This window comes from Schistocerca nitens, chromosome 2, assembly GCF_023898315.1.
Source record: "Schistocerca nitens isolate TAMUIC-IGC-003100 chromosome 2, iqSchNite1.1, whole genome shotgun sequence".
Lineage (NCBI taxonomy): Eukaryota > Metazoa > Arthropoda > Insecta > Orthoptera > Acrididae > Schistocerca > Schistocerca nitens.
The window spans coordinates 1,051,639,637-1,051,711,725 of record NC_064615.1 but is presented as its reverse complement, the minus strand read 5'-3'; the positions used below and the strand labels follow the sequence as shown (position 1 = coordinate 1,051,711,725).

General features: G+C 41.9%; 1 protein-coding gene across 1 annotated transcript; it reads left to right on the top strand.

The window, feature by feature from the left end:
- The first annotated feature begins 12,831 nt into the window (after positions 1-12,831).
- On the top strand, positions 12,832-53,915 carry LOC126234782 (trypsin-1-like). The gene is made up of 7 exons (XM_049943531.1): positions 12,832-12,950; positions 15,651-15,749; positions 21,192-21,325; positions 29,826-29,917; positions 40,157-40,269; positions 42,904-43,103; positions 53,732-53,915. Exons 1-7 carry the CDS (start codon positions 12,902-12,904, stop codon positions 53,873-53,875), a joined length of 831 nt encoding a protein of 276 aa, XP_049799488.1. The 5' UTR covers positions 12,832-12,901; the 3' UTR covers positions 53,876-53,915.
- The last annotated feature ends 18,174 nt before the right edge of the window (positions 53,916-72,089 follow it).

The following is a 72,089-nucleotide window of genomic DNA, read 5'->3' as shown; positions in this document are numbered from 1 at the left end:
TTTTTTGAGGGTTGCGTTGGGCCTGACTTCCTTTTTATGGATGACAACGGGCGACCTCACTGGACAGTCCAAGAGGAGCAGCTCGCGGAACAAGACGGTATTCGGCGGATGGGCTGGGCTGCCCGTTTCCCACAATTAAATCCTACGGAACACGTGTGGGATGCGTTATGGACACGTATTCCACCATGTCCACATTCACCAGCGACCATCCAGCGGCTGTCTATGGCACTGGTAGAAGAGTAGAACTGTTTATCAAAAAACTCCTTACCAACCAGATGACCAGGATGGGAGCACCAAACATTGCGGTCCGTGGTCATCTTACACCCTATTACAAACCATTCTCAGCCTTTTGTAATGACCAGGGAGTCATCATAAATCGCAGTGATTTCAGTGTAATTACTGTCCTTGAATAAAAGTGCTATTTCTGTTCGTCTCATTGCGTATTTTTTTGAGATAGCCTCCGTACTGTATTGCAGCAATTCTTTCTATCTACGGTCAAGGTTTGATAGAGCTACAGGCTATGTTACTTGCCAGTGATACGCCATACGAACGATACTTTCATACGAAAGATAGTTTCTCTAAGTTTTATGCTCCAACGTAGTTGTCAACCAACATGATAAGGGCAAAATCTGTGAATCAATTATCGTTTTGTTCATGGAATCTTGCTGACGTATGGATACGACCTACCATGGGCAGCTCAAGAAATAGTTTTCCTAGTGTTATATAGTGTTGAATGAATTCTGAATTTTATGCTACAATAAATTGCTTAGTTTTTGCTACAAAGGTAGAGAGCCAAGAAATTAACGTAATCAACAAAAGAGAATGTGTTCTGTAGATCCTCACTAGAATGTACCATCAGGTTTTTAGATCAACGTTGAATTGTTTATTTGCACTCATATAGACTTTGGTTTTTTGACGACAGTGTTTTGTGAATGATGTGTTGATTATGGCGAGAGAGTATGACGTGGTGGAACGGGTAAAATGCGATAACGGCAAGTAGTCAGCTCCTCTCGAATAATTACAAGCAGATGGCGAGTTTCATAATCCGAGGACGATCGTTTCGCAACAAAAAATTCAAGAGGCTATCTTTAGGCTGAGTGCCCTCTTATCATCGCTAAACAGAGATATTGATCACAAAGTCAGGCACATCGGATTGGTAGACTCAAGGCTGAAGCAAAGCAATCAAAAGTTACTAAACATCGTTATTAGTGCGGCTGTGACAAGAGATAATATCTATTAGAGGGAACTGTAACTTCAAGACCTGCCCTACCGTGTTTTCAGACTGCAAAATGGTTCAAATGGCGCTGAGCACTATGGGATTTAACTTCTGAGGTCATCAGTCCCCTAGAACATAGAACTACTTAAACCTAACTAACCTAAGGACATCACACACATCCATGGCCGAGGCAGGATTCTAACCTGCGACCGTAGTGGTCGCTCGGTTCCAGACTGTATCGCCTAGAACCGCCCGGCCACCCAGGCTGGCAGACTGCATAATGACAATGTACCAATAGCTCTTACTGTTTCGGTATTGCGATTAATGTAACATAAGGCAATAAAATAACACTTTCGTAATGTGGTTGTATGGGGAGATTCCACTAGTCTTTCAACAGCCTGCGTGTAAGGATACAGTTTACACTCAAAACAGAAAAGCTCGGCATGTTGCCATTTCCCACCATAGAAGTGTATTGATCGTTAGATGCTACTAGCATCGATAGATATCTTCAAGGTACGTTCCACCACCACCAAGAATAACAACAAAAGGATTCGACTTTATACAGGGTGGTCCATTGATCGTGACCAGGCCAAATATCTCACGAAATAAGCGTCAAACAAAAAACTACAAAGAACGAAAGTTGTCTAGCTTGTGCCCAGTGGTAGAACTGTACACGACGTTCAAAGTCGTCGCCATGCAATTCCTGGTGCATTGAAATATGGTACGGGTGCAATCGCTGTTGATGTAGCATTCTCAACACCGATGTTTTTGAGATTCCCGATTCTCGCGTAATTTATCTGCTACTGATGCGCGGATTAGCCGCGACAGCAGCTAAAACACATACTTGGGCATCATCATTGTTGCAGGTCGTGGTTGAAGTTTCACATGTTTCCTTAAATAACGTAACTGTCCGACGAACGGTCCGGACACTTGGATGATGTCGTCCAGGATACCGAGCAGCACACATAGCACACGCCCGTTGGGCATTTTGATCACAATAGCCATACGTCAACACGATATCGACATTTTCCGCAGTTGGTAAACGGTCCATTTTAACACGGGTAATGTATCACGAAGCAAATACCGTCCGCACTGGAGGAATGTTACGTGATACCGCGTACTTATACGTTTGCAACTATTACAGCGCCATCTATCACAAAGCGAAAAAAGTGGTCCAACTACAACATTCATATTTCATTACGTACTACACGAATATGTAATAAGAATGGGGATTCATATTTTTAAAAAAACGCAGTTGATATCCGTCTGACCTATGGCAGCGCCATCTAGCGGGCCAACCATAGCGCCATCTGGTTTGCCCCTTCAAGCTAGACGAGTTTCGTTCTTTGTAGTTTTTTCGTATGATGCTTATTTCGTGAGATATTTGGCCCGGTCACTATCAACCTGTATACACTGACCAAGAGGGCCCACCGAATTTATGATGCAGACAACATAATTTCCTGTCAAATAGGCGACAGTAACTGACGGGAAGTGATCTAGTGAAACAGAAGTGAAATCTGTAGTCCACCAAGGATGTGTTACGAGACCTTTTGCTGTACTTAATCTACAGACCCTTTATAAATTTGTCATGCGAAAGGAAACTTTAATTTGGAAAATCATAAACAACTTACAGAAAAGTTTAATACAACACTGAATACAGTACACGTTTAAATTTTATTTCCGCCTAACATTATTAGTTACCGTCGATAGCGCTTGGTGGCATGTGTGAATGAGTTATTCCAACAGTCATCATAGATTCGTATAACGGTGCAGGGCGTGTGCAGTGTTGTTTATGGTTTCATGAATCCAAAATCCGCTCCTGCTGTTCGAAGAAAATTCAAGACTAAATACCGCAAGCCACTACCTCAAAACCAGGCTGTTATTAATTATGTAAGTAGCCTGTTTGTATGTTGGCAGCGCTACAGACTGTGTTAATATCGCTGACAGCGCTGTGCGCCACCAGCAAGAGATTCTGTGGTTGGATGGACTAGTAGTTAGCGAGTGGATAGAGAAGTGTATGGACATGATATTCTTAAGTTGGTGGGACATACATTGTAATGTGAGATGAAATTATATGTTTATAAGGCAATACTCAAGGAAATGTACGATGACGCATGTTTGATTGGTAGTGGTTGGGCAGTGGAATTACTGGCAAATGGTTTAAACCTATGTTGCTGCCACATGTAGTAAGCGTTGCTTCACGCAGTGGAGAATGGCAAAACAGAGACACGCCGGCAACCGAGGCGTTGCGAAGTAGGCGGGCACAGACAGCCTTGCTGACAGCAGCAGTCTACCAACAGGTTGATGCAAGGGCGCACACAGACCGAGCGCCGAGCGAAGCCTGGAGAGTGCTGAGTAAGGAGAAGTGAGGCCAGCACGGTAAGCTACGCTGCAATATACTGAGGGATTAATAACAAAAAGCTACCACCGAGGATAAAAAAAGTCCTCCTGCCGGATATAAATAGTGGAGTGCAGGCAGCAAGAGACAGAAGCCATTAGGAAGCAGTTCGGATGTGAGGACGGACGTGGTCCGTATCCGAATGTTCAATCTTCGTAGGTGACGATTCTGGAAGTCTGTACCAGCTCGCAGGAGTCATCCGTTCGCCGCCAGATGTCAACTTCAGCTCTGGAGGTCGGCACCATGTCTGACTAACTACAGCGAGAACTTCTAGCAGGACCGCCCGAAAGCGCGGTCTTGGTCACAGGCGCCGCCTGGGACTGACGCCCGGACCTCAGGGCAACCCGGCCCCACGGCACGTGGTCCGTCCATGACGGGACCTCGCGGACATCGCGACTGACGGCTTCCCAGCCGCCGGTGCAGCAGGCGTCGGCAGCTGACCTCACGGCGACGAGTTCATCTCAACCACAGCGCATCCTGGCTTCAGCGGAGCACTGGTGGCCTGAGGCTCCCGAGTGCGATCAGCGGTGCGCGTTGTCGGAGAATGTACATAGCAGCAGCCAGGCGAAGGGATCCGCAGGGCTGGGCAGCGACGACGAGGTAGAAATTGTAAAGAAAGTTGAATAAATAATTGTAAAACTCCACGCCGTCTCAGTCTTTGGCGCAGCCACTGTGTCTGCTGCTAACAAGTGGTACAGAAGCCGTAACACCTAACTAACCTAAGGAAACCACACACATCCAGGATTAGAACCTGTGACTGTAGCGGTCGTGCGGTTCCTGACTGAATGTCCTAGAACCTCTCGGCCACTGCGGCCGGCTAATTATTGACAACTACATAATTTTTGGAACCTGATGTCCCATGAATAAGGTTAACTTTTCTAAATACACTGTTTGCTCTTCAACAAAATCTTTCTTTTTGCTAACCATATGCCTCCTAGTAGTTAGAGTCTGTAGTAGTTAGAATCTTTTTATTTCCAGAATGAGATTATTTAACTGGCCGTTGTTGCCATTTGCTGTAATTGCTGTAGTTCGTGTTACGAAGATTTTGTGTGAGGTAAGTGACTTATGAAAAAAGAATGGAGTTTCCACCATCGGAATCCGTGACTAAAATGAGTTTAGGCAGTTTAGGCAGTTGGAGGTAGTTTCATACTCCTTAAATCCAAATTTGTTGGATTTGTATTATTGTTAGCATTTCTTGAAATTCAGGGTCATTTTTTGTTTTAATTATCTGTCATTTTGTCAGTGAATGGCAGTCAGATTGCGCTTGGCTTGTATATTGTAGGTAATAAATGAATAGGTTAAGTTTGAGTTGTCTTTGTCAGGGAAAATTCTGTAGATCAGTATTTAATTTAAAAAATAATGAAAGAGCTAATTTTAGGTGATACAATCGTTTCACCGAAACTAGCTTCGCATCATTTAGGACGCCAGTTCAGTGTCGACCAGCATTCTCTAACATAGCAAATGAACAAGTTCGGCCGTCTGCATTTGTAGTCTGGGTAAATCAATGAGACGTGCCAGCTTGGAATTGAATACACTTCGTGTCACGGGTGGGAGGTATTACGGAAACACCTGTCACAGTAATCCTACAAACTGCAACTGCTACAAGCTTCATGAGAAAGTCACAAACAAAAACGAGCTGAATTTTATGCATAAATGTTTATCAAACTGCAGGCTTAAGATGATTTTGTTGTAAAGTTGCGTACAATGATGAAGCCACCTTTCACATCTGCGGTAATGTCAATTGTCATTTTGTTCGCATATGGGGCGAGAAAAAAACTCGTTACGCAATCTAACATCTACAGGATTCGCCTAAGGTGAATGTTTATTGCACTGTTAGCTGTAACAAGACTTACGGTCGTTTCATTTTTGCCTAGTTAACTGTAACCGGCCTATCGTAGCTGGACGTGTTCGACAATTACCTAATGCCTCAATTACAACAGGATATGGGCACAAAATTTATTTCCCAGCAAGACTGCGCGCCACCACATCGTAATTGTGAAATATTCGCATATCCCCTTCGGAATGTACCGACTTGGAATGGACGTAGAAGAATAATACCCTGGCCACCACAATCACCACACTTAACCCCAATGGACTTTTGTGTGCGGGGTTCCATTAAAGACACAGTTTTCTGGGAAACGTCGACGAGCTGCGACGAAGGATAACAGGAGCAGCTGCCACCATACATCAAGACATCCTTCATAGGATTCGGCAGGAAACTGTTTACATTCGGGACATCTGTCTTGGCACAAAAGGTAGGCTCACTGTGCATTTGGAAATGAAATTTCAATGTAAACTGCATTCAGTTCCGTATCAAACGGATCTGTAAGTTATTTACCTTCTTCCCAATTAGAAGGTACATTCGGATAACTATTTTGCAAACATCCTGTATAGAAATGATTTAGCAGACATTTGGAACATCCCTGATAGATCGTCTCTTACTGTCAAGTAAAGTTATAAGAAGATCAATACGAATTACAAAGGACTTGGACAAGGTATCTGTATGGTGCGAAAGCGCCAATTGACACTAAATAATAATAAGTATTAAAACAATCCGTGAAATTTCGGTTACACGATAAATCACACGTTTAAAAGCTGATCGATTCAATATAACACCTTGGGATTGCAATTACGATTAACTTAAATTGGTACTATGGCATAGGAAATGTAGTGGGGAAGGCGAACCAAATACTGTAATTTGTAGGCAGAGAGCGTAAAAGTCGCAAGATCGACTAATAATACCATCCCCGATTCACTGATCTACGATATTTCCGAACCGGGCCAAAAATTTTATAGTGACACCGTCCCCTCCCAGTCGAGAGTTTGAGATAGGACGTAAAAAATTAAAAAAACGATTTTTCAAAAATATGTTCGTTTTGATTGCACATCTTTCTGAAGAGTTTCATATATAAAACATGCATGTCCCATATATGTAAGACATGTTATTTGGGTTTAAGCGTGCCAAATTGTAGTGCCACGTCTCTTCTCAGAGCATTCTTCTATCGCACGTCAACGTATTTCGCTTTGTGGATTTCAAACGTGTATATTTTGTAATGGAAGCCATAAAACCTTTATTCAGAACAGTGGAAATTAAAATCTCCTGTGCTGCCTCTCCTGTTCCCAGTCGGCCAGTTTGACATCCTACCCTCTTTAAAAAAAAAACTCACAATTAAAACTGGGTGGGACTATTTGTGACCAGGAGAATAAGAACTCTTCAGAAAATTTGCACTCTTTATTGTCTATTAACTAATAACTTTCTCTCTAGCGTGACATGAAATTAAATAAAGGAAACATCAAACCAGTAAGACAAGAGTCAAGCAAGACAGTACACATTTCTTCAATCCTTAGGTCGCAGCACTTTTTTTCTCTCTAATCTTGCCACAGCTTTATACGGCTTGCTTTCATTTCTGCAAAAGAATCTATTACCTCATCAAAGTACGTCAAACGTTTTTCTACATTGCCTAATACTAAAAAAGCGGTTAATACAAATGGTACCCAAGACTGGTATGGTTTCTCAATTTGGTTGCGTCTATTTCGTCACTTTCTGCTAGATAAAGCGAAATAGGCCTTTCTAATATAGCAGCAATTGTAACACACGCCAAATAAGCGAGATTATTTTGGCAGAAATGATCATTTTGTGTACCCCATTTACATAAATAACACGACAGAATATAATCCACTAAGTACCAACATCAATTGCCTATTAGGCCTACTACAAGCAAAAAGTTGTATGTTAGGAAAATAGTTTCACATTTGATTCATATACTCCAGTTTCTCAAGCATGAGATCGAAAAGTAGTAGTATTATGAAATTTTTAAGTGAATTTGGAATCGTCATATTCTTTCATATAATTTGTGTGATGTTCCCGTTTTTTCTCCTTCCTCGTTCTCCGGTTAACATCGGTAACCCTGCCAGAATCACCAGGTCAGTTATACGGCGTTTATTCTCCGGTTAGGCATTGTTAAGTTCTCGTACGAGCTATTCCGAGAACAGAACTTAAGCGGCTGCTAACCGGCTACTATACAAACGGCCCTTAGTAGTGCCTTGATCTGACAAAAATTTTAGGTAAAAATATCATTTTCTTGGATACAACGAGGAGAAAGTATGTAATCTTTCTTTCCTGTTATTCCTATTATTTCCACTCTGCTAGTCTGAATCTATGGATTTCGCTAGTAATAACAATAACGCTTATCATTTGCGCACCCAATGAACCACATAAACAAACAGCGGTTGGCATTCACACTTTCTGGTTCATTCGACTCAGCCCGTAATAGCCCGATCCCCTTCTGTCTGCGGAAAAGTCTTTTATTTATAGATGCGAAGGGGATTCCCCCGGCAGAGACCCTACACAGGCATTCAAAAATCAACTTATGATTCACTCAGAAATCAACATTGGATGTGTTCAAAAATTTCGAAACCAACAGGGATGCGTTTCAAACTCATATGAATAATCGATCGACCAACGTGCGCTTGATGCTAGGCGCTTTGTGAAACCACGTTCTTTTCTTCAACACTATGAATATGGTGCTTCCCGAAATAGCTGCCCGGTTTGCTCCCCGTAGATCCGGGCCTAATGATACAGTAATCAACAATAATAAACAATCCAGATATTAATCAGAAGGAAAGTGATGAAGAGGAAGGTGGAAAAGGGAGGAGGAGAATAAAAGAAAGGGAAGATTAGTTTATCCAATACCACTATTGGACAAAATGTACAAATAACAACTCATGCCAGCAATGATTATGGAAAGAAGAGATCATGTTTGTTCAGTGCTAAGAAATGTGAGGTGCTGTGGATGTACCTCAGCATGAATGTGCCGTGTTTCCAAAAGAAACTGGTACACGAAGTTTCGAAATTTGCAAAAAAATCAACTTGTGTCATGTTAGTAGGCAAAAACGAAAGAAAATTTATTTTTCCCCTTCTGTCATTTAGTGTCGCCACCAGTCTGATGTATCATATATAATACACGGCTTGCAACAATGTCTAAGGAGACAAAAAAGTTGTGAGCTTATTACCTGTCACTGTAGACATATCTTTCTAATAGTATTTGTTATGTTAAAATTGTTATTTATTAGGTTACTGGGATGTAAAAATGGTACTGTAAGTGTGTGAAATCCTTGTCTGACGTAACATATGGCCTGATGGCTCTTATCATACGTGGTTAAATAAAGAAATAAATAAAAATGAAATAAATAAATTAAAAATCATAAAATTATGGCCTAATATAGAAAATAAAATTTCATAGAGTCTGAAATTAGTTCTAAATGTAAACATTACTATCCTCTGCCGACCTCAGCAAATCTCGAATCACGGTTCAGCGATCGGGGTCCCTCTAGGTTTCTCTGTGGTATATTCTATTTTATTAAAGATACCCAGTGGTTTTGTAGGGTTCAATGGAACTTCAGCCAAGTGTGCTCACTTATTTAGTTTACTGATAATTAGTGTAAGTGTACAGTATGATGTACAAGAACCTTATACCTACAAACTCAGTCAACCCACAGAAACAATAAATAGGACAGTAATTCCAGTTACAAACAACAGTACAAAAATAGGGGTTTGGTGCAATTTTTATACAAGAATATTCAATATAGTTAGGTGACAGTTGTTGTGGCGTAACAAGACAGCCACGCCACTCGGAAGTAGCCGAAAGGCACGCGTTACACTCACGCAGACTAGAGATAGGTCTGAAACAGGATACGTAATGAATGCTATAAAGAAAAGTACGTAGCTACTGAAATACATAACTTTAATCCATCATTGTTGTACATCGCTCTTGACGATACAAGTGAGACTCTTTAGATTCAGGCTATGTTACTAATGGCGCCTTGCTAGGTCGTAGCCATTGACTTAGCTGAAGGCTATTCTAACTATCTGCTCTGCAAATGAGCGAGGCTTCGTCAGTGTGCATCGCTAGCTACGTCGTCCGTACAACTGGGGCGAGTGCTAGTCAGTCTCTCGAGACCTGCCGTGTGGTGGCGCTCGGTCTACGATCACTGACAGTGGCGACACGCAAGTCCGACATGTACTAATGGACCGCGGCCGATTTAAAGCTACCACCTAGCAAGTGTGGTGTCTGGCGATGACACCACAACAGTAATTTTATATAACGCCAAGGAACCAACCTAGAACATCATGAAAGTGTAGGTGTAGTAACATGTGATGCGTTTGACGCTTTATTCATTTTCAGCCTTTGTGCTCTGAATACCTTTGTAATATTAGTTTGGCAACGTCATTTATAGTGGCTCAGGAATCAGGTTTTCCAAATGCTAAGTGAAAATCTACATCTATAACATCGTTGCCTGTAATAACACTATTCGGAGGATATTATAGTACAACCTGAACTGTCCACATCCACATTATTTTTGCATTTGGCGACTGCATACACAGAGGCTGTAACGCATGTCCCGTTACAAAATGGATCATGCCCTTTGAGGTAAGATCTTAAGGGACCAAACTGCTTAGGTCATCTGTCCCTAAGCTTACACATTACTTAATCTAACTTAAAGTAACCTACGCTATGGACAACACACACATCCATGCCTGAGGGGGATTCGAACCTCCAACCGGGGGAGCCGCGAGGACCGGGACGAGACACCTCAAACTGCGAGGCTACCTCGCGGATCATGCCTCTACTTAGGTTAAAATTTTGCAGTTCCAGTTCTCTCATGGATGACTAGCATCAGTTAGTAAACACTACCGGAAGTGTCCTTATTGTCCGAGTTCTGTTTTCAACGTACCAACTATGTGGGACTTCTAATGGACATCATTCATAATTTGTTCCGTAGCAGTCGGCTTCATTTCGAAGTCGCCTTCCCCCAACCACTGGCGTACATCACTTCAGCTGACAGTTTTTCGACAGGATGTATTCTCAGAACCAGGAACACAGTTTTTACAGATATAGTTCCAAATGCTCCTATTAATTTCAAGACGCCTCGTCTAAATCGTTTAGCTGTGCCTTAGCTCTTTCATGGTACAACTGCTGCACTCCCACATTGATAGTAAAAATCCTAAATGGTAGTAAAGATGGTAATAAGGTACAAGTTCACTGGTGCTAATGGTATCTCATGAGGGACAGTCTGAACTTGACGTAGCCTGTGCAAGGCCTAGTACACGTTTTCCGGAAGATGAGGTGAAAAATTTATATTTTCCTCCCAACACAAACCCACACAATTACACGACCGGCTTCTGCGATAGAAATTTCTCCTAATGTGAGAGTAACTTGTATCTCTAGAGACAATGTAATTTCCAGCAGTTGAAGCAAGGGGAGCTACTGCTGTTTGTGTACCATTTTGTCATTGACCTCTCCTCGAGTTGTCTAAGCCGATTACGGGAGTGTTGTCTGCTTATGCAAAGACTCCATCTATATCAGCCCCGCCTCCTTGATAGCTAGCAGTGGTGTGGCTATAATATCCGAAAAGATTAGATCACAGATGTAACCTGGCCTTTCGTAATGCATATGACTATGCGTAAGTACACAGTTCGTCCGCTACATTATTCCGACAAGCTATCGTACACGTATTTTGGTGTTTGGAGATCTTTTAATAGGGAGTACATTGTAGGCCACCAGTGACTGTACATACGTCTGTGAGACACACCGTTAAAGTCACTATGAACCTTGCAAACCCTTGTATTCTGTCCACCACACTTGATTGATATTATCGCCAATAGATTTTTAATTGTGAATCCAAACAGACTACGGTGGAGACCTTGTAGACTCTTGTGTGCATCCAGGTGACCATCCACAAGTCTATCCTAGACGTGGTCAGTGTGGTGTCACCGCTAGACACCACACTTGCTAGGTGGTAGCCTTTAAATCGGCCGCGGTCCGTTAGTACACGTCGGACCCGCGTGTCGCCACTATCAGTGATTGCAGACCGAGCGCCACCACACGGCAGGTCTAGAGAGACTTCCTAGCACTCGCCCCAGTTGTACAGCCGACTTTGCTAGCGATGGTTCACTGACAAATTACGCTCTCATTTGCCGAGACGATAGTTAGCATAGCCTTCAGCTACGTCATTTGCTACGACCTAGCAAGGCGGCATTACCAGTCACTATTGATGCTGTAAAACATGTACCGTCACGAGCGATGTTCACCAATTGTGGATTAAAGTTAAGTACTCCAGCAGCAACGTACGTTATTGGCTATATTAATTACCTTGTCCTGTTCCAGACCTCACGCCAGCCTGCGTGAGCTTAAACGCGTGCCTTTCGGCTTCCTCCTAGTGGCTTGGCTGTCTTGCCAAGTCACAACATTCACTCTGGGATGCTTTTGGCTCTATAGATATTTGAAACTGAAGCATTTTGGTCTCATCTATTTTTAGTGAATAAGGCTGTTACTGTTTTCCAGATTTCGAGAATGATCCATAGTATGAGTAATTCGCTAAGAGACATCATCTACAGACCTATGTGTCGGCAGACCTCTGAATAAACGTTGACAGAACTTGTGTCTTTCTTCAATTTAGAGATGAATTCGGCAAACTGTTCCTCCAGAAAATAAATATAATCGCACTTTTATCATATTCAATATGTGACAATTCTGGAAGACAAGTTTAACTCTCAATATTTGGAAACTGTTCGGAGAAAGGATTCCCCTGGCACCCTACAACCTCTAGTCGTTCCATAGTTGTATGTTCATAAAGCTGATATAACTGAAAGTGTTTCTCTTTCCTCACACGCCCTTTGGTATAGCTGCTTCTTGATATTGAACGATAAAGCACTACGCTGGTAGAACCCGTTCGAGGTTAATAATTCTTTCTTTGATATCCGACTTCAACCAATAGTTACTCTGTAAGCTTAGCTGACGTTATTATCGTCTCAATGATGGTTAGCTAACTCCCGCATGCTACATACGGTTCCTCTAAAATTGAACACTTTTTCATTCCATAATCGTTATGACATGTTTGATGAATACATGATAGGTATGTTTTGCAGGTATTATACAATTTCTGTTGTAGAGACTGTGATCATTACATTGCAATGGAAATGGCTACATTACTCGATCTACAAGGTACCGTCCTGTACCTTACAAGTCTACAGCGGCTGCAGCGGAAGTCTGTTCAGTCCGGTCACACTTTCTAAATATAGTTGTTTACGTTGATTAACCAATATTCTGTGAATTTGCGGTATTCTAATCAGCAAAGTTTAATCTTGAGAATCGTTAAGCGATGACATCCTGAGCACGATAAAGCAGCAACATTGCATCACTTAGACGATCTTGATACCAGCGTGGCCGTTGCGCGCAGTACATAAAAGTCCCAGACTACACCACGCACACATCCGCGGCCAGAAGATGCTACGACACACGCTGCTAGTTCTTGCCCTTGTCGGTTGCGTGCTGGGTGAGTGTGTATCGTGTACTGTTCCAAGTTTGCCGTAGTTGTTCCTAGGTAACTTAACGACTGATGGAACACACATATGTACATCCATTATACCTTACATGCTGCATCGGCACAAGAACTGCGTGTCGTGACGCGTTAGTGAACGATAATTTTTGGAATGTGCCCCTAGGATACGACAAATTTAATCAAAGTTCATCAAGATAGGTGACCAATTTCTTCAGACATTATCTCGCGCACGTCCGGGTGTCAAAAACGGCGTTTCTCCTAGAAAACTAAAAGAAAAAAGTCCGAAAAACATTATCAGGTATTAACAGAAGTACTACATAAAGGATGTCAGTTAGTCAAAAAGTCATGCTTCAAAAATAGAATGACTTCATTTCTCGTAATGCAACGTAGCCATCTTCAGCTAAGTCCAAAATGCGTCACATTACGAGAAATATAGTCATCTACTTTTGAAGCATGGCTTTTTGACTAGCGACTAGCAACAGATCTACCCATTACGCAATACTACTGTTAATTATCAACATGGTCACCTGCCTCATACCCGGCTTTATGTTGCAACTGTTTATAAACAGGAATATTGGGAGAGCGTTCGGACACGTGTCAACTCAAATGGGCTTTACCTTCAAGTTTACACACAACAATTCGTGGTATGTATACAAGGTTGCTCCGAGAGTCCTCTTTTGTCTTCGTCGCCTTACATGCACGACGTTTTCCGGTCGGTACAAAAACACGTCTGCAGTAAACAGCATGTAAAATACCGCGGAGTTGGTCGATTTTAATTGAAATTTTGTAGGTTAAGAACTTACATCAAGGCTGAAGTCCACATGGCTCAAATGGCTCTGAGCACTATGGGACTCAACATCTTAGGTCATAAGTCCCCTAGAACTTAGAACTACTTAAACCTAACTAACCTAAGGACATCACACACACCCATGCCCGAGGCAGGATTCGAACCTGCAACCGTAGCAGTCCCGCGGGAAGTCCACATGTTCAACAGTAAATAACGATAAATAGATGCACAGTAACGCAAACAAATTTGCTTTCTTCGTACCGTGGTAACGTTTCTAAACTAAATTAATTTCTCTAAAATTTCATTATTAAAGTACTTTTGGAGTAATGTTTATCAATTATTTCACTTGCTTACATTGGTACCCATTTTACACACACACACACACGTACACGCACACGCACACACACACACACACACACACACACACACACACACACACACACACACACACACACACACATATATATATATATATATATATATATATATATATATATATATATATATATATATATATATTATTTCATAGTGGTACGAGTCCATTTTTGTTCATATTGAGATAAGAGTCCTAAAGTTAAATAAGCGCTGAAAAATCTGCGGTTGAGATACCACAAATACTCAAGCATATGGCTTCTTGCTAGAGATGAATCTTTCTATTTGTTTGGCTCATTAATTCCGGAAGCATTATAGGCAGAAAAGTGGAGGTAAGTGAAAATTAGAGCCGGCCGTGGTGACCGTGCGGTTCTAGGCGCTTCAGTCCGGAACCGCGAGACATCTTCGGTCGCAGGTTCGAATCCTGCCTCGGGCATGGATGTGTGTGATGTCCTTAGGTTAGTTAGGTTTAAGTAGTTCTAAGTTCTAGGGGACTGATGACCTCAGATGTTAAGTCCCATAGTGCTCAGAGCCATTTGAACCATTTTTTTTTTGAAAATTAGAACTTTACTACTACTACTCATACACGCGCTGAAGTTTCCCCTTGGGACTACTTAAATAGACTCTACACTGAGGTGACGAAAATCATGGGATACCTCCTTATATTGTGACGGGCCTCCGTCCGCCCACTGTAGTGGAGCAATTTGCCTTGGCATGGACCATGGACTCAAACAAGTCGTCGGAAGGCCCCCGCAGAAATATTGAGCCATGCAATGCTGCTCTATAGCCATGCTCTGAATACTGTTGAATTCTTCCCAAATGCTTGCCAGCCAAGCTTGATGCGTCGATAGATTTCTGACCTTATGTCTCCCTTCATATTTATAATCTGGCCAAGGTAGACATATTCACTGACCTCTTCTAGTGGACTGTCCTTGACTTTCACATCTCCAGCTGGGACCCATTTGTTGCACATTACTTTTGTTTTGGAAAGGTTCATGTTCAAGCCAACCAGCTGACATTCCGATGCAAGATCTGTAACTAAGTTTTGGATCTCTGCGAATTCTTTGCCCAGTAAGGCAATATCATCAGCAAATCTCAAGTTAGTAAGCCTTCTTCCATTAATTCTAATTCCCTTACCCTCACAGCTCAACTTTGACATAGCCATTTCCAATACAGCGGAGAACAGTTTTGGGGAGATGGGATCGCCTTGCTTGACACCCCTCATGATGCGGAATTCTTGAGTTGATTCGCCGACGTTAACATAAGCTGCAGAATTCTGATAGATTTACCTGAACACTTCAATGTTTGCTGCTCCCACTCCTTGCTCACTCAACGCTTGGAGGACAGCTGCATGGCTAATGGAGTCAAATGCCTTTTCAAAGTCAACAAAGGCAATGCAGAGAGACAGTTGGTATTCATACTGAAATTTCCAGTAAGAAGATGTGTGTTTTTTTTGGTGTGGTTGCTATTTAGATTTATATAAACCGGTGTATAGTTACGCAGTTGTAATCAGTTGATGTTCCACCACTTGACAGGAGCGAGACTGCCCGTGCGTCGCCTGGTGAACAGCGGACGTGGGAGGAGGCTGGGCGCTGCAGCAGGCCGCATAGTGGGGGGCCAGGAAGCCACCAGCGGTGAGTACTGCAGCAGCTGGTGATGATCGTCATCGCCAGGGATTAAACCACCACAAGGTAGTGTGAGCCGCAAGTGTGGTTCATCCATTTTTTTCTGTGGCACACCAATTTTCCTTCTTTTGGCTTCTAGCTCAATACTGGCTTTGGTGTTCCAGTTTCTTTCTTTCTTTTTAATTGCCCTATCTCATGCGTCCCTGTAATTCACTACATCAAAATTCAGATGAAATATTTTTACTTCTTTGCTGACATCCGCATTTGTCATCCCACCAGGTAATGTGTCGCTAGATAACTCTCACAGGAAAGTCAATTCAAACTTATATCTATGACTTAGTGAAGTGTCGTAACATTCTCGCTCAATTGTTTTCTTTCTTGTGTCCTAATAATCACAGCTGGAGTCACAGTTATTATGAAATTTCTGTATCTGTTCTAATCAGTATGAACTGAAGGTGACGATTGTGAGCAAGACTATTAAAGGTTGCTACTTGAATGGTGAATCCTACTTTATCATCGAAAAACAGTTTTATTACATAAAAAACCTTAGTAACATTAATATTTTTGACAAAAACAACATAAATGAGAGTTCAAAATGTTCAAATGTGTGTGAAATCTTATGGGACTTAACTGCTAAGGTCATCAGTCCCTAAGCCGGCGGCGGTGGTCTCGCGGTTCTAGGCGCGCAGTCCGGAACCGTGCGACTGCTACGGTCGCAGGTTCGAATCCTGCCTAGGGCATGGATGTGTGTGATGTCCTTAGGTTAGTTAGGTTTAAGTAGTTCTAAGTTCTAGGGGACTGATAACCACAGCAGTTTAGTCCCATAGTGCTCAGAGCCATTTGAATTTCATCAGTCCCTAAACCTACACACTACTTAACCTAAATTATCCTAAGGACAAACACACACACCCACGCCCGAGGGAGGACTCTAACCTCTGCCAGGGCCCCGAGCGGTCTAAGACGCTGCAGTCATGGACTCTGTGGCTGATCCCGGCGGAGGTTCGAGTCCTCCCTCGGGTATGGGTGTGTGTGTTTGTCCTTAGGATACTTTAGGTTAAGTAGTGTGTAAGCTTAGGGACTGATGACCTTAGCAGTTAAGTCCCACAAGATTTCACACACATTTGAACATTTGAATTTTTTTCTGCCAGGACCAGCCACACAGTCCAGACTGCCGCGCCTGAGACCGCGCGGCTAAATGAGAGTAATATGTGTCATATTAAAATTGAATATTTTCTCAGACTAATATACTGCATGAAATCATATTTTAGTTTGTTTAAAGAAATGCTTCCCTAATTGTGAGAGTGATCCTAAGCTGAAGACTATCTTTCACCTCGAGCTGTGCTAGTGCCCATCCCGCGCAAGCAACGTGGTTAGTATGAAGATAGGTCGTATTGTTACCATTGGTTACTGGTTTCCTTGGATCGCTGATTTTGTGGGAATATTCTCGCTGCGCAACAGTGACAAAAGTGCATTAATAATTAAATGAAAAAAGTTAGAATTACTGTAGCTTTGTGCTCACATTAACATTTTATATATAATACCAGACCCAAGATAAAGAAACCTAGGCAACTTTTGGTTGGTAATGTCTGTTTTCGTCCTCACTATTTCACACTCTCTAAATTCGATAGTTTTGATTTAGACATGGAGATATTTAAGTTACACTAATTTGTAGCTTGTTCAGGCAAGTACAGCGCACGTGGTAGAACACCTTCTGTTACACATAAAATCACATGGACGTTATGATCAGAGCAGCGTTATTTATTTTGAAGTATTTTTCTAATTTTTGCAATTCATTTCTGACATTGTCAACGTATTAATTAACGAAGCTAGGGGACAACACGTTTGTATAAGTCTTTGTATTGTAATCTTACACAGTTCTGTTTAAAATATTATACACGCTCATGGAAAAAAATTACAACAGCAAGAAGGAGCTGCGCGACATACATGAAAGCGGTAAGAGTGTCTCCACATCTCAAACATGGTATCTATTCAGATTTTCCGCCAGTCGCATAAGGCTAAGGCTAGTTGTGCCACTATGGGGATGCACATCAAGCTTGCTTTAAATACACGCTGTAACGGTCGTGACCGTTAGTTACCTTTGAGATTGGACATGGTGAGTTGATATTCGTCAAGAACGCTTTTAAGGAAACGAAGAGGCTGTTGTCAACACCTCACTGAACTAGATCGAGTAAAAGGACTTCGAGATGGTGGCAGTTCCTTCTGCGATACTGCAAAAAGACTTGGCAGGAACATAGCCACTGTACATGACTGCTGCCAGTGGTGGTCAAGAGAATGTTCGGGCCCGAGAAGAGCGGGCTGCTGACGGCCACGTGACACTACGGCGTATGGCCCTTGCGCATCGTACTGCATCTGCAGCAGCAATTTGAACAGCAGTTTGCCCACAGTGACACAACGTATTCTTACAAATCTGTTAATTCGAGGAAATCTCCGATCCAGAGGCCCTGTAGCGTGCATTCCACTGTTCTCAAACCACCGCCATTTCCTTCTTCAGTGGTATCAAGCGAGGGCTTATTACGCTCATTAAAGGGCAAACACAAATCAACCACGGCCACGCAACACGAGGGACGTTGCAGTACTCCGCCGCCGGTGAAGACTGGTGCGGTACAGCCTGTCACGTCGTAATGTCGTCCCCGATATCTGAATCGATGTCGAATACAGAAAGGAACTTTTACTTTACTCCTTTTAGTCACAATAACGACCTAAAATAGCATATAAATAATGCATATCCAACCGTAAGAGTCTTTTCTGGCTGGTGTGACAGCGTTACCAAGGTTTTAGTCATGGAGGATCCTTGTAATATCTCTCGCGATGTCGCAGCATCAGTCTACCAGCACTTCTTTTTAGAAGGTCTTTCGTAAGCTTTCCAGTTTGACATATGTCCAGTATCCGAGCGGTTACTAGAGGCGGCAGTTGTGGATGATATCAACAAGAAATGGTAAAACTTGCATTAATTACCTGAAATATTTTTAATGTTCATCTTTGGTGAATGACCAGTAACCATTCCAACCAAGTTTCATTATAGACTCGAACTCCAATATATAAAACAGTTTCAACCACTTTTGTGGCTGAAGGCACAAAACTGTAGTATGTTGGAATTGTTAGTTTCGCATTGGTAAACGAAGAAAAGTGATCACCCCTCTGCACGTTATGTAAGCTTGTTAGGAGTTGCTAAGTGGTCTTATTTGCAAATACTGTGTCAATACAGTCTGGGTAATTTGTGTGTGGTGAGTAACTATGTCTAGAGGTACCTAAAAGTTTCTAACATTAATAGTTGACTTATTGTATTAAAGCTTTAACTTAAGATTATACACATTAATGAGTTCATTATGACATCATTTTAAATTTTTGTAGAATATTTGTTGATCCAGGTAGGCTTTAGGTAGGCCACAGACAATTATGATCAGAAGTATCTGGACACCCCTACGTAACAGGTAATTATCACCAGAGGTCAAGTGAGTCGCATCCACCTGTTTAAAAGGGGGCGGGGAATATTGCGTTGTCGATAGGCGAATAGCAACAGTAGAATGACTAGGTCAGAAGAGACCGGTAATTTAGAATGTGGACTATTCATTAGATTTCATTTTGTTAATAGATCCACAATTCAATCAGCGACATTTCAACGCTTATAAAGGTGTTGGTGACGTGAATGGGAAGTGGAAACGCGGAGGAACAACCAAAGCTAACCCAAGTCCAGGTACAGCTCATGTACTGCTGTTGACGATGATTGTAAGAAATAACACGAAACCAGCGGAAAGAATCACTCAAGTGTACCCAAGAGCTACCAGCAGTCTGCCTAGGGCAATGACTGAGTTAAAAAGAATGTGGTACAACGATCGAGCAGCTGCTTATATGTCAACGAGTCATTTGGAGTGATGAATCGTGCTATACTTAGTGGAAATACAGTCGTAGAGTTTAGGTTTGGCGAATGCCTGGAGAAAATTGCCTGCCTTCATGTGGCAACATTGAAGCCTCTAAAATTTTGAGTAGTGAATCACGCTATAACCTGTGGCAATCCGATGGAAGGGTCTGGGTTTGGGCAATTCCTGGAGAAACATACCCGCCATAAAGTGTAGCGCCAAAAGTCAAGTACAGAGGAAATATTGTTCATATGTGGGTCCAGAGCCTTTAAACATTAGAGTATGACTCACGCTACACCCTCTGGCGATCTGATGCAAGGCTTTGGGTTTGGGGGATGCCTGGAGAAGGTTACCTGCCATAATGTGTAGCGTCAACCGTGAAGTACAGAGGAAATTTTGTTCATACGTGGGTCCATGGCCTCTGAAATTTTGAACAATGACTCACGCTGCACCCTGTGGCAATGTGATGGAAGGCTTTGGGTTTGGGCAATCCCTGGAGAAAAATACCTGCCGTAATGTGTAGTGCCACCAGTGAAGTGCGGAATAAATTTTGTTCATATGTGGGTCCACGGCCTCTTAAAACATTGTGAAAATAAGTACTGTACGTAGTAGGCTGTGTAAGTATAACCTTTATTCTTTATAAAAAGTAAAGCGCAGAACTGTGTAGCCTACACAGTTTCTTTCACAAGAAAAAAGCGCAGAGTATGTGGTGTTCAGGTATGGAGGTATTTTTCGTGGTTACATTACGGTCCTCTTATTTTGGTTAGTAGAACGCTAAATACGGAAGGATTTGACCACATTTTACAGCATTGTGTAGTGCGTGCAGTAGAAGAACAGTCTGGAGACTATGACCGCTTCTGTCACCATGACATTGCACCCTGCCACAAATAAGCACCTGCCAGGCAATGGTTTATGGAGAGTAACATTCCTGAAATGAGTACAGAAAATATTACTCACTAGCTGTTGAAAATGTTCGATTTATTTACCACAACATGTTTCAGAACTCTTGTATTCCATTATCAAGCTCTTCAACTTACAAAGTGAAAGGCAGAAAGTTCCGATCGCAACACAAAGGAACGCCCATAGAACGTCGACTTCGCTCCGTACCGCAGAGTCCACCGTAACTGCCTTGTCTGGTATCGGATCTTCATGAAGAACGAGCTGCCGTGTCTCCACAGAGATTCAGACGACTCACTGAATGCGCCACCAGCAGAGGTCAAGCCGTCACAAAGGTGATGGGTGTGGACGCCACATATTAATAGCCACTAGTAAATATCTGGAATATTTTTATCAGAGAGCGCAAATTAACGAATAATGGTAGGGAATGGTGTTCCCTCCCCAGAACGGATGGAACTGCTGTCGTCGTACAGTATCTGTGGTAGTATATACATTTCAGCGACGTCGGGAAACTTTAGATTAAGGAAGTTTCAGTATTCTTTTGAACAGGATCCACAACTCAATATGCATAGGAGGATTTCATCATATGACACCTTGTCATTTGTCCAGTAGGATGCTAAGAGTCAATTACTCGTGTGTATAGGCAGTGATAAGTAACTTGATACTGGACTTGCAGGGCAGTTCCCGTACCAAGTGTCACTGCAGTATACTGAACTGTTCACCCGATCACATATGTGTGGAGGCTCCATCATATCCACCACGAGGGTGCTCACCGCTGCTCACTGTATCATGGACACCGGCACCTACTATGTAAGTACAGGTAAAATAGCCTCATATTAAGTATTTTACTCTAAAAGAACCTCCGTATTCTCGACTGCGAAAGATGAACAATTTCCTACACGACATGAGCGTTCAATTCTCTATTGCTCTCGATGAAAAAGGACAAAAACTATATTTTTTTTCCTTGTAGTTAAAAAATGAAAATTCATGACGCATGAAAAACAGCGAACTTCCAGTACGTGAATAGAATGTATGAGGAATCGACAGCTGTAAAACCAAAAACCACGTTAACTGCCACTCCAGAAAATAATAATGATTCTTCAGAATAAAATTCAGTCGCCTGTTGCAAATGTATTTTTTTATGCTTTACCGGTTTCGACAAATTAATTTCTCATCTTCAGAAGCTTAGTACTGGTTTAGCAGATGTCAACGTCTTCCTCATAGAAGAGTAATGCCTTGGAGTGTCCAGAAAGGTAGATCTTGTAAGTGATTATTGTAAGTACAGGTTGACAGTTAAAACAACTAAAATTGTCAATCTGTGTTTACATTGACCACATACAATATGTACATTTCCGGACACATCGTGGCGTTTTGCTTCTATGAAGAAGATATTGACATCTGCTAGACCAATATTAAGCTTCTGAAGATACACACTAATTTGTCGAAACCGGTAAAACACAATAAAAATATATGTGCAATTGACAACTGAATTTTATTCTGAAAAATATAGCCTACATTTGGTGAAGATTACAACTATGAATAAAATAACAAATAATTATGAGTATTCATGCAATGAAGTAGTTGATGGTATAGGTATTAAAGGAAAATACTACATCGTGGCATATGACTTACATATGTACGTACTTTCATAGATTACAGTAAGCAACGACCTTATGTCTGAGGTATTATGTGGGTTATCACTAGGTAAAATACGATAATAACAGTTGTTTTACAATTATTTCTTTTACAGACATTAATAAGCATTTACATTCAAGGCATTCAAAAATAAAATCCATTCACCGTCTTTAATAAACAATAATTAAAATTACCTTTATGCAGTTCAGTGACATTCTCTGTAGAAGTCACTCTGTTAAATCAGTCATTATAAGGGGTGTTTGGAGGAATAGAAACTATTTTATGTCTTAGTTGGGTAGATTAACTCGAATAACACGGGGAGTGTACATTAAGTAGTTCAACACTTTCTTTCTGACCATATTATTCTCCACCGTTATGGTTGCAAAATCCTATTTTTCAACATAATCTCCGTTGAATGCGACTACCTTACGCCAACTTACTGCCTCTTTGCCCCCATGGTATCACGCTACTGGTCGACGTCGAAGCCAACGTCTTGCTGCATCGTTAACTTCCACATCATCTACATACTGCTTCCACAGAGCGCGTCCTTCATTGAACCAAACGTATGGAAGGCGCAGATCCAAGTTGTGTGGTCTATAATCAAGAACAGTCAAATGAAGTTTTGTCAGATCCTGTTGTGTGAGGCTTAGCGTTCTCTTGGAGAAGGTGAAAATGGTTGATACTTTTGTGGCAATGAACACGCCAAAGTCGTTCATTCAGTTTGCTGGGGGTACCCACAATACACTTCAAAGATTATCGCCGCCCCATGATGGAGGACATCAAATCGACTAACTCCTTCAGAGCCACAGAAGATGGTTCAAATGGCTCTAAGCACTATTGGACTTAACATCTGAGGTCATTTGTCCCCAAGACTAACGTAAGGGCATCCATGCCCGAGGCAGGATTCGAACCTGCGACCATAGCAGCAGCGCGGTTCCGGACTGGAGGGCCTAGAACCACTCGGCCACAGCGGCCGGCGCCACAGAAGACCGTCGCAATGACTTTGCCGGCTGATCGTGCGGCTTTGAACCTTTTTCTTTGCGGGGGGGGGGGGGGGGGTGCGTCATGGACTGCGCCATGGATTACCGATTTATTTTCGGTTTGAAGTGATGAACCCATGTTTCATCGTATGTGACGATGTTCAGCAAAAATTGTCGCTATCAGCCTCGTAACGCGCAAACAATTCCGCGTAGAAGATCCTTCGTTACTCTTTATGGTCTCCTGTTGGGCGGCGAGGAACATAGGGGGAAAACCCGCAACTGGTGGACTACTGTGTCAGCACTACCAACAGAGAGGTCCAGTTGAACAGAAAAGTGTGTGGGTGTGATCCGTCGATCACCAAAATGAGTGTTCACATTTCCCAACATTGCAGGAGTCACAGCTGTGTGCGGACGGCCGGCACACGCGACATCGGACAGCTTTGCTTGACCTTGATACGATGCTGACACGCGCCACGTCCAACGACTCACCGTGCTTGTTTTCATTCTCAGGTCTTTATAGACTCTCTGGAAGCGCCTATGAATAGCTGCTATGCTTTTGGTTTATCGTCAAAATAAATTCAATGACAACTCTCTGCTTGGAACGCAGGTCCGTAATAGACACCACTTTGAAGGCTACGTGTATCGGAATTTGACGAAACTGTAAAGGCTGAAGCGCGAATATTTCACAATGTCCCACACCAAATTCCGAATTTTTTCAATGAAAATTGACCGAGGAAAAGACTGTGTTGCATCACATTGAAACGTCCCCTTTTGAACAATTCTATACGACTGTGCTTGTACTGACACACAATATTTTTAGCGCAACGCAATCTGACTTTCAAAAAAATCCCTACAAAAGAATGGCCCTGACTAACATTAACCTATACGTCTCACAAATCACTTACCTCACAAAAATCTTGGTTACTCCCACTACTGCAATAGAGCGAGCGCCACTACTGCCAGCTAAATAAAAGATTCAAACTATGGAAGGCACTAACTACTGATAGGGATAGTTAGCAAATGAAAGATATTAATAGAGAACAAAGAATGTATTTACCTTGATATCATCATATATATAGCAGTTCATGACAAATTACAAAACTCCGCCATCTCTCTCCCCACATCCACCACTGCTGGCGGCTCACCTCCAACTGCGCAACGCTACGCGCTGTTCACAGCCAGCTGCCTAACACTACAATGGCGAGTATTACAACAATGCAAAGCAGCCACAGACTGCACACAGCACAGCCAGTGATTTTCATACAGAGGTGGCGTTACCAATAAAAAAAAACGTAAACAGCCTACTTACATAGCCCCCATGCCACCCACAAAAAATTTTACAAATTTTTTTTGGGCACTGGCCAATACATATTTGTTAAATTTTTTTTTCACAATTACAATAACAAAGAAATCAAATGCACACACTTATTGATACAATGTTGGTCAAAAGCTAAAATTTTCTCACAGTCCATAAAGACTGTCCTGATCGTTGATCACACTAAAATTGCCGTGTTTTTCTCAAAGTCTGAGCAGTAAAAGACAATGCACACAGACGTAGTGGATTTCCATGCAGTCTTGTAGAAGAAGTGTTGTCCTTCCAACGGAAAGACAGTGCTGACTCTTGACATGCTGATAGGTAATGGGCCACAACAGAGCAAACCCACAGCGAAGTCAATCGAAGTTTTGAAGAATATCGTTTGGTAGGTCATCACAGAGCAGACCCACTGCAGTCCTGGTAGAGATTACGGTATTGGTGGGCCATCAAAGAAGCAGACCCACTGCAGTCCTTGTAGAAATAATGGTACTGGTGAGTCAGCAAAGGTGTAGACCCACTGTAGTCTTTGTAGAAATGGCCAGCAGCCATCTGTTGTGACTGTGCAGGTGCACAATCACCATTGAAGAGTCTTGCAGACAATATAGATGTAAGTAGGCTGTTTAGGTTTTTTTTTTTTATTGGTAACGCCACCTCTGTATGAAAATCACTGGCTGTGCTGTGTGCAGTCTGTGGCTGTTTTGCATTGTTGTAATACTCGCCATTGTAGTGTTAGGCAGCTGGCTGTGAACAGCGCGTAGCGTTGCGCAGTTGGAGGTGAGCCGCCAGCAGTGGTGGATGTGGGGAGAGAGATGGCGGAGTTTTGAAATTTGTCATGAACTGCTATATTTATATATGATGATATCAAGGTAAATACATTGTTTGTTCTCTATTAATATCTTTCATTTGCTAACTATCCTTATCAGTAGTAAGTGGTAAGTGATTTGTGAAAGGTATAGTTTAATGTTAGTCAGGGCCATTCTTTTGTAGGGAATTCTGAAAGTCAGATTGCGTTGCGCTAACAAAATATTGTGTGTCAGTTTAAGCACATTCGTGTATAATTGTTCTAAGGGGACGTTTCAACATATTGAACGCACCTCTCCCCCCCCCCCCCCCCCTTCCGTAATTTTTATTCGTTACACAGATACAGGTAGCTCCAGAGGTAAGGTACACATCGCGTGTTGGTACTCCAGTTGCCATGAGTTTATTTATCGACTATCATTTTTGTTTCGAAGTTGAAGTTCTGTAGTTGAGTTTGAGGTCCAAAACAGAATTTCTCGATCGCGACTGCGATTTGTTGGCAACTGTATTTTATCACTTGTGAATGTCGCATGCGTTTATGCATTTACAAATGCACTGAATGCCGGTATGGTATCTTGTGTACGGAGTTCATAATGCAAATCCTGGTGTAGAGAATGTCGTAGACGTATTTTAACCGCAGAATACCCGATTCAGGGGTGTTTCCTCGTTTTGTCACCAAATTGGATGACAGTGGTGCAGTACCCAGCAGTCAAACTTCAAATAGAGTGTGAATTCAGGAGAAGACATCACTCAGTTGCTAGAAAGAAGTCATTCAACAATCGCACACTTCGGCTAAAATATGGAAACACCACTATAAATGCATGGTTCAGATAAATGCATATGCTAGCCAAGCCTCCAGATCGTACTGTTTTATTTGAACAAGAACGGACCTGTTCAATGTTCTCAATACGTTTCAATGCTAGTGGTGGCCACAATAGCGTTCCGTGTAGTTCTGTGTACATTATGCATATGGGAATGAAGTGAACTCGAAGTTGGGTAGATTGTAGGTCCTCATATTGTGGGTGCTTCTGTAACCAATGGAACCGAGGTGTTTGGTGTTTTAAGAGCGCCATATCGAAGATTTACACCGCAGGCGGGGTAAGCGGGAAAACATCATCCGCTAAGCGTATGTTCAATGACCGTAACGGGGGGTGATTGAAGAAGATTGTGACGAGATATAAGAGGATGGCAGCTGCAAAAGTCACTGCAGAGTTGAACGTCGCACTTGCGAATCCGGTTATCACCAAAACATCGCGAAGGGAGCTCCATAAGCTGGGAATTCTGTTGTGAGCTGGAATAGCGAAACCATCAGTCAGCGATGCAAAAGTCCGTAACAAGAAAAAGTGGTGCAAAAGCCGTAAAACTGTACTACGGAGCAATTGGAAGGAGGTCATTTGGAGGAGTATACATGGCGTGGGTTCAGTGACCATCTGAGTAGCATTTATGCGGCTTTCCATGGGCCCCACGGCTGCTCTGCAAGGTCGTGTTACAGCCAAGGATTATGTGACAATTTTGGCTTATCAGGTACAATGTTCGTTCGCCAATGGCTATGGTGTGTTCCAAGGCGACAGGGGGCTGTTCACACACCCTCATCGTCCATAACGAGTTTTGTGAACACGAGGATGAGTTGTCACATCTGCCCTCGTCATCACCAGATCTCAGTATTACGGGGCTTTTGTGGCTTACTTTGCAGAGAACGTTACGTGAGCGCTATCCAACTCCACCATCGTTAACTAAACTTGTCACAATTTTCTTTAGGAAGAATGGTACAAGATTCCATTGGAAACCACATAGCCGGCCGCTGTGACCGGGCGGTTCTAGATGCCTCAATCCGGAACCGCGCTGCTGCTACGGTCGCAGGTTCGAATCCTGCCTCGGGTATGGATGTGTGATATGCCCTTAGGTTAGTTAGGTTTAAGTAGTTCTAAGTTCTAGGGGACTGATGACCTCAGATGTTAAGTCCCATAGTGCTTACAGCCATTTGAACCAAAACCACATAGCACCTGCTTTTATCCATTCCGAGACAACTGGAAGCTGTTCTGGATGTCAGCGGGTTTCCTACGCTGTATGAGGCATGGTAATGTGTGTTCAGAATATCCATATTTCCTTTTCAAACCTCTGTACAACGATGTGACGGATTTTACAAATTCAAACACCCTGTCCTTACCATTTGCTGCGGGAAGACATGAAGGTAAACTTTTGGAATTTTGTCATTGACTATTCGCAAATCACCGCGGAATTGATTAAACCACTTGCATCTGAGACGAAATCAGTATCACTCTGTCGTTGGCGGTACGACAGAAATACCACGAGCCTTAGTGGAGATACGTTTCAATAACATTTCTCTGTCAATGTGTGGTGTGCTACTACATCGTCTTGCTGAGCTCCGTTATCCAGACTTCACTGAAAACGAGCTCCAGAATTTTTTTAGAGGCTCATTTGGCTACAAGAATAGGTTATGTTCTTCGAAAGAAGCATTCTAGTCGGCATATGATATATCATCTAAATCTAAAAGTGTCCGGAAGACGGATTGGGAGAAATGATGACCTTTCTTCGCCATCAAGCTTTCCACATTTTAGCTGTGAACTTGGCTGAAGGTTGCACTCTACAAAGAGAAAGTAAAAACGAGAGACATTCGGATTATGAATAACGCTGCGATCATAGAACAACTCCAAAGATGATGTCAGAAGAGCTACACGTATTGTTGCTAAGAGAATAAGAACGTGCGTTGAATTCGTAGGTCAAATTTACGAAAGTCTACTTTTAACCTGTGTTTGCTTAGCACCTTCTGTGAGTACGTGTGTGGGTTACATTCTAGCCTCTGTATCTGTGTAGCTAAAACAAGCTGGCACAATTTATATGGGATGTTTTATTCGCATTTGTCTGTCATATACTCTCCTGAAGCATTTACTATTTTTTGTAAAACATCCGGTGTTAGATAGATTTATATTCGACAATATAATCTTTCTAATGTTGGGCTCCACTGCCCCATTGAACGTTTTGAAAGACATTACTTACTTGCAGAAGGATGTTTTTTGTGTGAGATGTTCATTTCATTAGCCATTAGCATCAGTGATGAGCTAATTCCATCTCTTGAGCACTACCAAGCCTCAACTGGAGTATCCATTTTATTTTTTTATGTTTATTTGGAATGACTGTACAATACATCGTTCTTACAACAACCAGGCTACTGCTAAACGTCAAGGAGGTAAAAGAAATCTTATTGAAAGTTAAATGAGGGATTTGTCTTAAATAAAAATGTAGCCTCTTGTAGGAAAACGACCTCTTTCAAGAAATCTGACACTTCTATACATTTGTGGCTTTTTGAGCTTGAACGTTTCAAATGTGTAAGAATAGAGAAATAATTGATTTGTGTTCAGTTTAACTAAGACGGAAAGACACGAAATTTGCGTATACCAGAGTCTTTTAAGGATTTACTTCTAAAGCCCAATTCACATTGCCATTATCATTGCAGCGTTTTGACGCTGCTGAACTGAAAGATAGCAGTAGTGTGATTGGAACCAATTGTTCTAATAATCCCAGTTCTAGTCAAATTATTTTAGGTCACAATGCGTCTCCTTCAAGAACTTCTTTTGAAAATACCTAACATGAATGCCAGAAAGCATTTCATTAGAGAAGGATGAGAAAAGTTAATCACTCATAATTTGTCATTTTTGTCACTCTTCACTTGCAATCAAATGTCTGCCAAGAAACAGCACTTAGCAGTGTTTTAAAAACTGGTATCACGGTGTAGATACTCAGTATATTACATTGTTCCTAAAATCACAGTCAATGTTACACCATTTGCGTACAAAATAATTTATTATCATACTCGCTTCGTGTAAAACCCCAAACGTAAGAATAAAACTGTACGTCTTGCCTGGCATTAGAAATAGTTACACCTTTAATAAAGGAAGTGAATGACTGACCAAATGAATATACGAATAGTAGTAAATATAAAATTTACTTCTTCGTAAATATGTTTGTAAACATAACGCTGTGGAAGGTTTCGCAGATATCCGTGAGCACTGAGGTTTGTAGAACAGGTTTCCGTTGTTTAGTGGAGCTCAGGTATTCTTGTAAGTTGGTAGCTTTATCATTTACAACAGCTATTTATTCTTTTTTTTGAAAGACAGAGAATAACAAGTGCCTCTTACATTGTTTGCTAAACGAACTGTCGTACTGACTACTTTCAGTCCACGAACCGGTGACATGATTGCACATCGGAAGAGAAAATAATACTGCACTTTAAAAAACTTACCCCTAAAATACCTACAAATGAGTAACATGATTAACCATATTTTTGTTAAGTACTGAATACATGTAGAGAACCAAACACTGTATAACAATATTACACGTGTTGTATAAAATGAAATAAGTTTCAGTTTAAAATCTGATGACTTACAAGCAACATTATCGGAAATACGTAATATTGTGCGCAGAATCTGATCGTATTACACAGAAAATTCTGTTACAATAAGGATGTCGCAGGGATACCACTCATTGGTCTGAGGCAACTATGTCAATGCTGAAATGTCGTCTACGAGTACTGGAGTTAGAAACTATACGCTTTTGTCGTCAGGCGGTGGCTGGAGAAGTGGACTTCTCCTCTGAAGACGGCACCGAGCAGGAGTCGCAGGTTCTTCAGCAGATCCCGCACCCCGACTTCCCAGGGTGAGTAGGACCAGTCAGTAAGATCTTTGTAGACCGCACCAAGGGCTACATTTTCGTCTTAAGTTGTCGATTCGTCGTTGGTCGGATAATTGAGTCTGGTATAGAGGACCTCGTTACAGCTAACGTAATATTTAAGTCTAGATCCCTATCTTCCGAGACGCGATTTATATCTCATGCAGTAGGTAGTGCAGAAACGTTTTATAGGTGTTTGCCAACGCCCTTCTAGCTGAAAATTCGTTCATTCATTCTGAGATCGTGTTCCACAAATACCTTTACGGGAATTTCTCAAAACGTGATAAAAACCAAATTATGCGTCAATTGCCACAATCTGCAAGTGAAAATTATTTCTGTAAATTATACAATTATACTAACCACCAGTTGCCACTAGTTACCCATCTACTTACATTGATAAGTATGGAGTTTACTTTTAGTTTACTTCGTTTTTTTCTAGGTGAACTCCAAATCCAGCTACAACTTCTTGATGGTTGAGACCTTTCTCAAACATCTGTGGACTAGGCTGATGCACTGCCCAGTTGGCCACCCTGGCACAGTGGGTTTGCACAACTGCACGGACTACCCTAGCACGCTTCCCTCCTCGTTCAAAATTCTTATTCATGCCTCAGCCCACTTGGTATTCCCCCTGAATTCGAACAGCTTTGCAATGGTTCTCCAACTATATTTGAATAGCACCGAATAAAACGTGGGATCCTGCCTGAAACACAGGCTGAGGTGCTTTAATCAGATGAAACTATGTGGTTCCAGGGACCCCTTTCAAGTGTCAAACATCTCTTTTGTATATGCGCATACTGAAGCGATGAATGAAAATTTGTGCCATGGCTAGGACTCGAGGGTGGGTCTCCTGCTCGCTTGGCAGATGCGCTTACCACTACATCACCTTGGCACAGGGTATACAAACCGGCTTGAGTCATGAATGGGAATTTGGACTGAGGAGTGAGGCATGCTAGGGTAGTCAGTGCGGTTATACAAACCCGGTGTGCCATGGTGGCGTAGTGGTTTGCGTATCTACCTAGTGAGCAGGAGACCAGAGTTCAAATACCAGCCATTTCATTAGGTGCTTCGGTCTGCATGTATACATCATATTTCGGAGGCTGTTCAGTAGTGTATTCTGAGTATTTAGATATGTGGCATCCATGATGTTCGATGGTTCGTCGCAAAATAATAAAGCAATTAGCATCATACTGGTCAGGTGTGGTTCGTAACCATAGATTCGCAATTATTTCACAGACGACTCATTGTAGATCCAGGTTTAATGGAATGTTTCAGCATCTGTTAATATACATTTTCGTTCACGTATGTTTTCGTTCTTAGTTATGATGGATCATGTGTTAGGACGACTGGGAGGCGTGTGTATAGCCTTTTCCCAAGTGAAAGTCGGGCTGCAACAGCGCCTGGATGACCCAGCCAAGGGAATGGTGCACTTTATTACTGGAAATGGTCCATACTCAGTCCAACTACACAAAACAGGGGGCAGGCAACAGCTCCCAGCACGTTCAAAAAAATGGCACCTGAACATGGTACTTTATTATAATTTTTTTCAGTTTGGTCAAGTTATCGAAGGATAGGAGCTACTTAACACTAATGTTAATACACTCCTGGAAATTGAAATAAGAACACCGTGAATTCATTGTCCCAGGAAGGGGAAACTTTATTGACACATTCCTGGGGTCAGATACATCACATGATTACACTGACAGAACCACAGGCACATAGACACAGGCAACAGAGCATGCACAATGTCGGCACTAGTACAGTGTATATCCACCTTTCGCAACAATGCAGGCTGCTATTCTCCCATGGAGACGATCGTAGAGATGCTGGATGTAGTCCTGTGGAACGGCTTGCCATGCCATTTCCACCTGGCGTCTCAGTTGAACCAGCGTTCGTGCTGGACGTGCAGACCGCGTGAGACGACGCTTCATCCAGTCCCAAACATGCTCAATGGGGGACAGATCCGGAGATCTTGCTGGCCAGGATAGTTGACTTACACCTTCTAGAGCACGTTGGGTGGCACGGGATATATGCGGACGTGCATTGTCCAGTTGGAACAGCAAGTTCCCTTGCCGGTCTAGGAATGGTAGAACAATGGGTTCGATGACGGTTTGGATGTACCGTGCACTATTCAGTGTCCCCTGGACGATCACCAGTGGTGTACGGCCGGTGTAGGAGATCGCTCCCCACACCATGATGCCGGGTGTTGGCCCTGTGTGCCTCGGTCGTATGCAGTCCTGATTGTGGCGCTCACCTGCACGGCGCCAAACACGCATACGACCATCATTGGCACCAAGGCAGAAGCGACTCTCATCGCTGAAGACGACACGTCTCCATTCGTCCCTCCATTCACGCCTGTCGCGACACCACTGGAGGCGGGCTGCACGATGTTGGGGCGTGAGCGGACGACGGCCTAACGGTGTGCGGGACCGTAGCCCAGCTTCATGGAGACGGTTGCGAATGGTCCTCGCCGATACCCCAGGAGCAACAGTGTCCCTAATTTGCTGGGAAGTGGCGGTGCGTAGGATCCTACGGTCTTGGCGTGCACTGCGTAGGATCCTACGGTCTTGGCGTGCATCCGTGCGTCGCTGCGGTCCGGTCCCAGGTCGACGGGTACGTGCACCTTCCGCCGACCACTGGCGACAACATCGATGTACTGTGGAGACCTCACGCCCCACGTGTTGAGCAATTCGGCGGTACGTCCACCCGGCCTCCCGCATGCCCTCGCTCAAAGTCCGTCAACTGCACATACGGTTCACGTCCACGCTGTCGCGGCATGCTACCAGTGTTAAAGACTGCGATGGAGCTCCGTATGCCACGGCAAACTGGCTGACACTGACGGCGGCGGTGCACAAATGTTGCGCAGCTAGCGCCATTCGACGGCCAACACCGCGGTTCCTGGTGCGTCCGCTGTGCCGTGCGTGTGATTATTGCTTCTACAGCCCTCTCGCAGTGTCCGGAGCAAGTATGGTGGGTCTGACACACCGGTGTCAATGTGTTCTTTTTTCCATTTCAAGGAGTGTAGAATTTCACGGGCACTGTAGTATGATTTTCACAATAAGGAACATACTACTCGAATACTGGATAATCTGGAAACCAAATGGGTCAGGATCAAAGAGTTTTGGAGCGTATGTGTACAAAGAAAAGTAGCCCAACTACCTCGAGAAGGAGCAACAATGTGGAGGGAAGCTCACCGAATAGAGATGGAGATGAGTCGAAACGGGACATTTATGAATAGGCCTATTATTCATGTAATGTGTTCATACATAAATACGTAAATAAGGTCCGTCCGAACAGGCCAGGAAGGCCCAATGGCACCGACTGGCCGCCGTATCATCCTCATAACACAGGCGTCACTGGATGCGGATACGGAGGGGCATGTGGACACTACACCGCTCTCCCGCCGGTATGTCTGTTTACGAGACCGGAGCCGCTATTTCTCAACGAAGTAGCTCTTCAGTTTGCCTCACAAGGGCTGAGCGAAGCCTGCTTGCCAACAGCGCTCGTCAGAGCGGATGGTCACGCATCCATGCGCTAGACCAGCCCGGCAGTGCTTAATTTCGGTGATCTGACGGGAACCGGTGTTACTATTGCGGCAAGGCCGATTCAGAATACATAGTTGCTTCTATTTCACATTACAGAAGATCGGACACAGAAACCCAAATGCTAATGTGAAGGCCCAGTTATTGTTGGGCCACGCAGGGTTAGCTGCCAGTAGTTTAGCGCAGGTGAAAAAATAGCTATAACGGACTACGTAGTCAGCAGTCTTCAGTAGATTCAAGACAGGTACAGAGAGTACCGTGGCGGTAGGCTTTTCTTTCACTTCTGTTTCATTCTTCTAGCTTTCTTTCATTTCTAAATTTTTCTGTTAAGGAAGCTATAACGTTAGATTCTAGAGATTTCATGGTATATGATCATCAGTTATCTGCTATTTTAGCATGTACTTTAGCATATACATTTCCTGCGATCCATCACTTCCTTCATAATGCAGCTGTATGTGCTGCCGTTTGTCTCAACATCCGGTATACGAAATCTCTTCCTCCCTCGCCTCCTCTTCCCTTCCACATACCTTCTAAGACTTTCATAAACTCCTCATTCTTTCTTAATCTATTTCCAATACATTCTCGTATTCTTCTTTTTATTCCACCCAGTAATTTTCTTTGCTCTCCCACTTATTCTCAGTACCTCTTCATTTTTAATTTTATTCAATCGCACCTCCATCACCTGCCATGTCTCTATTTCAAAAGCCTCGAGCCTTGCTCTACTTTTCTCTCTCAGTATCCACGTTTCAGCATCACATAGGTTGGTTGGATTGTTGATTCGGGGGAGGGTACCAAACAGAGAGGTCATCGATCCCATCGGATTAGGCCGGCCGAAGTGGCCGTGCGGTTCTAGGCGCTGCAGTCTGGAACCGCGAGACCGCTACGGTCGCAGGTTCGAATCCTGCCTCGGGCATGGATGTGTGTAATGTCCTTAGGTTAGTTAGGTTTAACTAGTTCTAAGTTCTAGGGGACTAATGACCTCAGAAGTTGAGTCCCATAGTGCTCAGAGCCATATGAACCATTGAACCATCGGATTAGGGAAGGAAGCCGGGCGTGCCTTCCAAAGGAACCACCGCTGCGTCTGCCAGAAGCGATTTAGGGAAATTACGGGAAACCTAAATCAGGATGGCCGGACACGAGTCCAGTGTTCGAATCACAGCACCACCCCGCTTTCTACCACAAAGGAGGGCGCTCCACACAATATATTTTATTAGTCTCTTTCTCAAACCTTTGTCTATATTGCTGCAGAAAATTCTCCTTCCCTTATAAAATACCTGTTCCGCCACTGCTATTCTGATTTAAATTCCTGTGCTGCTGTTCCAGTTATTTACTATCCTGCTTCCGAGGTATTTAAAGCCTTACTCCTCCATTCAAAATTATCTTTACCTTTTTATTTGCTTCTACTATCATTACTTTTGCTTTCTATATGTTGATTTTCTTTCCACAAATATTTCCTGTACCTTTGATTATATCCACTATGTCCTATAATTCTTTTTCACCTGTTGCTAGAAGGACCATGTCGACTGCAAGTCTCAAACACGATATTATTCTCCCTCCCATTCTTACCCACTTGTCAACCAGTGGGCAACGGTCAATCGTATTTTCTGAGTATAGATTGAAAGAGTGGAAGACAGACAGCAGCTGTGTCTTACTCCTTTTTCCAAGATCTATCCAGTCGGTACTTGTTCCATAAAATTCCAGGTAACTGCCACTATATTTCGGCGCAGAGTCTTCTGGTCATTTTCAGGTGAATACTGACAGGAAAGACAAAGCGCTCACGTATTTAAGACCCCGCCGGCACATGCGTGGGTTGCCCAGCAGGCGTTGTGACTGCGATGTTTATGAGTCTGTGCCCTCATTGGTGAAAAAAGCTGGCGCCATGGATATCAGATCCACTATCTTCGAAAGGCAAACGACACCGGCTACTCTGAGCACGAAGTTTTGGTATGCCGGGATTCCACGCACAATTTAACTGGACACTTCCGTCTCGATTAATAAGGGACTAAGGCAGTCGTATTTCCACTGATTCAGTGATTATGGAGCTCCAAAAGCTTGATGTATGAGCCGCAATTTTCGTTTAATCGGTACTTTCTCCGCCGACTTTCGCTCACGCTTTTTTTTATTTAAATTTACATCTACATCTACATTCATACTCCACAAGCCACCCAACGGTGTGTGGCGGAGGGCACTTTACGTGCCACTGTCATTACCTCCCTTTCCTGTTCCAGTCGCGTATGGTTCGCGGGAAGAACGACTGTCTGAAAGCCTCCGTGCGCGCTCTAATCTCTCTAATTTTACATTCGTGATCTCCTCGGGAGGTATAAGTAGGGGGAAGCAATATACTCGATACCTCATCCAGAAACGCATCCTCTCGATACCTGGCGAGCAAGCTACACCGCGATGCAGTGCGCCTCTCTTGCAGGTCTGCCACTTGAGTTTATTAAACATCTCCGTAACGCTATCACGGTTACCAAATAACCCTGTGACGAAACGCGCCGCTCTTCTTTGGATCTTCTCTATCTCCTCCGTCAACCCGATCTGGTACGGATCCCACGCTGATGAGCAATACTCAAGTATAGGTCGAACGAGTGTTTTGTAAGCCACCTCCTTTGTTGCTGGACTACATTTTCTAAGCACTCTCCCAATGAATCTCAACCTGGTACCCGCCTTACCAACAATTAATTTTATATGATCATTCCACTTCAAATCGTTCCGCACGCATACTCCCAGATATTTTACAGAAGTAACTGCTACCAGTGTTTGTTCCGCTATCATATAATCATACAATAAAGGATCCTTCTTTCTATGTATTCGCAATACATTACATTTGTCTATGTTAAGGGACAGTTGCCACTACCTGCACCAAGTGCCTATCCGCTGCAGATCTTCCTGCATTTCGCTACAATTTTCTAATGCTGCAACGTCTCTGTATACTACAGCATCATCCGCGAAAAGTCGCATGGAACTTCCGACACTATCTACTAGGTCATTTATATATATTGTGAAAAGCAATGGTCCCATAACACTCCCCTGTGGCACGCCAGAGGTTACCTTAACGTCTGTAGACGTCTCTCCATTGATAACAACATGCTGTGTTCTGTTTGCTAAAAAATCTTCAATCCAGCCACACAGCTGGTCTGATATTCCGTAGGCTCTTACTTTGTTTATCAGGCGACAGTGCGGAACTGTATCGAACGCCTTCCGGAAGTCAAGAAAAATAGCATCTACCTGGGAGCCTGTATCTAATATTTTCTGGGTCTCATGAACAAATAACGCGAGTTGGGTCTCACACGATCGCTGTTTCCGGAATCCATGTTGATTCCTACAGAGTAGATTCTGGGTTTCCAAAAACGACATGATACTCGAGCAAAAAACATGTTCTAAAATTCTACAACAGATCGACGTCAGAGATATAGGTCTATAGCTTTGCGCATCTGCTCGACGACCCTTCTTGAAGACTGGGACTACCTGTGCTCTTTTCCAATCATTTGGAACCCTCCGTTCCTCTAGAGACTTGCGGTACACGGCTGTTAGAAGGGGGGCAAGTTCTTTCGCGTACTCTGTGTAGAATCGAATTGGTATCCCGTCAGGTCCAGTGGACTTTCCTCTGTTGAGTGATTCCAGTTGCTTTTCTATTCCTTGGACACTTATTTCGATGTCAGCCATTTTTTCGTTTGTGCGAGGATTTAGAGAAGGAACTGCAGTGCGGTCTTCCTCTGTGAAACAGCTTTGGAAAAAGGTGTTTAGTATTTCAGCTTTAAGCGTTTCATTCTCTGTTTCAATGCCATCATCATCCCGGAGTGTCTGGATATGCTGTTTCGAGCCACTTACTGATTTAACGTAAGACCAGAACTTCCTAGGATTTTCTGTCAAGTCTGTACATAGAATTTTACTTTCGAATTCACTGAACGCTTCTCGCATACGCCTCCTTACGCTAACTTTGACATCGTTTAGCTTCTGTTTGTCTGAGAGGTTTTGGCTGCGTTTAAACTTGGAGTGAAGCTCTCTTTGCTTTCGCAGTAGTTTACTAACTTTGTTGTTGTACCACGGTGGGTTTTTCCCGTCCCTCACAGTTTTACTCGGCACGTACCTGTCTAAAACGCATTTTACGATTGCCTTGAACTTTTTCCATAAACACTCAACATTGTCAGTGTCGGAACAGAAATTTTCGTTTTGATCTGTTAGGTGGTCTGAAATCTGCCTTCTATTACTCTTGCTAAACAGATAAACCTTCCTCCCTTTTTTTATATTCCTATTAACTTCCATATTCAGGGATGCTACAACGGCCTTATGATCACTGATTCCCTGTTCTGCACTTACAGAGTCGAAAAGTTCGGGTCTGTTTGTTATCAGTAGGTCCAAGATGTTGTCTCCACGAGTCGGTTCTCTGTTTAATTGCTCGAGGTAATTTTCGGATAGTGCACTCAGTATAATGTCACTCGATGCCCTGTCCCTACCACCCGTCCTAAACATCTGAGTGTCCCAGTCTATATCTGGTAAATTGAAATCTCCACCTAAGACTATAACATGCTGAGAAAATTTATGCGAAATGTATTCCAAATTTTCTCTCAGTTGTTCTGCCACTAACGCTGCTGAGTCGGGAGGTCGGTAAAAGGAGCCAATTATTAACCCAGCTCGGTTATTGAGTGTAACCTCCACCCATAATAATTCACAGGAACTATCCACTTCTACTTCACTACAGGATAAACTACTACTAACAGCGACAAACACTCTACCACCGGTTGCATGCAATCTATCCTTCCTAAACACCGTCTGTACCTCTGTAAAAATTTCGGCAGAATTTATCTCTGGCTTAAGCCAGCTCTCTGTACCTATAACGATTTCAGCTTCGGTGCTTTCTATCAGCGCTTGAAGTTCCGGTACTTTACCAACGCAGCTTCGACAGTTTACAATTACAATACCGATTGCTGCTTGGTCCCCGCATGTCCTGACTTTGCTCCGCACCCTTTGAGGCTGTTGCCCTTCCTGTACTTGCCCGAGGCCATCTAACCTAAAAAACCGCCCAGTCCACGCCACACAACCCCTGCTACCCGTGTAGCCGCTTGCTGCGTGTAGTGGACTCCTGACCTATCTAGCGGATCCCGAAACCCCACCACCCTATGGCGCAAGTCGAGGAATCTGCAGCCCACATGGTCGCAGAACCGTCTCAGCCTCTGATTCAGACCCTCCACTCGGCTTTGTACCAAAGGTCCGCAGTCAGTCCTGTCGACGATGCTGCAGATGGTGAGCTCTGCTTTCATCCCGCTAGCGAGACTGGCAGTCTTCACCAAATCAGATAGCCGTCGGAAGCCAGAGAGGATTTCCTCCGATCCATAGCGACACACATCATTGGTGCCGACATGAGCGACCACCTGCAGATGGGTGCACCCTGTACCCTTCATGGCATCCGGAAGGACCCTTTCCACATCTGGAATGACTCCCCCCGGTATGCACACGGAGTGCACATTGGTTTTCTTCCCCTCTCTTGCTGCCATTTCTCTAAGGGGCCCCATTACGCGCCTGACGTTGGAGCTCCCAACTACCAGTAAGCCCACCCTCTGCGACCGCCCGGATCTTGCAGACTGAGGGGCAACCTCTGGAACAGGACAAGCAGCCATGTCAGGCCGAAGATCAGTATCAGCCTGAGACAGAACCTGAAACCGGTTCGTCAGACAAACTGGAGAGGCCTTCCGTTCAGCCCTCCGGAATGTCTTTCGCCCCCTGCCACACCTTGAGACTACCTCCCACTCTACCACAGGTGAGGGATCAGCCTCAATGCGGGCAGTATCCCGGGCAACCACAGTCTTAGTCCGATCGGGGGATACGTGGGACGAGCTGGCCGTCCCCGACAAACCCCCATCCAGACCCCCACAGTTATGCCCATTGGCAACAGCCTCAAGCTGTGTGACCGAAGCCAACACTGCCTGAAGCTGGGAGCGAAGGGATGCCAACTCAGCCTGCATCCGAACACAGCAGTTGCAGTCCCTATCCATGCTAAAAACTGTTTTGCAAAGAACGTCTGAACTAATCTACAGAGCGCAAACAAATCGACAAAATTTAAACGGTTATTAAAATACAAGATTGCCTAGTAAATGCAGTAATGCTGCTACTAACGCACTGCTGACACACTGCTCGGCAGCGGAACGAGACTACGCGATTTTACCCTATTCAGGTACTAAAACGCGATGCTACAACTCGCAAATACTATAATACGCCCGAAATTTATGTATCAAACAATGCAAGTACCAAAAACACTCAAAGAAATTAAGAATTAAACTATGTAAGAAATGAGTGAGCTAGGAGTATAGGACTTGCTGCTGCAGCTGCTTATCCAACGGCGGCAGGGAGTTTGTAAGTCGTCTGGCTTTTCACTCACTTTGTTTTGCCTCATTATAGCTCAACGGCGGTGTCAATGATAATAACAAATGTATAAACACACCATGTTACCCCTCGCATGTGTGTGTGTGTGTGTGTGTGTGTGTGTGTGTGTGTGTGTGTGTGTGTGTGTGTGTGTGTGTGTGCGTGTGTGCGTGCGAGAGAGAGAGAGAGAGAGAGAGAGAGAGAGAGAGAGAGAGAGAGAGAGAGAGAAAGAGAGAAAACAAGTTTGTACATGTAAAGCATGATGTGTATGTGCCTTTAGAACTGCTCGTATTCATACAAGTCAAGTATGTTTACTCTTACTCTTCAGAGGTCTTCAGATACACCCAAACGACATCGCTATCTTCACGCTGAGCTCCGCGTTCTCCCTCAACTCTTACGTGCAGACTATTCCTCTGGCCAGCGCTGGATCCATTCCGACAGGTGAGTAAGGAACATGACAACTCTCAAGCATGCTCCTGGCAGTCTAGAACTATAAGACAATTTGGTCTCCTAAGTTATGCGATTACAGAAACTTGCGAAGAGTACGTAATATACATTTGTCACGGGGCAGAGGATGTTCCTTAATTTACAAGGTACGCTATACTAACTGAACTAAATTAAGTGGAAGTAATTTTGACGTAACGTCAGCACTTATAGAATGAATCTCGACATACAGGCAAAAAAAAAAGTTAGGAAATCGAATAAGAAATCAAGACACTGTGAAATTAATGACACTGAGCTGGTAGTGGATAACAATGGGGAAAGTTAAAAATTTCTGCCGTACCAGCATTTGAAACTGGATCTACTGCGTGCTAGGCAGGTGTTCTGATCACTAATGGCTGCAGGTTGAAAATGGTGTTTGTTCTTTCCGACATATCAAAAAGAACAGACACCACATATATGAAAAAGAAATGTTAGTTGAAAAGTCTTATTCGGTAAAGTATAGGGAAGTCAAAACGAACTGCAGTGAAATTGAAAGCAATGGCTGCAACATAGTCAGTGCAATGTGAATTACACAGCTCATCGCAGAGGAGAGAGAAGATTGTAAGAAGGAGTACATTAAAGGCGTCTGCTTGAGAGAAGACTTGTCTGATGTCATGACAGAAGTAGAAATGGAGGTCGGTACAGAGGACATGAGTTTAGTTTAAGTGAGCTCTGGTAAACGATGAAATAAGACAGAATGGATAGATAACATTCCTACTGAATTTCTTCAGTTATTGGGCAGAAGCAGGAACGAAGCCACTGTCCAGCTTATTGTGTAGAATCTATGAGACTGGAGACTTACTACAGACTTTCGAAGAAAACATCATCTGCAGAATCCCCCAGAGAGCAAGAGGAGATACGTAAGAGAACAGCTGCACAATCAGCTTAATAGCTCGTGCATGCTAGTTGCCGACTAGTAGAATGTACGGAATAAAATGGTTCAAATGGCTCTGAGTACTATGGGACTTAACTTCTAAGGTCATCAGTCCCCTAGAACTTAGAAATACTTAAACCTAACTAACCTAAGGACATCACACACAAGAGGGAACAATTAGAGAGGGAGACCAAGAACGAAGTGCTCAGGTTAAAAAGGCTTTGAGGCAAGGCTGCAGTTTTTCGTTCCTAGCGTTCAATCTTTACATCGAAGAAACAATGACGGAAATGAAAGAAAGGTTCAAGAGTGGGATTAAAATTCAAGATGAAGGGATATCAATCATAAGATTCGCTGGTTGCTATCCTCAGGGACACTGAAGAACTATTACAGGACCTGTTGATTGGAATAAACAGTCTCATGAGTACAGAGTATGTATTTAGAGTAAACCGAAGATAGACGAAAGTAATGAGGAGCAGCAGAAATGAGAACAATGAGAAACTTAACATCACAACTGATGAGCACGGAGTAAACTGTCAAAGCACTCTGCTGCCTTGGAAGCAATACAACGCATGACAGAATAAACAGAGTAGCATACGCAAAGAGGGCGTTGTTGGCCAAAACAATTCTGGATAGTATCAAACATATGCTTCAATTTGGGGAAGGAATATCTGAGAATGAACGCTTGGAACACAGCATTGTATGGCTGACGGAAAACCGGGACAGAACCAAACTGGCGCTTTTGACGTTTGGTTCGTAGACTGCTACTGGATAAAGTGAGAGATGTGGAAATTCTGTGCAGAATTGGCGAAGAAAGGATGGTACGGAAAACACTGACGAGGAGGAAGCAAAAGGATGATAGTACAAGTGCTAAGGCATCAGGTTATAACTCCCTTGGTTCTAGAGGGAGCTGTAGGTGGTAGACACTGAAGGGGAAGACAGAAATTCGAATATACTCTAAAATCAGTTCTGGATCTTTATTTTAAATCCTACTCTGAGATGAAGAGGATGGCATCAAAGAGTTATTCGTGGCAGGCCGCATCGAACCAGTCAGACGACTGATGACTAAAAGAAAGAAAGGAAACGCGTGGTGTTATCTTAGTAGATACATGAATGCTGAAGACACGAATATTTTCTCACACGAAATATGCATAGCTTTCATGAAACACCTAGCACTGAAATTGTGCTGTGCTGTATGGAGTAAGAATAATGAGATCTGTTTTCTTTGAAACTACAGTGAACAGTGGTGTGTACCAAGACATCATTCCACAGTAATTAGTTTCTTGGGGCTGGTGTGCGTGACTTTTGTATCTTTCTGCAGTCAGTTGTTTATGTATTCCTTTCATATATAACCTTGATCACAATAACGCATTTATCGGGTTAAAATGACTTAGGTAAACGTTACCATAGAGGCCCTTGAAGAAGTATCGCTACACACTATTCATTCGTAGGTCGTTGTTCTTTGTTATTGTAAACAATTATGTTAACAGTCCTCCATGGAATAAGCAATAATTTAAACTGAACCTAAGTGAAAAGTAGCGAACCCTTTCTATGAACGCGTGAACGACCTGAACGTTATTGTATTGATCACATTCCATTTAATTTCTCCTTCAAAAGCTATCGAAATTTAGTCCTACTCTGTGATATGTCGTTACACGACGTGATGCTGTCGTGCACTGCATTTTCGACGGAATAATTTAGTAGTTCTCACGCTGTTCTAGCTGGTTCGACTGGGATTGCTTCCGGTTGGGGCGCCACCGATTACACTGTGGCGCCTGATATCCTGCAGTGGGTGGAGGTCACAATCGTCGACTTCGAGACTTGCCGCCAGCTGATCGACGACTTGGGCATAGAGGACAACCCCGTGGTGGACACCATGGTGTGCACCGGCCCCGTCACCGGTGGCATCAGCCTCTGCGGCGTGAGTTGCTCTCCTCCTAAAACTCAATTTCTTTATGAGTAAATCTGGTTGAGTGTAATGACTAACCGCGACGCGCCTATTTTGATCATCAATGTTCTACTTTAAGGCGACCAGCCACAATTTCCTCTCTTGTGTAACTCCAGACATAATACTACACAAACTTAACGTCCTCAATTTTTTAATATACAGTCTAATCTCTATGTTCCGCTGCAGTTTTTGCCTATCTACTTCCTTTCATAGCATACACGTCGCTTTTTGATATCCAAAATATTCCTACCGTCCTGTTCAATCTTCTGTTTGGTATTTTACGCTTATTACTTCCCATGCCAATTCTAGAGATAACCTCACTTCTTATGAGTCCAATTATGTGTTCTTCTGGAACACCACATGTCGAACGCTTTGATTCTCTTCTTTTCCAACTTTCCCACAGCCCATGTCCATGTTTCACTATCATAACATGTCGTACTCCAGAACGAGATTTTCACTTTGCAGCGGAATGTGCGCTGATATGAAACTTCCTGACAAATTAAAACTGTGTGCCGGACCGAGACTCGAGCTCGGGACCTTCGCCTTTCGCAGGCAAATGCTCTACCATCTCAGCTACCCAAGCAGACTCACGCCCCCTTTCGCAGCTTTACGTCTGCTAGTACGTCGTCTTCTACCTTCCAAACTTTACAGAAGCTCTCCTGCGAACCTTGCAGAACTAGCACTCCTGAAAGAAAGGATATTGCGGAGACATGGCTTAGCCACAACCTGGGGGATGTTTCCAGACTGAGATTTTCACTCTGCAGCGGTCCGGCACACAGTTTTAATTTGCCAGGATGTTTCATGTCGTACTCCAGACGTACATCCTCAGAAACATCTCTAGATCCGGCCTGTGTTTAATGCTTAGTTACCTCTTTTTTTTGTTTTTACCCAAGTATTTCCCTCCTTGCCTGTGTAAGTCTGCTTCTTTTATTCACCTGCATCGTCCGTCTTGCGACATTTCACTTCAAAAGTAAAAGTAGTAGCATTCCTTCACTTTGTCTAGTATATGGTACCCAATTTTTATACTGAGTTTCTTGTATATTTCATTTCTGCAACTCATCTCTCCGTTCCTCTGTCTACCTTATGCGTTTTCAGTTCAGGTTCTGTGCTCAGTGGACGCATTCTCTAGTTGCCATAAGTTTTCTTCACTAACACAGAGTAGAGTAATCTTATGGGCGATTCTAATCATTCATATTCATTATAACTGAATTTAATTCCACTTCTTAATTTATCATTTTTTTTTCCAAACTGCTTCTGCATTCCATCGTACATGTTGTACATCACAGAAAATATTCCTGCGTTATGCCCTTTTTAATCCGATTACTTTCTTCTTGAACTCTCTCCCCTCTTGGTTATTGTACTCAATATTAGTTATCTAAATTTTCTAACGGGTTATATCCACTCCACTAAGAATATCGATCATCTTGAACCATTGGTTTCCAACCTTTCAGAGTTCGTGGCTCACTTGACCAACTATGTCGTTGGTCCCCCTGTAAAATACCTTCTACAAAATGAAATACTTAATGAAAAAGTTACGAATAAAAATACTACTCACTCAGTGCGGCACCGGAGCTTGATTTTTGTTACACAAGTCGTCAAAATTTGGCGCTAAATAAGATACAGCCACATTAATCTCTATCTCCTCACAAAGTCTTGATTTGTATTCGGTTTTAATGTCATCCACTGCTGTAAACCACTCTCCCAAAGATTGGAAGTTGCTAAGGAAATCAATACCTTCAGGACTTTATTCCACAAGCTTGGGAACCTTTTCCTTATTGAATACCAAAATGACGGCAATGTCATGGAAGAAAAATAAAATCTTTAGTGTAGAATCTGATGAATGTGCTATCAACCCTTTCTCTTCCACAGTTTTGAACTCAGATGGACAATCATTACTGAAGAGATTCTGAACCCACTGAAACATGCCACATTCTCAGGAAAATATCTTTTTAAATGAACGCGAAATTCAGTTAAATGTCTTTCACTTATAGAAAAATATCTGCAGTTACACTTATTTCATTGCCACTTATAAAATGCTTCAAACATGGAAAGTAGTCCATTTTTCCTCCGTCGCTCATTTTTCTGTTCCAAAGCAGCAGCTTGTTTTGGAAGGCTGAAACTATGTCAGTATGCCAAATGAAACTATTTTCACTTCCTTGCGCAGAATTATTCATTAACTTCACAAATATGTGAAATAAATATGCGATCTTATGTAGAAAGTCATTGTCTAAAAACACTTATTCCTGATAAGATTTTCTTCTTCCGGGTGAGAATAGCTTCATAGCTTGAGTTAAAAAATGCATGATAATACATTTCCCCTGGAAAGCCAGTGAATGCTTGTATAAAATAAGAGAGATGTATGTTCTGCCCCCGTATCGTGACAAATTTGACTCAAAAAATCTAGCTTTTTGAAGACGAGTTTTAATAAAGATCACCACATTCATTACAGTGTGCATTGTTCGATTCTCATCAATACTTATATGTTGCGAAGCAAGTGGATCTCCATAGATAATGCAATTACTACGCATAAAATGAGGAGCTCTGATGCGGGTAGATGCTTGTATACCACCGTAAAGCCCGGTCATGGATTGTGTACCGTCAATATACACTCCAACACAGTGGACTGAGTTAATTTGATTTTCTGTCATGAAAAAATTAAATGAGCATCTCTGTTACTATCAATGGCCTCATCAAGCTGCAAACCAGATTCCCTTCATCTAATCATTTTTATAACTTGTTCGTGAAGATCCTCTCCTAAATCTTGAATTCGATGACTAATTGTAGTGTCAGACAAAGGAATGGGCAAAAGCTGTTCTGCCATCTACGGGGCATTATGTGAACAGCACACGGTAGAACTAATTTATCTGCAATAGTTCAGGGCTTTCTTACATTCTGCTGCTCAGTAAGCTATGTACATTGTAGGGCGCTAGAAGTGTTTTACTCGAGATTTTCGCCCGCTTAGGGAATGATGACTTTTGTTCTTTCCCTTGACTCAGTTTTCTAGAAAAATATTCTCTTGGTTTCACCACGTCTTTCTTATGAACACTTTCGAAACGACTGCTTTATTTGCTAGGCAGCAGATATTCACTATAAAGTACTTTCAAACGCAAATCACACTCTGGACGCTCTTCATTGTTCACAACAGGTCACCTGAAACCAATATCTAAGTAACTATTTTCTACACTAGCGTTTACTACTTTCCTTGTTGCCCTCAGCGGGCTATTGCGTTTAACATTCGCTTGGCAAATTAAAAAACTTTTCCTTAGTTTGTCGTCCTTATCAGGCTTGATCACAAAATTCCAATATGACAAAAACTGGTTGAAAACTCAAACGTCACAAGTGCAACATGCGATACTTCAACATCGAGATTATGACGGTTTACACAGGCTGGCCAACATCTCCAGGGGACTTCTTCCGACGCCACACAAACTGGCGCTACAAACGTAATTCCCGCAACTGCCTTCTTTACCACTACGAACCAAATGGACGACTTCCCAGGCGGACATTCATGGCACACCTGTGTGCGGCGGCGCAAAGATTGATACCAGTGTCTTCAAGCATTTCAATGCACTTAATAAAATTGTTTTCACAAATGAAAAGCCTTTCACATAAAGAAAAAACCAAAAACTGGATAACGTCGCCCACTTAAATAATCAAAATTGGCTTGGACGTTTCTGTGACGTAAATCCGTCTGGTAGTTGGGGGTAATTTCTCGGGCTCTTCTCAATGCTCGAAAAATCTCCAATTATTCTAAAATACTTAGAACTTCGCCCTTTTTCTCCCGGTGCTTCCCGCCCAGGCCTCGCTACAGAAAGCGCTCAGTTGGCGCCGGCAGCACCAAAGCTTCCTCCCCAGGCTGTCTGCAGTGGATGTACACTGTGACACTATTCACAACAGTTACTATTTTAATGTTACAAACGCTGCGTTTTTCTAGGTATTTTCATAACTTTTATTATAATTATTCTTTTTTAAGTTGTAAATGGCCTTAGCCCTCATTACATTTTATCACAGACGCTCGCACATTCGTGTGACAGAAGTTTTAAATACCTCGTAAATGTTTTGGATGGCTTTATCCGGTTTAAACAGAACCTTCAGTATTTTGACTGTAGGTAGACAGATCTTATCGCTTGTGTCTCGTATTAGGGGCGTTCAAAAAGAAACGAGCCGAAGTCTGGAATGTGCTAATCGGTTACAGGAGGGTAATGGTTCAAATGGCTCTGAGTACCATGGGACTTAACTTCTGAGGTCATCAGTCCCCTAGAACTTAGAACTACTTAAACCTAACTAACCTAAGGACATCACACACATCCATGCCCGAGGCAGGATTCGAACCTGCGACCGTAGCGGTCGCGCGGTTCCAGGCTGTAGCGCCTAGAACCGCTCGGCCAATCCGGGCGGCACAGGAAGGTAATATCGTGGTGTGTGTACCGAGTTGTGGTTCCGACCAGAGCGTGGAAGTTCACATCCCATCGCTAGAGGGAGCGTGTGCACGTCACGTGACTTTACAGAGCTAGCAGCAGCATGTATCAATCGTCCAAAGCTGCCAGTGACATTGCAAACAGTGACATGGAGGCGTCAACAGAAGAGCAAAGAGGTATTGTTTGTTCTCTAACAGCGGAAGGAGTAGGAGGGACGGACATTCATCGACGAATGTACGGCGATCACTGCATGTCCCTTGCAAGGGTCAACGAATGGCACTAGCACTTCACCGAAGAACGGGTGTCGTTAGCCGATGATGCACAGTCTGGAGCACCACACTGCATTACCCCTGACGTCGTCCAGCTGGTGGATGCACTCATTACCAACGACCGCCGAGTGACAGTGAAAGCCAGAGCCGCAATGGTCAGATTGAGCGTCGAAAGTGGCCACACCATCATGCACAAAGTGTGTGCCAATAGGTGCCCCACATCCACACCAAGAAGCATTTCGAATGGCCCACTGTCTTAAGCATCTGCAGCGCTATGCTCGGGAAGGGAATGCGTTCCTGGCACGAGTGGAGGCTGGAGGCGAGTCGTGGTGTCATCACTTCGAACCAGAATCGAAACGAAAAAGTCTCCATTGGAAGCATCCAGGGTCACGACAACCAAAAAAAGCCAAGGCCATCCACACTAGTGCAGGAAAGGTTATGCTGACGCTCTTCTTTGACCAAGATGGCCCCCTTCTGATTCACTTCCTGCAACACGGGACAACAGTGTATGCCCAGCGTTACTTGCAAACCTTGACCACCCTTCTCCAAGCGATCAAATCAAAACGACGAGGCAATCTCAACCGTGGGGTTCTTCTGTTCCACGACAATGCAAAGCCTCCTACGGTCAAAACATTCGCGGACACTCCTGCAGAAATTCCAATGAAGGGTTCTCGGCCGCCCCCCATAGAGTCCGAAACTCTCTCCCTGTGATTGCGCCATATATGGTCCCCTTAAAAAGGCTCTAATAGGCAAACGATTCACCTCGGACGACGACGTCCAGCTGTACGTGCGCAACTGGTTAACATCGCAGCCCCGGGAATTTGATGAGACAGCCATTCACCGCCTTGTGTCACAGTCAGACAAGTGTCTCAAAAGCTATCGTCAATACTTTTAACATACAGGTGAAAATGAAATGAAATGTCGTGTGACTAGGACCTCCCGTCGGGTAGACCGTTCGCCTAGTGCAGGTCTTTCGAGTTGACGCTACTTCGGCGATCTGAGCGTCGATGGGGATGAAATGATGATGATTAGGACAACACAACACCCAGTCCCTGAGCGGAGAAAATCTCCGACCCAGCCGGGAGTCGAACCCGGGCCCTTAGGGTTGACATTCCGTCACGCTGACCACTCAGCTACCGGGGGCGGACAGCATACAGGTAATCGTTTCTGTAATTCTGTCTCCGGCCCGTTTCTTTTTGAACGCCCCTTACACTTGGCCGTCCCATGGCATGGCTAAATTTCTGATAAGTTCTTTTATTCCTTTATGTTCAGTGAAGCACCTGAAGTCGGAAATTTACTTTCCACAACCGCCCGTGTTCTCCGAAAGAGAATTCCAATAGCCGCAGCGGACTTCTTCATTCAAATAATGGAATATTTCGGCTGTCGTTACCCTACATACAAAGTAGTGTCCACAGTTTTATCAAATGCTGCGCCAAACTTCAAAAAGACACAGATACATGCCATTATTTTTCAACTTAATCAACAAGTCTCTCTAAAGACAGGAAGGAACGTACTGCCAATCGTTCAATTCCTCGGCGTCGGAACGCTGCCCCTCCATCACGAAATATTCGAGAACTGCTGTGTGAACGTTCTCATCGTCTGAAAATACCAGACGTTGAAAGTACTGCTGCAGTTGTAAGATTATCTTATACCACACGGCCGGTTTCGGGCTCTTATGCGCCCATCTTCAGGTGTCGTAGCTTGGTGCTGTCACCGCCGAGCGCCGCGGTGGACGTGTACAAGTCGCGGTGCCCTACCAACGAGTGCAGAGCATGATCCTTTCCTTGACACTTGTTACGTACATGTTAAACGCTCAGAACTATCCCTTCTGTCTTGTATGAACGCAATACTTCCATAGCTCTGTCAAACGCAGACTCTAATACTGGATGTTTTCCCAATCGATACACACAGAATCTTTTATGTCAGCAGAAAGTTCTTCCTCCTCCTCATAGAGGCCACCTCTCCCCTCTCTCCTTTGCGTTTTCGAAGAACTCCTGTTTTTTATATCTCCGACAGTCTTGACTTTTTCGTAGGCTAAATCAGGTCTTGCTGCGGCTACTTCTTCGATTTCTTCATATTTACTGCCAAGTTATTTCTCTGTAACTTCACTGCACTTCCTATTTTAATTAAAACATCAAAAAAAGTATTGCACTTGCATCACCCCGGTTCCCAAAACTCCTGGAGGTAGACGTTGACTGTGGATATTGTATCACAGACAGACCCCTTTGACTATTCAGAGATGGCACTAAACCCGCCCATAGATATAAACAACCATGTATGAGCAGCGCCTATTAGACGGAGGGGGTCCAACAGCCGAACAGTTCCAGTCATTCCACCAGGAAGGAGGAACACGGCTCGTGTTGTCTGTAGTTCAACCATGCGTAGACGATCAATACCGTCGTTCGATCGCGTCCGCATTGTTACTTTGTGCCAGGAATAGCTCTCGACAAGGGAAGTATCCACGCATCTTGGAGTGAACCAAAGCGATGTTGTCCGAACATGGAGGAGATACAAAGAGACAGGAACTATCGATGACATGCCACTCTCAGGAGCCCAAGGGCAGTGGAAGACCGCTACCTACGGATTATGGCCAGGAGGAACCCTGGCAGCAACGCCACCATGTTGAAAAATGCTTTTCGTGCAGCCACAGGACGTCGTGTTACGACTCAAACTGTGCGCAACTTCACTCCCGACGTCCATGGCGAAGTCCATCTTTGCAACCACGACACTACGCAGCGCATTACAGATGGGCCCAACAACAAGCCGAGTGAACCACTCAGGATCGGCACCACGTTCTCTTCACCGATGAGTGTCGCATATGCCTTCAGCCAGATGTGTTTCGAGGCAACCCGGTCAGGCTGGGCGCCTTAGAAACACTGTCCAGCGAGTGTAGGCAGGTGGAGGTTGCCTGCTGTTTTGGGGTGGCATTATTTGGGGCCGACGCACGCCGCTGGTGGTCATGGAAGTCGCCGTAACGGCTGTACGATACGTGAATGCCGTCCTCCGACCGATAGTGCAATCAAATCGGCAGCATATTGACGAGGCATTCGTCTCCATGGACGACAATTTGCACGCCCATCGTGCAAACCTTGCGAATGGCTTCTTTCGGGATAATGACATCTCGACTAGACAGGCCAGGATGTTCTCCAGACATGAACCCTATTGAACATGTCTGGGATGAATTGAAAAGGGCTGTTTATAGGCAACGTGATCCACCAACCACTTCGAGGGATCTACGCCGAATCGCCGTTGAGGAGAGGGACAATCTGGACCAACAGCGAATTGATCAACTTGTGGATAGTATGCCGCGACGAGTACAGGCATGCATCAATGCAAGATGACGTGCTACTGGATATTAGGGGTACCGGTGTTTACAGCAGTTTGGACCACCACCTCTGAAGGTCTCACTGTATGGTGGTACACCATGCAATGTGTGGCTTTCACAATCAATAAAAAGGAGGAGAAATGATGTTTGTGTTGATCTCTATTCCAATTTTTTTGTACAGGTGCCGGAACTCTCGGAACCGAGGTGAAATAAAACTTTTTTTGATGTGTGTATACTTGTGATCTCTTGGTATCTCAGAGCGTGTCATATCAACCGAGCCTTTCGTTTAGTCAATATGCTCCACAAATTTCTTGCGTCACCAATTCTACTCAGTACCTCCTCATTTGTCACGTGACCTACCCATCTAATCTTCTGCATTCTTTCTTAGCACCATATTTCAAAAGCATCTTTTCTCTTCTTGTCTAAACTGTTGGTCATCCTTGATTCAGTTCCCTGCAAGTCTACACTCGAAAGGAATACCGTCAAAAAAAATTTCTGAATACTTTAATTTTTATTCAATATTAGCAAATTTCTTTTCTTTACAAACTCCTTTCTTGCCATTGCCAGTCCACATTTTATATCCTCTCTACCGTGGCCATGACCAGTTATTGTGATGCCCAAATAGCGGAAGTCATACACCACATCTAGAGTCTCGTTTCCCAATCTAATTTCTTCAGCATCACCTGGTTTCATTCGACTACATTCCATTGTACTTTTTTTTGCGTTTGTTGATATTTATCTTACATCCTCCTTTCAGAGCACTTTCCATTCTGTTCAGCTGCTCTTGCTAGTCCTTCCCTGTCTCTGAGAGAATTACATTGTCGTCGGCAAATCTCAAAATTTTTATTTCTTCTCCCTGAGTTTTAATCCCTACTCCAAATATTTCTTTGGTTTCGTTTAGTACTTGCTTAATGTGGAGACTGAATAACATAGGGATAAGCTGAAAACCTGTCTGAATCCCTTATCAACCGCTTGTTCCATTCCATGCCCCTTCCATCTTATAACAGGCTTGTGGTTATGTCCATGTAGTAGAAAGTGTATCCCACTCAAGATTGTCAAAAGCTTTCTCTAAGTCTACAAACGCTGTAAAAGTGGGTTTGTTTTAAGTTAACTTAATCGTAGTGTCAGCATTGCCTCGCCTGTTCCTGCATCTTCCCCGAGATCGGCTTCTTCCAGTTTTTCCATTCTTCTGTAAATAATTAATATTAGTATAGTGTAAGCATAACTTATTAAGCTATAGTTCGGTAATATTGACACCTGTCAGCATCTGCTCTCTTCGGAATTGTAATTATTACGTTCTCGTTGTCATGGATGGCTCTCCCAAGGCTATCAGTAGATCTCACGGAATGTCGTCTACTCCCAGGGCCTTGTTCAACTTTCAGTGCTGCTATATGCGAATTAATTGTGTCACCTACAGTTGAAGATCAGATTTTACGACGACTGGTAAAAAGTAATTTAGATTGTTACCAGTATTTCTGTAATCGTTTATCGTCGATTTTCGTTGCCAGTCCGTCATTAATACTGAAAACTGTTTTCAGTATCATCACCGATTATTTCGAACACGATTTGCCGAGTTACAATTCTCTTTACAGATTTTATCAGTATATCACAAATGTAGTTGCACTGCCAAATAAAAAATCATGACTATTTTACGAATTCCGACATTTGTGAAGTACGTTTTGTAATTGAAGACAGCACAGGACGAATTGTGTTCAATTTTCAACACGTGTAAAGTGGATATTTTGTAAGCCTCAAACCAGACAGTGTCGTTATTTGAGTATTTTTCTCAAATATGTCACGTTAATTTATCTCATTTTTTTGTGTTTGATCCTGTGTCATGTACACAATCTACTATGGAGTGGAATGTGATTAGCTGAGTGTCATGAATTCACAATCAGTTTACCACGAATAAGGCATATGTTAGCCTAACTTCACGATTTGCGCATACTCGTATGCACCGTTTGTCTTGAATTTGTCGTGTATACAAATTATAGAGAGTAAGTAAATTTTGTAACAAAATACTTTAGGAAAGAATTCAATCCTTTAAGAAAATGAGAACCCTCTATTTTTATCCCACAAAGAAGAAGGTTACATGTGGAAAACTCCGTAATATCGTAAAAATCAGTATATGATAATAAGTACTGACTCATGTGCACCTGCTTTCATTTGTTGTTCAGTAGATAATCGACATACATTTATACCAACTTTTGGTATAAATAAAAATCTTTGTATATGTATCATACAGCTCGTAAAAGACAGTGATATTTGGAACAGTAGTTATACGTTACATGATGTTCTCATATTTTCATTGTGTGACGAAAAGAAGAATAGTTGTAATTTGATTAAACCGATGTAACGGAATATCTCTTAAAGTATGTTTAACAAAAAAACTATTAAACAGACCTGCTATAGATGTAAGTAATTTCACGGTTTTCTACGACTCTGTGATTAGTTTCTCCTGGCAGGAAGCTAATCACTGAAGCCAGATATTTCACTAGTTGTATCGTACATGAGATTTACGGGCAGCGCAACTTTTAGCGCGTCTGTATTTTGTTGCTGAATGTGGTACCGTGTGATGTTGACTTGCAGGGTGACTCTGGTGGACCTTTGGTGCAAGACGGGGTGTTGATAGGCGTGGCCCAGTGGGCTTACTCCATATGCGGCTACGAGGGCGCTCCATCCGGTTGCACCAGGGTCTCCGCCTTCATCGATTTCATCAACGACAACCTGTAATCTCGCTTTTCATTTTGGCAATAAAGTAATGTGAAAGTGATGACGGTTTCCGAATATATGACAATCACGCAAAAGATTGCCTATACCTTTTCACAACACTCAAATATTTTCAACTGCAACTGTGCTTATCTTCACAGTCGATGCAACAGTAAACCGGATTCGAAAGGTTTTTGACATTTTACGCCAAATACGATGGCCTACTGCAATTTTTCAGCGTCAGTAAAGGACATTAGTCCAAGCACCCATTTTCCCCCTCCAATCACAAGAAAAGTTCACTTTAGTCAAAATATCACACTGATAGTGCAGTTAAAATGGTAAATTACGAAATAAAATGGGGGATTGAAAGCTACTGTGATTGATACCACGTTAAAGCACTGCTGGGTATTGTTTACCAATTCCCTTTCACCATTCGTGATTTAGATTTTGTTTACAATAAAGTCTTCAATGTGTGTGTGTGTGTGTGTGTGTGTGTGTGTGTGTGTGTGTGTGTGTGTGTGTGTGTGTGTGTGTGTGTCTGTGTGTGTGTGTGTGTGTGTACACGCGCGCGCTTTTAATTGTAATTTCAGTGCCTTCGTTCCGATGGTAGATGTACATTTGATGCTCGTCGTCGAAATGCACTTGTAAACGTACAGAAAAAATTTTAAATTATTTAAGTGAGAGATACTTCTATTTTTTAATCTTTAAAAAATTTTCACAAAGATGATATCAAAGTCTGTTTGTTGTCTTTAAAGACCTTATGAGGATTTACTCTTGTAACAAAAATGACGAACATCAATGTACTATACTAAATTGTACGACTTGGACATGGGAAAGATGTTTCGGACATTCGAACATGAGAATTATGTGGTATTTGGAGGAGTATGATGGCAGCGTTTGAGCTGTGATGGAGTAAAAAGGATGGAGGGAAGACGATGATTATGTAGAGGCAAGAAAAGGTAAACATGGAAAAGGAGGAGGGAAACTGATATAAGGAAGAATAGAGTGTGTGAGTGGGTTACATCTTGCAGGAATGTCAGATATCAGCATGCATTTCATTATTATTTTTTTTTTTGGGGGGAGGGGGGGACAGAGTGCGTGAGTGGGTTATATCAAGCAGGCATGTCAGACGTCAGCATGCATTTCATTATTTTTTTGGGGGTGGTGGGCTGGGGCTGCAGAAGTTTCGTTGGGAGAACAGATCAACTGTCTGGGAGAGCAAATTTATTGTCTGTGGAATGCGCTGATATTTGTAATATAAGGTGAAATAACAGCGTGGTTGGAGGTAATTTCTGTGGCATCTATAGAATTTAAGGACATGTCAAAATAGGACGAGGAGGTAGGGGAATTTGCTGAGTGCAGAAAGCATTCAGATGGGAGAAGTTAAGTGGTTGTATTTAAAGATATGCAGAAACTGACTGACAGCAAGCTTGATTAAGCGCATATCGAGGGAACACGGGTAGGAGTCGATGAGTTAGATCAAAGCATAGTACATATGGACTATAGTGAGCTCCATATTTTGTGAAAATCAAGGCCTACTCATACGTTGCAGTAATTGTTTGTGTATGTTTGAAATTTTGCAGTTTATCACTGTTAGTGCAAAACATTTTCTAAAGAATTTGCAATTATTTTGAACACTTTTGGACCTATTCTTTATTAAAAAAAACAATTAGAAATGATCTAAGACACTTCTTCAAATGCAGGTACCATTTAATCCAATGATACACCTGTGAAAGAGACTAAATTTTTACCAGATATTTACGCCATGTCGGGTGATATACTTCACACACTTAATTGAGTATATTAACCTGTAAAATATTATATTTTTCACTTTTAGTTTTAGAATATTTTTGCTAAATAAAAATTTTGTCTACAACTTAATCTAACCTGCAATAAAGTTTAGGTCAACTTGATAGGTGTGGACAATTGCAAGCTGGATAAAATGCCAGTGAAATCTCTGCAGTGGCCCGACTGACTGACTCACTCACTGACTCATTACTGTGCAGCTCAAATTGCGAAGGACAGAAACTTTAAATTTGGAAAGATTGTTGTACTGTAGGTGTAGGTATCATTTTCCGAAATTCAATTCCGTAGGGGGTGAAACAGGGAAGGAGAGGTTTCCTGAGTATAAGTCATAAAGGCAATTTTGAAGCTAGGCCTACGAAAATTGATATTTGGTTTCTCACTCAAAAACTAAGAAATACGTGTTTCAGCATTTCTGAAAATTTAGCCCGTATGGGATGAAATAATGTCTGAAAGTTTTGTCATTTTCAGCTACAGCTACGAAACTTGCTATTTGACTTCTCGGTTGAAAATTAAAATAATACGTTTTACAGAGTTTTTGGAAATTCATCCCCTAAGGGGACGAAATGTTTTGAAAATATCTCATTATGAAAGAATTCTTAAAGCTACATCTACGAAAATATGTCTTTCACTTCTTGAGTGGAAATAAAAAGTAGGTGTTTCAGTGTGTTTAGAAGTTCGACCTCTAACAGGGTGAAATAGGGGACGAAAGATTTCTTGTAAATATTTCATTATGCAATCATTTTTTAAGATAAATACATGAAAATTTATATTTGGGTTTCCTGTTAGAAATAAAAAATACACATTTCACTGTTTTTAGAAATTCAATTTCTTTGGGAGCGAAATAGCGGGCGAAACGTTTTACGAAAGTATTTCATTGTGAAAACATTTTCAAATATACATCTATGAAAATTTGTTAATGAAAAATATGTGTCACTATATTAAAGAACCATTTAAAGCTGTATATATGAAAATTGGTATATGTGTAAGGGGGAGGAAAGTTTGTACAGAAATATTAACAGAAGAACGTAAAAGCCATGATTAACAAGGAACTTGACTACAGGTATCAGAATCGCTTTTGATCAGAACTGCATTCGGAAAAGACCATGCATCTAAGATCCTAACTAGAGTGAAAAGTTAAAAAAGTGTTGCAATTTCTGAATCACAGAGAAATACTATTACTGGAAAACACGAACAAAAACAAGCTGTGCAGACCATACAGTCTACACGACCAAAGTAGTTGGCTCTAAGCTCGTGCTTTACAGTATTAAAGAGATAGGTGTACCTAATTTCTAAAAAGTACAATTTGCACGAAACTGAGAATTAAGATTTGAGCCACATTAAAATGTGTCTTCCAACATTACTGAACCATGGGCATCAACTTGTTGCATTTCTTTATCTTCAAGCTTCCTCTTGGGATCCTTTCTGTTGTTTATTAGTTTATTGTTGACTGTTCACGAAATTAAACAAAAATAACTACTAAATTCCTTTTGCTGCATAATGTTACTAGGGAGATAAAGACATTTGACATAAATTATTATGTAATTGCTTAAAAGAACATGTATTTGAGTAGCAATATAATTCAACACTTATTTGGGTAAGGTTCTGTGGGGTTTTGATATAATTTCTTAATTAGTTGTTGGTTATCGAATCAAGTTCTTTGATGGGGAAACTGTAAAGATGAAAATATGATGGTGTAATCGAACAATGTTCTGTTAGGAAGGATATAGGATCCTCTACAAACAGCATCACTGCTGTGTCATATCAAAGATTTGAGTCATCGCTGAAGAACTAATCCACAGGTTTTCTCAATAGTATGGAATACTTAGTTTGTGAACTAGTTACCCCTGAATTTTCTTTTATTGAATTTCTGGACATGTACAATTGTTAGTATTTATTGCACACTAATGAACATCTAGAACCACACGTGCGTACCCCATGGGAAAAATGGCGTAACTCCATTTAAGTAGAAAAATAATGTATGTCAAATTTTATTGGCCAGCCGTCAGTACTAAAAGGCAGTTAAAATGCCTTTCAAATATCATGGAAAGGTTCCTAGATACAAACGCTTTTACTTTTAATGGTAACGCAAATAATGTTCTATGCCTGTCTTCTCACGGAAAGAATGGGGCAAGTCCAAGGTGCGATTCAACTGTTTGCAATACACCTTCAAGGTCAGTCTGGTTTGCGCTGCAAACATGATCGGTTGAGTTTTTTACTCTGTGTTGTTTCCTTGTAGTAATAGTGATTTATTTGGAGTGTGATAACAGTGTGGTTCTCTTAGGATCTTTAAGTTGTGTGAATTATCACAAGATGAACGTGACAAGAAATCCGCCAATCAATCAGCATAAAAAATAAAAGTTATATGAGTAGTGTTTTTAGGGCCTTAGGGCAATGTGTCATGATTTAGACAGTTACTGCAAACGCCCATTGTTTGATTGTTTAAAAAAAAAATCAAACTCTACTAAAGAGAACAACGTATCAAGAACTTTAACTTGTTACGTGAGTGCACTGACATATCTTCCTATTTAATCAACTTAATTTCTGTGACACTAACTACTCATTGAAAGCCTAGAGATGATGATTCCAATGCCAGAGATTGCTCTTTACGATCCATTTTAAGAATCAAACGAAATGATAACGTGATTGAAAGTTGTTTTTGCCATAAGGTCTTCATTGCTTTGCATAGAATTATCGTTTTACTGTTTCAACATTCATCAAATGTCTAACAGTGACGCAATTTGTTATACTTACACTGAAGGTTTTGGGAATAAAGAAGCAATCAAGTTATTAGTTTTCTGTACAATTTTGTTAGTGAAATCCTTTAACCAAAAGTAAGGGTTCTTTTAACACTCCCTGATTCGTGCTCAGGATAGAATAAGAACTACGCAGTGTTCATATACGTTCACTATCTTGTTGATACCATTAAGAGATGAGGTAGTGTCGTAATATTATTTCCAATAAGAGGTTCAGAATGTTATCAGAGAGTTTCCAGAAGAATGGGAGTAATGATTTTGAAATTGCAAAAGCCAATCCAAAGTCATAGAAAGTCTTTGCGGTTCAAGAAGAAAGTATACGAGGTTTGAACGACCTTTGTAAAAGCATGTGACGAAACTAAATGCTCTTTCAAGGTACCATCTCTCAGAGAAGCTCTGGCTGTTGAAGAAGAAAGCTGTTTAAATACAGGATTACTCACAGTGCAACTTGAACGCCGGTATTTTTGGAACATTCCGTTGGTCTACAAGTAACGTTGAGCTTGAGTATCAACTGTAGGGACGTGACAGATTCTTATGGTCTCAACGAAGACATAATGGTGTTTTATAATTTGAAACACTTTGAAAGGTAAATCACCATCGTTTTGCAAATAACAAATTCTGTGGGTATATTTCCAGAGCTCCTGCCCGTACCATACGAAAAATACGCAAACGCTCAAGAACTTAAAACAGTTTTGTGGTCAAGGCGCAAGAAATATTTATTCCAGGCTACGAGTTAACAAACCAAAATCCAAGACTAACAAAAAGTAACTTCCAGTGCTAAACAATAAAGCGACGAAAGCTTACCATAAAGTAGTGGACTTACAAGTTCTTTTCTTGGTAAAGATGCACTTACTTTGGATTTACTGTCTTTTTATCATATAATTTTATTAGTTACGCTTGAGCAAAGTGTTTTATGTATTTTTTCCTAATCTTGAAGGTTCAAATCTCCTCTCCTGAGAAATGTACACAGTTTTCTCCATGGGCTCTTCAAATATCTGTAGCATTTAGACAACAAACTTTCATTAGGACCTAAACAAAGCATTACAACAAAGGAACTATACACAGGAGTAAAAATGACAATTTCCAGAAAGACCAGAAATGTCACCAACATACACAATACGAGTATAAATCAAACAGGAATGCCGGAAGCAAAAATTTTCCAGTTTTTCGAGAAATACTAATGATTTTCTGTAATGTAAATAATGGAGGCGTGGTGTCGAACTCGACAGTGAATTTAAAATATCGTTTATGGCGGTCATTTTTCATTCTAAATCAAGTCAAGCATGTACCAAACTACAAATAAAATAATAAAAAATGTCGGTTTTTTTCATGATTCAGGTGTACCGTGTATCCTTAAGCAACGAGGTTCTAACTCAGAAATCGCATTTAAATATTGTTTATTAGTTAGAGGATCGTGTTATGTGTCTCGTGTGAGAAGTGGAAACGACTATCAGTACATGTCGGAATAGCTAGCGACGCCATCGTGGCCTACAGAGAGTGTGATTTATTACTCCGCAACAGTTCTTCTCGTATTGGTCAAAATCCCTAGACCACCTTCCTATTTTGGAATCGATGGGCTCAAGACTGCCACACTCGGAGTGTGAAGGATGTCAATAACCACACAAGACTTGCGCCAGAGAAGGAAGACATGTTCACTCGGGGTTGCTGAATCGTGCAGCCACGACATGAGAGAGTGGGGCGCGTTTACGCATGGGGTACCTTCATGCAGATCTCTTTCCTAGGGAACCATTCTTCCTAGAGGTCTAAATACAATGGAAGGTTATTAGTGCCATCTACTGAGGGCTCTCAAAAACTTCAGGGCTCCAGCAGAATCAACGTCTTAGTGCGAAAACATATTTGTGTTTTTGTGCATGGTCAGGAAATATTGTTAAACAAATATCTGTGCTCCTTGGAAGCATATCTTTAGAACTGAAAATAGATAAACATAAATGCTGTTTACAGAAGATTATTCTACTTTATAAGACACATCTGCATAATGTGAAAGCCTGAACGTGACTACTGTAGTTTCGAAAGTAATGCAAATATGGCAAAGAGACACTGTTACGCTGTTATTTAGCGAAACGTTTATTCAATAGTTTGCATTGCGATCCTAGCTCTAACCCAGTCAAGGAAACTTTAAAATTACGCAATATATAAATGAAGGCACAATAGAATACACGATAGAAATGGGTGAAAGAGACATTTGAACGTAATGAATATCAAGCAGAAAAGGTTAACTCTATGAGAGCATGGACTGATAATGGCAAGAAATTGCTAAAGGGGAAAAGAAGGAGAAATGTGGATAGGCCTACTTCTGACATCATTAACGTTCTGCCTAAAGTCATGTTTTCTCATGGGAATTCTCCATGGTCTCCTGTCCTCTGTCATCCTCTTCACGTCCATGTGATTTACGCTTCACTTCGTGTCGTCCATCATCAAGTACTTCCTTTCTCTAAACGTGATCTCACAAACTAGTCCTTCCAAAGCGTCTGTTATCAAGTACTCTCAACGTATGTCCCATCCAGTTTATCTTCCAACCTGCAGCTATTTGATGAAGAGGATGAAAATTTTCTTTCCATTTACAATCAATAACAAACAAAACAAGAGTAGGTCCACTACCTTCTACATAAAAGGTGAGCTCAGGGCTATTGTTCCACAGGATACATGTTATTTTTTCGTGCGTAAATTGTAGTTTCGCCAATGATGATGAACAGGCCTTTAATTAACAAATTTTTATGAAAACAAATAATATGCTTACAGGTGGAATTTGTTTACTGCTAGTAAAATATTGCTATTTTACCATGTTAATCGGTGTAATTAAGCCTATAATTTTGTTTAATGTCAATAAAATATATTTTGGAAATTTCAGCAGTGGGTTTAGCTATTCATTTTTGTGTTCGATGACATCGGTGAACGTGTCAACATAGGTGCATAGACTTGCTACATATCTGGGGCACGTTCATGCTTTCGAACTGAGCCTATATAAAATTCTTTTGCACGCTTAAATGTAACGTTGAGCTAAAATTATATATACAATGATATGCTTTAACAACCATTTGAAACATGGCAAATTTAACAAAAAAGTATAACATTTCCGAAAGAAATGTGCCCTGGTCTTCCTTATCTTCAGCTAGCTGCCTTTACATTTATGACGTCTTAAAAACCGACGGCTGTACCCTTTCTTCCAGCTCTCCGTGACATTATCTTTCACCAAACAAACACTAGAGCCATGCTGTCCGCCCTGCCTTGATACATAGTCCGTTTCACGTATCTCTTATCCTTTGAAAACATATGGTACTGGTTACCAAGAGACTAGCAGGGCACCACTCACCAGCCACTGCAACTGGTAATCTCTGCAACGAAGCGTCCTAGAGACACAAAACCTGTTCACCGCGAACGTATTAGAACACTCTGTCGCTAGCTGTTTGCCAGTTGGTGGCTTGTAATACGAAACTTCAGTTCGTGTGTACATCACGTCGAAAGGGTTCGACACTTGAACGTGTTATAATCATACATATACGCCTATACTTCTAGTTCAAAGTACAGGCTGCAAATGCTGCGTTCCCTGTTGACAGGGAAACTATTGAGAAGGAATGAAAGTTCACATGTAACAATTTCTCAAACACGAGGAGATGAGAAATCGCTGAATCGGTGCAGTGCCCACAAATGATTTTGTGCCTACACTTCATCTGAGCACAACTAAATGATGATGGATTTATAACGTGTCAATCGTTGCCACTGCATCACTTACCAGTTGTTTTTACAACCAGTTACAAGAAATGCACCATATCATTTGTTTTCTTGACTCAACACCCTTGATGGCAAGATAACTAAGAAGTTGGCCACAGAATGTTTGCAGTAACACAACCTTTTCGACAAACGATGTAAGGGTGATTGTTGTGTTGCGCTGTTTCAGATCTGTCGCAGATATTTCTATTTCGATAGTACTGTTTTCACAGTAAGATACTTTGGCGAGAAAACAGGACGAATTTTAACTGCTAACCTCAAACGATCTTGGTTTTCTGTCGTACTTGTCATCGCAAGCTGCTGTTCAGGAATTGTCTGACGAAGAGCGAATGCGTCTGAAAGCAACATATCTTCAGGAAGCTAATAGTGGAAGTGGAAATAAAATTTGAATTATATTTCAGATAACAGGGTGGTATAAATTTAACTGTTCTTTGTTTTGGTTCATCATCAGCAAGGCAGACATTGTAATTTCTGTTAAGATTGGGACAACAAGACGTGGAACTCAGATGTTATTCTGCAGCTGTTAATGAACACATGGAAGTTTTAGTTCTTTACAAAGGAATTTTAGTAAATAACTTGCAGAACAGATGTAAATTTGTAGAAAAATTAAATTATTTACATGTTATTAATAGTATAGTGAAGTGTGTTAAAACGGTTCGTCTACAGATTATGAAAACAAACAGCGTTTTCTACACATAATGCAAGGTATTGCAGAAATACTTCATCTACATGATTGTTCTGCAATTCACACTTAGGTGGTGGCAGAGGGATCACGGAATTTCTTTCATGCTATTTCTCCACCATTCGACTTCTGACAGTGTACAGGAAAAACGAACACTTAAATCTTTCCATGCCAGCTCTGATTTCTCTTATTTTATTACAATGATCGTTGCTCCCGCTGTAGGTGCCTGCCAAAAAAATTTTCGCATTCTGAATACAACGTTACAGATTGAAATTTCATACTTATTGAAGACTCAGATGATAAAATACTCTTTTCAGTTTGTGGAGTCTCAAATACATCTTGTGAGTAGCTTGCATAGACTAAAATACGAACCGGAAGACTTGTTTTTACTCCAGCGAAAATTACTTTTATAGCTGTCTATAGATTCGCGAGTGACTCTGGACACTCCTTATGGCCCATCAAAGTACAATAACGAGACTTCGTTCTGCACTTAATGTTGGTCCTGAGATAGCATATCATGACCGCGACGCTTTGTTTGAAATATCGTTATCTTACGTCTTCCAATTCTTTGGCACTTTTTGAAGTTATACAACCATTCATTGCTTCCCTTGAAGTCACTGTAATCAGTGTCGCGCGCAATTTGATGTGCATAACGTAGCAGCTCACTATCAAGCGCATCCTGCAGATTGTATCGAGCATCCTGGAAACGCGCAAACACCATTTTTTAACATGTGCGCCTTGTCCTCCTTTGAATATCCGCAGTTTTCCTACAGCACTATAGTTTTCCTTATGTAGTACTCCATCATATTGTTGCGAACTTATTTCAAATCTATTCATAATTGGATTTTATTATGATATGGATAACCTTGGATGAATGTAATTATGTTTAGTCCCCAGTACTTCAATAACGATTGTCATGTACTGTGTTTTTGCCCGCATCTCGTGGTCGTGCGGTAGCGTTCTCGCTTCCCACGCCCGGGTTCCCGGGTTCGATTCCCGGCGGGGTCTGGGATTTTCTCTGCCTCGTGATGGCTGGGTGTTGTGTGCTGTCCTTAGGTTAGTTAGGTTTAAGTAGTTCTAAGTTCTAGGGGACTTATGACCACAGCAGTTGAGTCCCATAGTGCTCAGAGCCATGTGAACCATTTGTACTGCGTTTCACTGGACACCAGATTTGTAGCTTCCTGTCCGATAAAGGTGGTGAACTACATGGCTCGACACCTGTTCCAATATAAGTTTCACTTGTTAAGCACGATGGCTATCTTTGTACTCCTCATGTACATCGTCCACACAGCCGTGTGTAGACGACACCACATCTTGCAGAAACGCTAATATTTCATCTTCCATTTATTTCTCACTCTGCAAAGCTTCCCAGGTTCCTTACTGAGAAAATGCCGAGTTCGGCAACTTTTGTTGTAGATTTAATGCAATGTTTCCTTTGTTACCATTGCTATGCATTGTATCAGCACACTGTAGCACTGTCGTGAGTTACTCGTTGACTAAGTAGTCCAATTACACTCCTTAGTCTCATGCTGTGTTCACCATTGGATACCTCCAGTCCCGCCCCCCTGTTGTCATTAGTAGCCAACATTGTGTTTGGATGGTATTCAGTATTTTGGGCGTCGACTGCCGTAAACATCATTGGCCTTTTGTGACCACGTACTCAAAGGTTTTCTCGTAAGAAACTACCCGATGCCGAGGGGGAAAGACCGTCACAATCCGCTGTATTGCACCAAGAATTGCGACGACTATTGCGTCTTCCGTGTGGAAAAGGCGGGGGAAACTGATTCCTAGAATCTGCCTTTTTACGTTACTTTAATGGAGCGGCGGTGAGACCGCATTTTGACAAATAAGCGCGATCCGGGCACGCCGGCCCCTAGGAAACGGGACCCTGCTGAGTCGTCTGGCGACGTACCACGGGAACAACTACAGTCCATTTTCGCTATCTGACTTTCATCGACAGAGGCATCCCGGGCCGAAGCAGACAGCTCATTCGATCGTGCTAACTGTGCCATTTCAGCTAGGGATCAGTCAAATGACTAAAGCGCATTGGCTTGAAATTACTTATCCGGAGCTAATCGCACAATTAAATCGGGGATACTGGAATCAACGTAATATGCATCACACTAACTACAACGAAACTGACAGTCTCTAGACAAACCCCGTAACTCCGTTATCCTTTTCATATACAACTCGTTAATCTGCTTTCGTCGTTGATCAAGTTACGGCGATCTACTATATTATGAGATTTATGATGAAAATGTGCAGACAACGGCGAACACAACTCGTCAAATTTCAAGGAAGTAGGTTCTGGGCGTGTACTAAGGTACTGACCCAAAGTACTCAGAAAGAAACTATAAGGGGTGAGCGAAAATTTTGTGTTCGAAGGTGCCAATAACTCCACCACTATCTCCTTGCTACTCTGGGTTACATATACCATGCAACAACATCCTCCAACGGAAACGTTTTGGTGGCCCCTTATAGAAGAAGGTAGAGTACAGTCATATACATAGAGTCACTAGCGTTTCCAAACTTGCAGTAGAACAAGAAATCTTTAGATGGGGTCGGTGGCACTTGTTGCCGCAGTCGCTCTCGAGATGTCATCGCTTGAAGAAGCTCAGAGTATGGTTGCTGTAGTTGCTGTTGCTGTTGTATTTGCAGCTGCACCTGCCATAATTCCATAAACTTGTCATCTATGTTGATGCAACACGACTGGTGCACACGTGGTATGGATTTAGAAGCGTAAACTCCAAAATTAGGAGGAAACTGCCAGCGCCATACCAAGTTGTAACAGCAAGATTTCTAATGTCTGAAGATATAAATCAACCGAAACTGTAGACAAGCTAGAAACTTGAACAGCACATGTAAAATATCAAGGCACCAAACCGAACGAGAGATAGTCTAAACAAGCAACCGTCTCTGTGTGGCAGCATATAGCAAGTCTAGTATATAAAGTGGAAAACACAAGAGCCAATTGAGTCAGTGGCTGTCTCATCTTCTCGCTTCGGAAACCAGAGGCTCTTTCCAGTACACATGGCAAGAACGCAACTTGGTGGCGGCCATCACCACAAGGTCACTGGCTGCCAGTAATGTGGGTTACACGTCCTTCGATGCCAATTCATTACACAGGCCAACGATGGAAAAACGATTTTGCTGAAAATACCTTATTCTAATGGTTTTTAGGGAGGGAAATCCGAATATGATGTTTAAAAAACTGTATCACCCACAATTCCTTCATATTTTACAGTTACATTTATTACATTAAGCGATTTTTAAAGAATTTAACAGATTTTATATAATTAAAATAATTTAAAAAGGAGGTGTAATGAATCTAGATGATGTTGGTAGCTCTGCTGAAAAACATTTGCTGGAAGAAAGGTCGAATCTATTTTTGTGTTAATAGATGGTTCTTTGTTTATTGTCAATCTAAACTCACTTTCTTGTTTCCTGTACATGTGCTCAGTACAATGTCTAATCATGGTTGTAAAAACTCTGCTGACAATTTTTGTTATATTTGTGGTCAATTTGTGATTAAAAAACACCAAAGCAAAATTCAGGCTTTGTGAAAAAGGTTTGTCTATTTTACGTTTGATCTAAACTTGGTGATCAAGATAAAACTTGGGCGTCGCATAACGTATGTTATGATTGGTGATCAAGATAAAACTTGGGCGTCGCATAAGGTATGTTATGATTGTGTTGAAGATCTGAGAAAATGCTCCAAAGAGGAGAAATAAGCCTTTAGATTTACTGTTCCTGTGGTATGGAGGGAGCCAAGGAATCATTCCGATGATTGCTACTTTTGCAGTGTCGTTATTACTGGTCATAATTCGAAAAACAAGAAGGTAATAAGCTACTTTAATCTTCCGTCCGCCATCTGACGAGTAGGGCATGGTGTAGATTTGCCGGTTCCTGAACCCCCAGATGATTTAAATTCTGTTCCAACAGAAGTATTTTCTGATGTACAATCTGATTTCCATGAACCAGATGATGATGAATTACATTGTAATACAGAAAGTCTAGAGGCCAAATTGTTTAATCAGACCGAGCTTAACGATTTGGTTAGACATCAGGGTGTGGGGCGGCGGATAAGAAAGAAGGGAGAAATATTGTTGTTGCTGTATATAAGTTTGCAATGTTGAATCAGCTTCTGGCTGTTAGAATATTGTTAAAGCTGTCTTTCGCCGTTCTCAACACTGGCTCTCTATTTACGTGATAGCCCCCAGAAAGCGATTTAATAAAACGTGAAGCTTGTAAAAAGAGTTCCTAGTGCCCACTTCACCTGAGAAATCTATTATAGCTGCAGCTTGTAGCTCTGAGGAATCAGGAGATTGTCCGGAATTTATAATCAAACACGATTTTCCAAAATAGTTGAGTATATTCTGAAATTCACTGGTAAAATACAAGTATCCTTTCAACCTACTAACAGAGCAGTTCAGAGTCTAATGCGCTGATGCAACTATAAATGTCCGAATTAGATGTTAATAAGAATGCTCGCCATAATTTGATGAGTGTCATTCATCAAACGCCACGCTAAATAATTGGTAGAATGTCTGTCCCGCGACGGCACGTGAAAATACGACAATACGCAAACTGAAGCTAGAAAATGAAAATCACTTGACATGATTTCATGGTTACGCACATCTCGAGTAACTGAATACGGCACCCAAGGCTGTTAGTAGCAGTGATACCGACGCGACGCGAGAGCCGACACAGATGGCGTGTCATTCAGCGTCTGGAGAGAACTGGGGCCTTGCTTCCTCGCGCAGCGCTCTTATATATAAATCCGCGGCGCGGACGGCTGAGGGAACGCCTGATCAAATCGGCTGTCCCGACTAGCCGCTGGGCTAGTAACGCACCACTTCAAGTTACATAATAAATTATAGCTTCTCTTGCTGATGGCCGAATAAGCTCTTAATTTAACTGTGCATTCAGCACGCAGGTAAGTATTGATAATAAAATTATTACGTGGCTAAGTTAAGTATTGTGGGCGAGAGAATTAATTTAATTGCACTGCACGCAGCAGATGAGCTCTGAACTGTCCCTTTTGAGATCCGCTATCGCTATAATTTTATAGGTATTCAAAGGAAATTTTTCACATCTTCATAGTCATAGCGGACCTCCAACCTATTTAAATCTAAACATCCTAGCCTTATTTCTTAGCCTACTTAATCTATCTTGCTTCCTTCAGTTTTGAGACGAAAACCACAAAATCATGAATCTCCACTAAAATCTTAATCTGTGAAATCCAAAGTACTGTTTTTATTAAATCATTATGAAATATGAATCTAAATATAAATTTTGAAGTCTCTAGCTCTTTTCTGTTGCGCCAATTATTTTTGCAGAAAAACGTCCAAATTTCGGAAATGGCTTAAGTTATCGAACTGATATTTAACACACATTAATTTATCATTATTCCTGACATGCTATAAAAGTTTTACGTCATTTGCTTGATTTATGAGGTATTGCGCAACATTTATGACGTCAGAGCTAGTTACAACAGACTGGCTGGCACACAATGGAAACTAATGTGAATTTACTACAGCGTGAGTAGGCTGCTTCCCTACATCATCCTCTACTTAAATTTTTTTTATGAATGTTAATGAATGAAAAAAAAATTTAATTACAAAAAGGGAAGCAGGAGTACAATTTAACTCTCTATGAAAAATCAAAATTGAAATATTAACATGTAGCAACATTAAAAGAAAACTGATTACCTACATTAATTATTTAAATTGTTGGCATGTTCACTGCCTTTTTTAAAATATCATTACTCAAAATTTTAAGCAAAGTCAATGAAATATTTTGGCACACATATTGCCTTAGACAAACAAACACATATAAATTGAAAAATTATGAAAATCTTAAATCCATTATATACATTTTTACATACACAAATTCAAAGAAAATAACATGATACATAACCAGATTATTATCTCTTATCAGTCTTTTCTAAACCTGAAAGAAAAGTTCACAACTAATTTTTACACACGTGGTTGTAGCCGCTTTGGCTGGCGTCCTACACTTCCATTCACAAGAGTAGAGGAGGGAAAGTTGCTATGGTGTGCGTCCTTCTCATTCCCTCTAAATTACATGGGGAAAGGGGAGGGGTCACTGTGAGTTGTGTCCAAGTCACTCCACGCTTTCACGCAGCTACCAGGCTGCCATTATCTGGTTTGTCCTGTAGAACAAACAAAAAGTGTGCCTCAGACTCTGTTCACTTAATATCTAAGGGTGGGTCACAATGAAATGGGGATATATACATTTTAGCTTTCAATATTTTGCTGGAACAAGTTAACAGAACTTTTTCAGTATTACTCTCGCGGTTACTTAACTATCAAAATCGATAAACAAATGGCTTAAAACGCCGTTAGTCACGTACTAGAGAAAATTTATGCTCCTAAGGCATAACATCATAAATCCTATTTAGTCTGAATTTATTATTTCGGGGCCGGAACACTGAACCAATGCTCGGTACATTTCTGACAAATCTGTATTTTATTCACTTCGCTGAATCTTCTTTGGTTACCTTAATCTTAGAGATAGTATGAGTATGATTAGTGGTTGTTTTCTCAGCTTCTTAGTACATGTGAGTAACTTTTGGAAATAGTACAGTTGTGAGTGTTCAAAACACACTACGTTTAGTTGACTACTAAATCCACTTATTTGTCCTTTGGTGTTGTCAGTTCCACATCTGCAATTAGGTACTTACTTACTTTGAAGTGTATTTATGCTGAGCTAAAAATTATGTTTTACGTCTGTCATTATGTTACTTATTTATTTTGCTAGTGTATGTACTTATTTAACACTCACTCCATTAATATTTAAAGCATAGGATAGCACATTTATTTCATATCTTTAGTGTATTGCAGCTGATTAGTTTGCTCACGTGGCAATCCATTTCCACTCGATCGGACGCTGAAACCACAGGTAGTCTCTCTCGACCTACCACTAAAATGCATCAAGTAATTATGGACGTGCGTAATACTAAATTCCTGAAACCTATAGGACACCATGAGCTTCTCTGTCTCATCTAACATAAGGGTACCTATGGTCGCATTCACGCCTCCAACTCATAACCTTAATATGTGTAGGTGTATCCTGTCACACACTACACCAAAAATAATGGCCAGCTCCAACCTTATAAATACTTCAGGGACGTGTCCTTCACGTCTCAACCACAAACACTGCTCAAATCTATTACACTGCCTTTCCTTGCTACACCAGGTGAGTTTAATCTTACAACTTATCTGCATTTTTTTCCTAACACTAAGCAATCTCTTTTACTATTTCTCAGTTAGCTCTAATGCATACACTAGGTTTCACTACTACTTCAGATCCTGCTTGTACATGAATTTGTATTTCCTTTTTAAATTACTATTGTGGGACCATTTCCAATAAAACAACCATTTGTACTTACAATATTACCAGGGTATTATACATTCTTGTTACTCAAACACATTTGTATCTTAATTACGTCATACTTCTCTATTGTTTGTCACTATTAGGTTTGTCACATCAGGTATTTTTCTTCACTAATCGGTGGATAGAATGGTTACATAATTCATGGCTTGATAGCCATAACAGAAAATTTTGTTTTAAAGAAGAGGTCGAAATTTTTGTAGATAGGAAAGATGAAGAATGAGTGAGACTGAAAGGGAAAGAAGATTTCACACAGCTGGGACTGCACAGCTGCCACACTGTGTAGAGGTTACAGAACAACCTCCTCCCTACAGCATTCATTAATTGAATGCTGGCTTAATAGTCATACCGGAAAATTTAATGTTGGAAAGAAGAGGTCGAAATTTTTGTGGATAGGAAAGATGAAGAGTGAGTGAGACCTGAAAGGGAAAGAAGATCTCACACAGCTGGGACTGCACAGCTGCCACACTGTGTAGAGGTTACAGAACAACCTCCTCCCTACAGCATTCATTCACTACCTATGAATTTCTTTAGGTCAATCACATTCCTGAGACCTAATAGCTTCTTACTTTTAGGGTACTCTAGCCTATATGCATTGGCATGTGGTTTTCCTATGATCCTGAAAGGTCCTTGGTACACGAACATGAATTTCTTTGTTTCTGCATTTACTTTCTTTGATTTTTCCTTGGTTTTGACAAGGACTAACTGACCTATTTCAAAACTAGTAGGTACAGCTTTTGCGTCATGACGCTTCTTCCTTTCCAACGCTCTTTTTCTGATATTTGCCCTAGCCTTTAGTTTCTTCTCGTCGGTGGATATTTGCGTTAGAATAGGGAATTCTACCATATCTGCAATTACATTGTGCGGTTCTTGGCCAAACATCAATTCGCAAGGTGCAAAACCAGTGGCATCATGTCTTAAGTTGTTAATTACATTCTCAAAATACTTAATGTGCTCTGCCCAACTTGAGTGTTTCCGAGCACAATACGTTCTGCAAAGCCGATTCAATTCCCTCATAATACGTTCACTCATATTTCCTTGGGGGAAATACGCAGATATTTTCAGATGTTTCACTCCGGCTTTAGCTAGACATTGTTTAAATCTATCAGAAGTAAATTGAGGCCCATTGTCTGACAGCAAATTCTTCGGAACGCCAACGTTCACGAAGAAATCCTTTTCCAACTTTTCAACTAATGTTTTTGCATTTGCTCTTTTAATTGGGTATAGCTTAACATATTTACTGAATCCATCCACAACCACAAAAACATGGGTACAACCACCTCTCGAAACAGGAAGAGGGCCAAACAAATCACAAGCCAGTAATTCTAGGGTTTCAGTTGGCTCTACTGAATGCATATCCCCTTGTATTCTGGTGTTAGCAGCACGGACTTTCTGGCACACTACACAAGATGCTAGGCGCTTGGCCACCCGGCGGTACATGTTGTCAAACACAACCCTCTCTTGTAATTTAGCAATGCACTTCTTTGCACCGTAGTGACCATACCTCAGGTGTACATAGTCGATTAGTAAGTCTATATGTTGTGAGGGAAAGCACAGCTTCCACTCAGAAACGCCTACCTTTCTCCTTCTAAACAAAATACCTTTATGCAGACAATAGTATTGCGAAACCTTAGGATAGTTCGCATTTCCTAAATAGCTCTTCACTAATTTCAGTTGGTCATCTGCATTCTGTTCGCGTCTCAAATTCTTAATCACTCTCTTTAATGCACTTTCTTCCTTTACTTCGTGCAATGCAAACATTCGAACTTCATTAAGGTCTGTTGCTGTAATTCCCGCGTCATCACAGAGCTCCGCACTTCTAGATAACCCATCA

What these genes read in the sequence shown, in the direction of transcription:
- LOC126234782 (XM_049943531.1), top strand. Translation starts at nt 12,902, where the DNA reads ATGCTACGACACACGCTGCTAGTTCTTGCCCTTGTCGGTTGCGTGCTG. An exon ending in GGGCCAGGAAGCCACCAGCG is followed by an intron (nt 15,750 to 21,191) that starts GTGAGTACTGCA and finishes CTGGACTTGCAG; the next exon opens with GGCAGTTCCCGTACCAAGTG. An exon ending in GTGGCATCAGCCTCTGCGGC is followed by an intron (nt 43,104 to 53,731) that starts GTGAGTTGCTCT and finishes GTTGACTTGCAG; the next exon opens with GGTGACTCTGGTGGACCTTT.